The following is a 72,089-nucleotide window of genomic DNA, read 5'->3' on the forward strand; positions in this document are numbered from 1 at the left end:
TTCAAAGGGAGAGAGGGCTGTTCCTTTAGTTGGGGTGCATCGGAGGCGGAAGAGGGCTAGTGGCAATGCCTGTGGCCATTTCAATTGGGTTTCCTGACAAATCTTTGCTAGGCTATTTTTCAAGGTTCTGTTTGCTCGCTCAACCTGCCCTGAACTCTGGGGACGATAGGCACAATGCAATTTCCAGGTAATGCGCAATGCGCGGGACAGGGCCTGAAGTGTAGCTTCAACAAAGGCGGGACCATTATCTGAACCTATGGCAAGGGGCAGTCCATACCTGGGGATGACATCCCTAAGGAGGGCTCGAGCTACTTCTGTGGCTTTCTCAGTGACTGTAGGATATGCTTCCACCCACCCAGAAAAGGTACAAACCATGACTAAGAGATATCGGAGCCTACCGCTCCTGGGCATTTCTGTGAAGTCTATAACTAGGGACTCAAAGGGTGTTAGTCCTCTAGACTGAACTCCTGGTGGAATACGGGGTCCCTGACGAGCATTATTCTGGGCACAGAGAGTACATCGGGCAGAGGCAGTGGCAACCAGACTATCCAATCCTTCCAGCACCACTACTCGACTGAGTAGGCGGGCTAGTGCTGTTTTCCCTAAGTGTGATAGGTCATGAGCTTGAGACACTACAGGCCAAGCTAGGTGGCGTGGCACCAGAACTCTGGTATCAGGGAGATGTAACCAGCCATCAGGTCTCCTTACCGCACCTTCTTCTTGAGCCCATTTCTCTTCCACTTGGGTATACATAGGTGTCCATTCTTGCAGTCGAATTTGGAACAGGGGAGTCACAGTACTTGCTGGGGGTCCTCGAGCAGCTTCCTTGGCCACCCGATCAGCATGGCGGTTCCCTCGGGCCACTGGAGTATCTATTCTTTGGTGTCCCCTACAGTGAATAACAGCTACCTTCTTAGGGGCCCACACAGCCTCTAGCAGCTGAAGTATTTCGGGTCCATACTTAACAGGTTGGCCTGCAGCATTTATGAGTCCCTTTTCCTTATACAAAGCTCCATGAGCATGTAGAGTTGTGAAAGCATACTTGGAATCAGTATAAATGTTGGTCACCAGTCCTGCTGCTAGCTCCAGAGCTCGTATGAGGGCCACAAGTTCTGCTTTCTGGGCTGAAGTTCCTTGGGGCAGGGCCCTTGCTTCTATCACCTTGTCTTCTGTCACCACAGCATAGCCTGCCAATCGCTTGGAGTTCTCCACATAACTGCTTCCATCTGTAAAATAAATTACATCTGGGTCCCTCCACGGAACATCTTTAAGATCTGGTCGACTGGAGTACACTTCATCCATAGTTTGGATACAGTCATGATCCGGTGGTCCCTCAGATGCTGGCAAAAGAGTGGCAGGATTAAATGTAGCCACTGTTTCCAGGTGTATCCGTGGATTCTCACACAAGCTAGCTTGGTACTTAACCATGCGGTTATTTGTAAACCAGTGGTTGCCCTTATACTCCATGAGGGTGAGAACTGCATGGGGGACTTTAACAACCAGTTCTTGCCCCAAGGTCAACTTATCAGCTTCCTGGACCAGTAAGGCTGTTGCTGCAATGGCCCTCATGCAGGCTGGCCATCCTTTAGCCACTCCATCCAGCTGTTTAGACAGGTATGCAACAGGCCTCTGCCAGGATCCCATCATCTGGGTCAGCACACCCAGAGCAACCCCCTGTCGCTCGTGGACATACAATGAGAAAGGTTTCTCCACATCAGGAAGGCCTAACGCAGGGGCTTGGAGTAGGGCTTTCTTTATAGCAATGAAGGATTGTTGAGCTGTAGGTCCCCATTCAAATGGTTCCTTTTCACCCCCCTTTGTGGCTTGGTAAAGGGGTTTCGCCATCAATGCAAAATTTGGAATCCAAATTCTGCAGAATCCGGCTGCTCCCAGAAATTCCCTAACTTCTCTTCTGGACTTGGGTTGGGGAATTGCAGCAACTGCTTGCTTCCTACTAGCATCCAGTCTCCGACTTCCCTGGGAAATACAGAAGCCCAGATACTTCACTTCTGACTGACAAAGTTGGGCCTTTGAGCGTGAGACCTTATAGCCTGCATCCAAGAGTAGCTCCAGCAATTCTCTAGTAGCCTCAAAACACTCTTCCTGGGTCACTGCTGCAATCAGGAGGTCATCTACATACTGGAGTAAAACTCGCCTGGAAGGCTCAGATTTAAAAGTCTTAAGGTCTTGTCCTAGGGCAGTCCCAAAAATGGTGGGGGAATTCTTGAACCCCTGTGGCAGGCGGGTCCATGTATACTGAAGCTTCCTTCCTGTTACTGGGTTTTCCCATTGAAAGGCAAAAAGCAATTGACTGGCTGGGGCCACCCGAATACAAAAGAAGGCATCTTTTAGATCTAGTGTCGTGAAATGGGTAGCTCCAGAAGGTATCAATCCTAGCAGGACATATGGATTAGGCACTACAGGGTGTAATGAGATAGTGGATTTGTTGACCACTCGTAAGTCTTGGACTGGCCGGTAGTCCTCAGTCCCTGGCTTCTGAACTGGCAATAGTGGCGTATTCCATGGAGACTGGCAAGGACGAATAATTCCATAGGATAACAGACGATTCAGGTGTGCCTGGATCCCTTCCAGAGCCTTTCGGGGAATTGGGTATTGGCGAAGATGGATTGGCCGGGCACTTGGAAGTAAATCTACATGGACAGGAGGAATATTTCGGGCCAACCCTGGGGGATTATCTTCTGCCCATACCCCACTGACCTGAAAGCTGTCTGCCAGGGGTAGGTCAACTTGGCCCTGCGACTGATGCAGCCGCCATTCTTCTTCAAGAGGGCAGCAGAAACTCAATATACCCTTAGGGCTGGATGTCGGGGGCCGAAAGGAGACTGAAGTCTGGCCATCAGAATCAAAGGAAATTTGGGCCCTAAGCTTGGACAGCAGGTCTCGGCCTAACAAAGGGATTGGACAGTCTGGCATATACAGGAATTCATGAGTGACTATGTGTGAGCCTAATTGGCATCTACGGGTCGTCAGGAAAGGCCTCCGGTTCTGCACCCCCGTGGCACCCACCACTCGGACAGTTTTTCCAGACACAGGCGCTAATCGCTCCGTCACAACAGAATGTTCAGCTCCTGTATCAATCATGAATGGAATTGAGCGGCTCCCTATAGTTAGCTTGACCATAGGTTCCTGGGAGCCCAGTTTGTAGGAACCCGGTCTGTCCTATTCGTCCCATTCTGCCATCTCGGCTATCCCGATGATGTCAGATTCAGGAGGCTCATATCTTCCCTCTCGAACTCGGCCTCGGCTTCCTCGATCTCCTGGTCCCCTTCTCAGTCCCTGGCGCCTCTGGGGGCATTCATCTTTCCAGTGCCCTCTTTCCTTACAATAGGCACACTGATCCCTCTCCAATCTTGGTCTGGGATTCTCCCCCCTTGGCCGGGATTGATTGAAGGAATCTCGGGGCCTGGCTGGTGGTCCGGGGTCCCACTTTGGCTTCCCATTAGCTAGAGGTCGACCTCGGTTAAGGGTGGAATTAGTAATGGCTGCCGCTAAAAGGTCGGCCTTCTTCTGCATCTTCCGGTCAGCCTCTCGGCGCACCTCCTGATCTCTATTAATGAAAACCTTGGTTGCGATCTCAATTAGCTGGGTGGTATTCATCCCTGCGAATCCCTCCTGACGCTGCAACTTCTTCCGGATATCTGGCATACTCTGGGCCACCAATGCACTATTCACCATTCTCTGGTTTTCTTGGGCTTCAGGGTCAAATGGGGTGTATGTTCTGTAGGCTTCAATTAGTCGCTCTAGAAAGGCCCCAGGGGATTCAGTTGCCCCTTGGAGAATTTCAGAGACCTTTGCCAGATTAATGGGCCTCTTTATGCCTTTCCTCATACCTTCCAGCAAGTCCCGGCAATAGCCAGACAACAGTTCATAGTGCTGCCCATCATTTGGATCCCAAGCTGGAGCTGCGCGAGGAAACCGAGCTCTAACCCATCCCTCTGGATCCTGTGTCCCCCCGGGGACACGCTCTCGCGTGATGGCCTCAGCATTTTGCAAAATCTTCCGCCTCTCCTCAGTTGTGAAGAGGGTCAGGAGAAGTTGTTGACAATCAGTCCAGGTTGGGTTATGGGTGGCCATAATGCTAGTCACTAGGTCCACCACTGCCTGAGGCTTTTCAGTATAAGAGGGGTAATGCGTCTTCCAATTCAGGAGATCGGTGGTTGTGAAGGGTACATACTGATAGGCCTGTGCCTGTATAACCTGACCCTCATTATTAGGATCCGGTCGAGTGATGGTTACCTGTCGGAGTGGCAGAACTCTCGAGGAGGTGGGAATGGAACCTGAGGTAGAGCTAGGAGCTACCCTCCTATCATGCTCAAAAGTAATTGCAGCGGGTCTAACCCATTCAGTGGAGGTAGGTTGAACCCCTGAGGGATGGGGAGGGGTACTCATAGACTGAGAGGTGGTCACAGGTGATTCAGTCCATTGAAAGGGATGCCGGGCCCCTAATGAATGGGTAGGGGTATTAGAAGGAGAGGCTGGGCTGTCGGGAGTTGAGGAGTCAGGGAGTGGAACCCAAAGCGGGTCTTCAGAGGTTAACAGGAGAGGATGTGGCACAGAAGGGTAGAGGCCAGGTGAAAAGTCCAACCTAGGGTGTGGCAGGTTTTGCACAGGAGGGGAAGAACTATCCGGAGAAGCCTGTGCTGGAGAGGCTTGGGCTGGACGGCGTGGATCTCTGGGGGTAGCACGGAACCCCAACAATGGGCCATAAGGTGGTGGCTCAAGGTCTGAGGGGTCATCAGAGAGTATGGGTTTCTCAGACAGGGTAGGGGCGGAAGCCACCGATTGGGTGGTAGGCTTCCTAGGGCTCTTTCCCTCTTCTAGTTTAGATTTTCTAATCTTTCTTTGAACACGCCCTAACATGAATTTTACTGGGGATCCCATATAAGTTTTCAACCAGGAGGGAGGGTCAGTCACAAGGCTGTCCCAGGAATCTATATAAGGGAGTTGTTCAGAATATTCTGGTTCTCCTACAACTATGCTGTAAACCTTCCGGATTACTTCAATATCTAAGCTGCCACTAGGGGGCCACCCCACTCCCATAGATGGCCACTCAACTTCACACAAGGTTCTTAAAGTACTTGAGCTTAAAGTCTGTCCATAGTCATTAATTAAAAATCCTTTTTTAAAGTTCTTAAGCATACAATCTAGGGGGGTAGCAATTTGTCTAGATGATGTCCCTCCCATAATGCTTACAGTTACAACACACAAAGAGGGAGGGAATTTTTGAGAGTGCAGTAAGGGGTCCCCACTCTTTTAACATTCACGCATCACACATTCCATACAGAAAATCCCACCCAACAATTTCAGATTTCTCAGATACAGATAAGCTCAAGCGTTTTCGCTTCTAGTCCCCGCGACTAGAAGGTACTAGGGCCTTCGCTGAGAGTTGATCAGGCTCTCCTTCCTCAATTTTCTTTGAGGGGCTGATTTACAATTTTCTAGCTAGAATTACAATACAAAATACAGAATACATACCCGGCGAATGTTCTCCAGTCAGTTGGGTGCTGGGATTAATGCAGGATTGATCCCACCGCTGCCACCAAGAATTGTTGCAGGAATTGAGATAGGAATTTGTGATACTTCAGGAGTCAGACAGCACACACCAGAATGAGAGAGTAATCTTCTTTATTTGCCAGCAAACAAAGCAGGACATCAGTTCTAGCTCTCTTCTCCTCTGTCTCAGCTCTCTGTGTCTTTCTCTCAGCTCTCTGTGTCTTTCTTCTCCTTCTTCTGTCTCTCCTGTTGTCTTCCAGCTCTCTTCCAACTCTCCTTCCTTTCTTCTGACGTAAACTGCTTCTGCTCCTACTTAAATACTGTTCTATCCCCCTCCTAGCCTTGCCCCCCCCTTACTCTCCAATTGGTTAAGGAATAGATTGGTTACCTGGCCTCAACCAATCATTACTTTTGAAATATCAGTTACATAGGTTCCAGACATCCTAAACTTGTTGGATTATTTGTAGTAAATAATTAGCAGATCTTAGTACACACAGCTTCAGCTTTAGAAATGTTAATTTCTTTCTTCATCTCTCTCTCATACACCCCTGAATAATTCACTGCTGAGTCACTTTAAAGTTGAAGTAACAAAACATCTGTTTACTCACAGTTTGTAGTTAGATTATAATCAGACAGGCTTATATTTACATATTACTATACATTTGTCTTATCAGCTCCTTCCATGTGCTTAGATGGTAATGGATGCTCACACCACCATAGATCCTCTCAGGTTAGGAGAGATCATGAGCTCCATGTGCTCCATGTGCTGCATGTGCTGTGTCTGCTGTGTCTAACCCCCACAGGAAGTTGCATAGCTGTGTGACCTCTCTAAGTAATTCACATCAGAGGTCACAGAGTAATCACAGAGAAATAATAGGTGACAGGCAATGCATGTAAAATACAATTACATTCCAACAAACCCCTTCTCATGCATAACTGTCATGCAATTATTTATTCATACAAAGTCCAAGCTTTATACGCAGATTCACAAAATGTTCTCTGGGTAACGGTTTGGTCATGATGTCAGCTGTCATCTCACTGGTGTGACAATAGTGTAGACTGATGACCCCTTCTTTTGCCAACTCTCGCACGTTGTGGTATTTCGTTGCGATGTGCTTGGTGCGTGACTGAACCTTGTCATTCTGTGACAGTCGGATGCAGCTCTGATTATCTTCCATTATCTGGATTGGTCTCTTTTCAGCTATTCCGAAATCCAGCAAAAGTTTTTCAATCCACATCAGTTCTCTGCACGCTTCCGATGCGGCCACATATTCAGCTTCTGTAGAAGACAAACTCACAATACTTTGTTTATGACTGGCCCATGAAATTTGTACATTTCCATACATAAACACATATCCACTTGTGGATTTATAATCAGAATGATCCCCTGCCCAATCTGAATCACAGTAACATATTAGTTTTGGATTACTATTGGCTGAAATCTTTAATTTACAATCAATGGTACCCTTTAAATACCTTACCATCCTTTTAACTGCAGTCCAATCTGATTTGGTAGGTGAGCTGACCCTTCTGCTCAAAATTCCTACTGCATTTGCTATATCAGCCCTGTATGTGGTAGCTAGATATATAAGCTTACCTATGGCTGATCTATATTGGATGTTATCTGGTAAAGGTTCTCTTACTGTTTCATCCTTCAGAAAATCAGTGATCATGGGAGTGCTTACAACTTGGGCATCTTGCATACCTAAACTTTCAATAAGCTCATTTATTTTCTGCTTCTGGCTTAGAAGATAAGAACCATCATTTTGTTTCTCAATTTCTATACCAAGATAGTATGACACATTACCAAGTTCTTTTATCTCAACATTGTGGTTTAAACACTTTACAATGTCCTTGTACTCTTGCTCACTTTCGCTTGCAATGAGCAGATCATCAACAAAAGCCAAAATGTATGCATATTGTCCATTTGTGCACCTAGTGTACAAACATTTATCTGCTTCACCTTGCTTAAATCCTAAATTTGTCAATATTTCATGCAATTTATCATTCCAACATTCTGCACTTTGCTTTAATCCATAAAGACCTTTGTTTAATTTACACACTAGCTGTCTTTGTTTTGTATTTATGAAACCTGTTGGCTGTTCCATGTACAAGTCTTCAGTTATATCTCCGTGAAGAAACGCTGTTTTCACATCAATGTGGTTGACTTGCATGCCTTTTGAGACTGCAATGCTCAGAAGTGTTCTGATTGTCGTGTGTTTCACTACAGGTGCAAACACTTCATCAAAATCTTCTCCATATTTTTGAAGATATCCCTTTGCCACTAATCTGGCTTTATACCTTTCCACTTTTCCTTGTGCATTCCTTTTTAACTTGAATACCCATTTGCATCCTATAGCTTTCTTGCCAGGAGGTAATTTTGTAAGAATCCAAGTATTATTTTTATCCAATGCATCAATTTCTTCTTGTGCAGCTTTATGCCATTCAGCAGCTTCTTCTGCTGACATTTTCTCAATCTCATCCCATGTTAAGGGCTCTTGAGCTTCTGCTGACTTTGTTAGGTAAGACAGTCTTGGGGGTGGAACACCTTTGTTTTCCCTGGATGAGCGTCTGACAACAGGTTGGTCTGACCTTTCCGCATCCTCTAAATCTGAGAGTCCTTCTCCAATTGATTCCCCTTCTCCAACTGTACTGTCTTCTTCAATGATCCTTTCTGTGTCTGCTTCCTCTGCCTGTTCCTCGTTAGATACAGGTGAGTTGCTTTCAGACATCTGCCTTGGTATGGCATTTATATACACTGGCATGTCTATTATGGTTCTAGTTTCATATTCTGGATGATAAGGCTCATCTGGGATAATCCAGCCTTTATCAACCCTTTTGTTTTCATCAAAATATGTAACATGTCTTATGCCAACAATGCCAGTTTTCAGATTCAAAATTCTATATCCTTTGTGTCCTGGAGCATAGCCAACTAAAATGCCCCTTTCTGTTGTGGAATCCAGCTTATGCCTTCTTTGCTTTGGTATATGAGCATATGCTGTACTTCCAAATGTTCTTATGTGTGACAGGTTTGGCTTCCTACCATGCCATGTCTCATGTGGTGTGCGCTCAGCGCCTTTAGTTGGCATTCTGTTTTGTAGGTACACTGCTGTGAGAATGGCTTCCCCCCATAGTCTTTTAGGGAGATTGCTATCTGACAGCATACATCTGGTTATTTCCACAATTGACCTAAATTTTCTCTCTGCAACAGAATTTTGCTCTGGTGTGTAAGCTACTGTTGTGATATGTTGAATGCCTTCTTGTTCTAGAAATGTGCGCATGCTTTGTGAAATGAACTCACCACCATTGTCGGTCTGAAGAACCTTTGGTTTTCTTTCAAATTTATTGCTCACCATGGCTACGTATTTCTTCAGCATGTCTGTGACTTGACTTTTCTCTTTCAGCAAATAGGCCACACAATATCTAGAGAAATCATCCAAGAATATTAGCACAAATCTGTTATTTCCCAATGATGGGATATTAAACGGTCCACATAAGTCACTGTGTATTAAGTCCAGCACTTTATTACTCCTATTTCCTGTGTATGCAGGAAATGAGGGTCTCACACCTTTTTGAGTAACACAGTCTATGCATTTCTCCATTTTACCAGCATCTGCACTTATCTGAATGCCTGTGGCTAGTTGCCCACTGTAAAGATCCTGGATCACCTTAGAATCACGATGTCCCAGGCGGCGATGCCAGATTTCCAGACTACATTTACCATCATTCTTCCTTACTTGCGCCATATGTGAGGCTTCACCTGAAATGTTCAGCTTATAAACATCATTATGCATAAAAGCTTCAGCATACACTTCATCATTTTTAGAGATTGTGCACTTACTGTTTTCAAAATGAATCACAAATCCCTTCTTATCTAATGTAGATACACTAAGCATATTGCAAACTGCTTGGGGAATATACAAGACATCACTTACAGGAATTTCTTTAACTTCATTAGACACTTTGCATTTTAAGAATCCAATACCTTTTGCTTGGATCTTAGCAGTCCCTGCGTTTGCAGTTTTAAGAATACCTTCCTCTGGACACATTTCCTGAAAGAAATCCTTAGAATTGGTTAAATGGCATGTGCTCCCTGAATCCAAAATCCAAGTACTTTCATTTGAATTATTATTTACCATAGTCAAAGATTTTTCTGCCATTAGAAAGCCCTTGTGTTTATCTTTGTCCTTCATACATTTCCTGGTTTGAAAATTCTTTAGTTCCATTGGCTTAGGTGAGCTAGAGGGAGTGTTTTGTGTTTCCTTACACCATTTAGATACATGTCCCTCCTTTCCACATGAGTAGCAAATCAGCTTGCCCTTGGGTGGAGTTTTCCCATAGCTCCGCCTTCCTCTGTTCTTTGCCAAGAAATTTGTTTCATTTCTCTCTGACTTGCTTTGAGAACACATCTCCTCAGAATCATTTATTATGCATTCCTGCCTTAGTTTTGATGTTGCCTGTTCAAAAGATTGCCCTTCAATGGCCTCATTTACAGACCTAAAAACATCAAACTTCTTTGATAGTGAGGTAAAGAGAAATGCTCTTTTCAATGCATCACACATGGGAATTCCAGAAAGTTCTAGCTTTTGAAATGAAGACATAAGATGCATAATGTGATCATTACATTTACTTTTATCCCTTAATTTGGTTTCATTCAACTCTGCTAACCAAATTGGTTGCTGCTTTGCATATGTAGTTGCATACATAGTTCTCAGTTTATATAAAATGTCCTTTGGTGTATCTTTTCCCTCCACTAATATGGCTTGTTTCTCTGAGAGAGCTTCCAAAAGCATGCACTTCACATAATAGTTTGCATTGTCCCATTCAGCCATATTTTCATCTGTTCTGTCTTGATCTAAGCATATATTTAATCTTTTTGCTCGAAGGAGACATATGAATCTTAGTTCCCATTGCTGATAATTAAACTCAGTTAATTTAGGCACCTTGAGAGAGTAGAACAATGGTGAATTTCTTCCCTCAGCCATTTTCTTAGCCTTCTGTCTGCTGTGTGGGGGGAGAGAGAGACAGACTGAATCTTTCCTTTAAAACTTAAGAGAAAAATGTGGCCTTTTTTTCTGCCTGGTAATATTTCTCTTCTTTTTCAATTCCTGGACCCTGGGCCCATAACCCTTTTGTTGGATTATTTGTAGTAAATAATTAGCAGATCTTAGTACACACAGCTTCAGCTTTAGAAATGTTAATTTCTTTCTTCATCTCTCTCTCATACACCCCTGAATAATTCACTGCTGAGTCACTTTAAAGTTGAAGTAACAAAACATCTGTTTACTCACAGTTTGTAGTTAGATTATAATCAGACAGGCTTATATTTACATATTACTATACATTTGTCTTATCAGCTCCTTCCATGTGCTTAGATGGTAATGGATGCTCACACCACCATAGATCCTCTCAGGTTAGGAGAGATCATGAGCTCCATGTGCTCCATGTGCTGCATGTGCTGTGTCTGCTGTGTCTAACCCCCACAGGAAGTTGCATAGCTGTGTGACCTCTCTAAGTAATTCACATCAGAGGTCACAGAGTAATCACAGAGAAATAATAGGTGACAGGCAATGCATGTAAAATACAATTACATTCCAACAAAACTGACCTGTGACCTGGGGCCCCTCAAGCCAGACATTTGGTCTCCAGAACTCTTACATTTCTCATTATGATTGATTTCTCATCTATAGCTTAACCTGGGTTCACTTAGAGGATAATGGATATTCTTACATTTATTATTCTCATATTCCTAGTACTAACTGCTAACTAAACTCTGGTATTCATTAAAGAGGTCAAAAGCCAATCTTACTTAATGGCATACGGCTATGGTCTGTTATTACTTTCAGGAGGCCAGTCCTACACTTAGCTATAATTAATCAAGGAGAAGAGAGCTGACTAGTTCTGACCTCTTTCACCTATCAGCTTATACATTGAACCAGCCAGAACTATGGCTAAGTCAAACCACATGTTGACCTATTCACTGCAGTCCTTGCTTGACCTCTTAAACAGCAGACAAAGAGTAATACAGAATTTAACAACAGACATTCTACACAGACACAAAACTTATTAATTTACACAGAATACAGCATATTCTAAAGTAAGCATCCTTATAAGACATATTCTACATATCAAGAACTTCTAAATTCTAACTCATTTATATCTAGAATTATTTAGAATCAAACTATTTCCTTCTAAGCAGTGTTCAATTTAATCCTAAACAAACTGCCTGCAATATGCCGGCTCATAATAGAATACATATGTGTTTGCTTAGCAATCCATCAATCACAAGGGTGAAAGAAATTCCTGTCTCTGACCTTTCTAACCCAGCCCGGCAAAGCTAGACTTCTAGTAATTAATTCCAGCCTGCATTCCTTTACTACTTGCAGAGTAAAGAGTTGAAATTTGAAATAAGAATTCAATTCAAATACCAAGCTTTTAACAGAATTAACCCTTCATATGATTTCTCACAATTATTCTTTGCCCACTGCCTCAGCCAGAGTAGTGCTTAGGAAGCACCTTGTTAGTTGTGTCTAGCTTGCTAGAGCAGTGCTTAGGTAGCTGGTTAGTTCTGTGTTTAGCTTATTAGTGTAAAGCTCTGCTTGTAGCTTGGTGCTTAGTAGCACCTGTGTTAGCTTTGTGTTTAGTTCCCTGCTCTGTTAGTTTAGGGCTTAGGAAGTCCCTTTCTTGAGCAGGGATTAGGAGCTCCTGTTTAGTATAGGGCTTAGGAAGTCCTTTTGTCAGTTTACTGTTAGGAACACTCCTGCTGGTTTAGGGCTTGGGAGCACGTAGATCAGTTTAGGTTTAGGAGCACTTCTGTTTCCAGTCCTGGTCCCTATGTCATCCGGTATCCAGTAAGTCCTGTCGGCTACTCGAACCTAGGAGCTCAACTCCTGGGGGGCTTAGTAGCTAAGTGCAGGTGAAGCTGTGTGGACCAGTCCGGTGTGCTCCAGTCCGGTGTTCCAGTCCTGTGTCCTCCAGTTCGGGGGATTCCAATCGAGTGTTCCAGTCCGGGGGATTGCAGTCCAGTGTTCCAGTTCTGTGTCCTCCAGTCCGGGGGATTCCAGTCCATGTGTTCCGGTTCGCTGGGCAGTGCCTGCAGTGCCTGCAGTCCCTGCCGGTGTGCTTACCCAGTGTTGGTTGGTGGGTTTTGCCTGCTGCTGTCGCTCCTCGTCAGCAGCCCAAGGGCTCACGTTTGCTCCAGAGCCCGGCCCCGCGGGCTCTGAACCGGAGAACCTGACAGAATGATGCCCCAGTCACAGCAGCCATCTTGAAAGCAGAGCTGAAATGTAACCAGGGACCATCTTGCCTCGACTATACCCCTAGCCATCATGGATTGTAAAAATAGGCCCAGAGGGTCCTACAAGTGGGACAATGCATTCAAAGCCGAGGGGGGTAATGGAAGGAAGGACAAATCCTGTTCAGGGTAGGGGGAGAGTGACAGATAAATGGGACAAACCATAAATTTTCGACTTCCACCAAAACACATGGTCATTTTCAGCTGAAACCGAAAAGATGGTCAAATTTTACAATAACCTTTTGGCCAGAACCAAAGCTGGGAAGAAAAGGGATTTTGGGTCGGATTTAGTGCCATAACCCAAACCAAAATTTGGTCCGCCTCTACCTTTAACTGCCGTTCTACTCTATAGCCATGATGTTATTAAAGCTGACGTGGTAACCTAACATGATCATACATTCTACCAGCATCTATTCCAGCAAACACTTTATAAATTGTAGGTAGACAAGTGATTGGGCAATAATCTTTGTGAACATTACTTGAGTCTCCCTTCAGAAGCACAGGTGTTCTTCCTATTGTTTTGCTCTGGTGGCATTACACCTGGCTGTCTGATTAATTGATTTTTGCAGTTTGCTAGGTCTTGGTGGAGAGATGCTAACTGTTTGAGCCAGAATCTGGGCATTTCATCAGGTCCAGCACTTTTCCACAGTGGCGTACCAAGTGGGGGGTGGTGGGGGCGGTCCACCCCGGGGCACGCCGCTGGGGGGGGTGCCGCAGCGCGCACCTGTTGCCCTGTCTCAGTCCGAGTTTGCAATTCGCATGTGTTCACTGCTCCCTCTGAGTCTGCCCCGGAACAGGTTACTTCCTGTTCCGGGGCAGACTCAGAGGGAGCAGTGAACACATGCGAATTGCGAACTCGGAGACAGGGCAAAAGGCGCGTGCCGCGGCACCCCCCCCCCCCCAACGGCGTGCACCTGGGGGGGGGTGTCATTTCACCGGGGGGGGGGAAGAGGTGTCATTTCGCCGGGGGGGGGGCACATTGGCGATCCGCCCTGGGTGTTAGCTAGGGTCGGAACGCCACTGCTTTTCCAGTTTGAGGCTCTTCTTAATCTGGTTTCTAACTTCTTTGCTATTTCAGGCTTTTCCGTTAGTTTGAGTTACTTGCCGTTGATGTTACAAGGGAGCAACTGTACTATCTGCCGCTGACCTATACAAAATTCATCTTTATACCTTGTAAACTAATTATGAAAGGAGAGGAAATTTTTTTAAAAAGTCATATCTGGAGCTGGGGAGAAATCTATGCTAGTGTTTTACAACTTTTCCTATCTTTGTGTTGTTTTACATTATAAGATCCTTCCCACAATGCATGACATACTTTTTGTAAATAAGATTTAAAAAAAATTTCACATCATGAATTTAGCATACCAGTCTGTTGCCTGTGTAGTAATTAACATTTCAAAAATAAACAAATGTGGGCTAGTTATAACAGATCCTGAAAATGTAAACAAACATATGCAAATAAAGCAATGATATTTATCAACAATGCTGGATAGACACAGCACAACAGACCTGGAAATTGAGCTCATTCTAGCACTAAAGATTAGGGCTTCTTTTACAAAGCCACTAATATCCCACATATAATGATAGTGAAAGTGCTCACTATCACTTGTGCAGTCGCCATTAAAAAGAGACCGACTTAATTGAGAACCATCATTGCACAATCTTGTTCTCTCCAGCATATGTTCACCCACTGCAGGATAGGGACACACAAATAACTTCTTAGAATGACCCCCGACATATACCTACTACTGAAATGTAGACCCTACTGGTCCTTTACAAATACCTCTATCAAGCAGCTCATCCAAAACACTGTTCTCATTACTGTACTTATCTCATAGATTGAAGCATTCAGTTCATCAATCAATCAATTTAATATGATGTTCCGGTGATGATCCACATCGTCTCCCAGTTCAAAGTTCAGTCTCATAAGTCCATACATATCCCAATGAAAAAACACAACCCAACAAAACTTAATTATAACTATTTCCACATTTCCCCAACTCAGTCCTGAGTTTCACGAAAGCTTCATCAGGAGGAAACATAAAGAACCTTTGGAAACTCCTTCAGTCCATAAGTTATAACAAAGTTTTGTTGATTTGTGTTTTTTCATTGGGATATGTATGGACTTACGAGACTGAACTTTGAACTGGGAGATGATGTGGATCGCCACCTGAACATCATATTAAATTGATTGATGAACTGCATGTTTCAATCTATGAGATAATTACAGTAATGAGAACAGTATTTTCTATGTGCTGCATGATAGAGATATTTATAAATGACGAGTAGAGTCTACATTTCGGTAGTAGGTATATGTCGGGGGTCATTCTCAGAAGTTATTTGTGTGTCCCTATCCTGCAGTGGATGAACATATGTTGGAGAGAACAACATTGTGTGATGATGTTTCTCAATTAAGTCATTCTCTTTTTAATGGTGACTGCACAAGTGAACTGAGCACTTTCACTATCATTATATGTGGGATATTAGAGGTTGAGTGAATGTTATGTTGATGAGTGCATAGGATGAATGTATTAAGGGTATAATTATAGGTTATGTACTTGGGGTTTTTTAAATTAAATTTTAACTGCCAGACATTTGACCATTTTTTCTAATTTTTGGAGATCTCTTCTCATGGTTTCTACTCCCTCTGGGGCATCCACTCTATTGGCTTTGTGTCATCCGCAAAAAGGCAAACTTTTTCTTTTAACCCTTCAGCAATATCTCTCAAAAATATATTAAACAGAATCAGCTCCAGTACCGACCCCCTGGGGCACTCCACTGCTCATCTTCCTTTCCTCCAAGCGGATTCCATTTACCACCACCCTCTGCCGCCTGTCGGTCAACCAATTTCTAATCCAATTCACCACTTTGGGTCTAGGTTCAGCCCTGTCAACTTATTCAGGAGTCTTCTGTGAGAAACCGTATCAAAGGCTTTGCTGAAATCGATATGGTTCCTCACAGAAGACTCATGAATAACCAGAGAGGGCTGAGCTTAGGACCCAAATTGGTGACCTGGATTGGAAACTGGTTGACTGACAGGTGGCAGAGGGTATTTACTATTTAACTGTTAATTATAATTTTTAGAACCCTATTGGTGCTGCTCCAACTTCTTTCCCTGCTCCATGCTTTGTCCCAAGCCTCTGTTTGTTTGTGCTCAAAGACAGAATTTTCCATGCTCAAACCAAACAAAAAATCTGATCCCAGCCAACCTGATATAAGCCAGCATCTGGGTTAAACACAGCATACTCTGAACTTGCAACCAACATGGTAACAGAGTAAGAACAACAGATTATAAATATGGTAAATCTATTGGGTTAATACAAGATTTATAATTTAAGGAAATATTTTTCAGATGTAAGATTTGTTTGCCTACATTCTGAAAAAACTGCTTTTGGCTTGGCTGTACATTGTATTTTGAATTTTTCATTAAACACACGTGTTATTTTAATACTTTTAATGGAGAAGTTTATGATAATTAGATTGCATTTTACTTTATTATAGCATATATACCTTATAATCTCTATATTACCACTTCTCCATAGTTGTGGGTCTGTTTTGTTTGTTTGTTTTATAATTCCTCTCCTTGTTATACTTGAGATTGTCATGTCAGGTTCCATCATGTCAAATGACATCAGATGAAATAGTATGATATAACAAGATTAATTTAAACCAACACAAGACAGAACAGCTCATGCATCAAAATTGAAAGTAGGTGAATTTTTATTGTTTTTCTAACATTCGTGGTTGCACCCATGCAAATCATTTTTCTATTTATTACTTTTCTTATGAATGTCAAATGCAATGTGTGTGTTTCTGTTCGACACTGCACACAGGCAAAGGGGAATCCACTAACAGAGCTGAGCTACCTAACCTTTGAAAGATAAAAAATGCTGTCTCAAACAGGATGCCTAGCTTCCTTTCATAAGGGTGTTTGATACAAGCAAGGTATCTTAGGGTCAATGTGTTCATCTGTGTGTCGGTCTGTCTGTCTATCCTATTGTACATATTGGGGTCAATATTCAGAGTGATTTAAGTGGGCAAAAGTAAAGAGAAGTCCAGTGGATGCATGGATTTGAATTGTAGGCATGGCTTTCATTTTGGAGTGGGATCAGAGGTTATTGAATCCAGGGGGAGGGTTTTGAGGATCAGAGAGAGGCACACTGTGGGGATCGGACGGAGGGTTCAAGGATCAGAGGGGGCATGTTTTGTGGATTGAAGGGATTAGACAGGGCCCTTGCTCCAGGGGAGGAGTGAGAGGACCAAAGTGTGTGTGTACATACCACAGGAATCAGGAGAACCTGGAAATGGGAAGGGGGGGTTGACAGATCAGGCATATTGGATTGACATTTTCTGTTATGTGGGTCCTGACTGATAAGTAATGGCAGCCAGATGTTGTGCAATCAGACTCTGATATTCAATGCTGGTGCTGGGGATAATTTAACTGGCAACAGTCATCGTTATAAAAAAACACTGACTTCTGCAGGCTGAATATTGACTGAATAAAATTTAAGGGTCCCTTTTACTAAAGCGCATTACGTTTTGTACCTTGCCTTAACAACTTAATATGTGGGTCCTGGTTGAATATTGACCAGGACTCACATAAGTAACAGCAGCCATGTGCAGTGTGGTCCAGTGCCATAGCCCTAGGTGGGCTAGATCCATCCATTTTGGACAATTTTCATGCACAGGCCATTGTTAGCTCTCCTGGTCACGACACCTCTGATGTAAACTTCCTGTATACCATATTTGTGGAGATGAAAAAAGGACACAAAAAAATAAAAAAGGTTGCTACCTTTGATAAATGAATATTTAATCGTAGCAAATGTGTAACCGGCGTTTAGTTAATGAAAACTGACTTGCAATACAGCAGTAGACAATAATAAGCAACTGTGGTGCTGCGGGAGGGGGGCAGCAGTACAGCTGTGGGGTGGCGGGCGGTGGCTGGGGAGCTCCAATGACCTTTACTGCTCAGGGGCCCCGACCACTGTCAGTCCGCCCCTGGTTTGTGCTATTTTCCTGTTAGCGTGCTCCAACTCAGGTGCTAGCTATTTATTTAGAAATATTTTTTGGAAGGGGGCATGCCATAGGTGGAGAATGGGTGTAGAAGTGTTAACTAGTTAGCGCATTCACATTAGCGTGTGCTAACTGGCAGTACTGTAGCGAGGGCGGCTGACACCCGGGGCAGTTCGCCGCTGCGTACCCCCCCCCAGGTGCAGCACGGCGCACCCCCCTCGGCGTGCGCACCCCCCCCAGAGCGCATTTTTACCACTAGAGTAGGAAAGGGGGAGGACCGGTCCGCCCCGAGTGCACGTCGCTGGGAGCTGCGTCGGCTCCGCTGGTTCCCTGCTCTCTCTGCCCCAGAACAGGAAGTAACCTGTTCCGGGGCAGAGAGAGCAGGGAACCAGCGGAGCCGACACCCCCCCCCCCCCAGCGGTGTGCACCTGGGGCGAACCGCCCCACCATCTCCCCCTTCCTACGCCACTGCTAACTGGCTAATGTGGAGCTAAAGCAGAAGCACTTACCAATTCCTAAACAGGAGACAGTAAGGGTTCCTGAGATAGCTTTTTACAGGTACAAAGCACTATTAGAAACATTAGCTTGTGACCTGAGAAAAAAATTTAAAGCCTTAAATTTTGCTGCATTAAATATGGGCTTATCGCACAGGAAAGACCCATATAAGGATGTACAGTAAGTCCAGATGTCAACACACTTTAGTAAAAGATCTCTTAGTTGTTTCCTGATATGGCAAGAGACTCTCAGAGGAAGCAAAATCAGATTTTGCTGTTGTGTCTGGAGGTGTTACAGTTGGGGGCAGAATTTTTCTTAAAGATTTCTTGTAAATATATTATTAATTTTCAGTCTGTAAAGTACATTTTTTATCCCAATTATTTGATAGTCTTTTTGGCTATGAAGAGAGTAGCTGATATGTGTGCTCCCTTGGAGGGTCCAACTCTATCTGATGTATCAGATAGCTCTCATTACTTGTATATGTTCCACACAAGACGTGGTGTAGCTGATGTCTTAATTAGATTTTTTTTTCTTCATTTCTTTTCTATTTCTTTTTCAACTTCGTTCTCTTACGTTTGTGAACTTTATGCAGGTTAATTTGATTGCTGTTATTTTTTTTAGTTTATACCTGAATGTCTTTTCTCTACAAGGCTTTGTTATTTGATTTGTAAATAGAAATGGTTAAAAATAAAGTTTAAAAATTAGTGAAACAATGTTCATGCAAAATATGTCAAATTTTCATTGTGATTTTGCAAACTGTAATACACAGATCCCCTAATGACATTGTAAATCCTGAACTAAGATTCCCTTCACTAACCCTCATTCTCCTAAACTTCAATAGCTCTAATTTGATATGGAGGCTACAGAAAAATGACATCTAATGTTTTAAACTGATGTGTCATATCCAGATTAGCGAAGATGACAAAATCACATGCAGCAGTATAAAATGATGCTGATCAAAATTTAAATGAGGCATGACTCAACACTTTTACTGGATTGAGACCATTCTTTACGTGACTTCTGATGAAGGTCTAGTAGGCCGAAACATGGCCCGTGTCGAGTTGTGCCTCGTTTACTTTAAAGATTTTGATCGGCGTCGTTTAACACTGCTGCATGTGATTTTGTCATCTTCGCTGTTCTTCTGGGTTCAATTATGCTGGTTGTGAAGATATGTCTTTCTGTTGTTTTGTCTCTCTTTAGACTGATGTGTATCATCTCAGTGATAATCCGGAATTAGAATGTCATTAATATAAAATGCTATTCCATCAAAAACTACAGTATACTCTGTTTTTTTTAGACCTGGATTCCATTTTTGGCAAATTACCCCCTGCGACAGTGATCAAGTATCCACTTTACTTTCCAAAACCTCCTCGCCAGAAAAGAACCCCGTGTGAACATATACTTCAAACCAGTAGAGGTGTGAGTATTTCTTTGTCAGCAAGAATAGATTGAGGGGATCTAATACAATATTGTACTGGATGCATTATATTAGGTTTCTGCAAGCTCCTCCTCTTAATTGTATGATATCATGAATGCCCAAGATTGCATTCTATGCCTAGATTTAGTATCATTAAATATGTATAAAATAGTTTAAAGTTGATCATTATTAGCCCTGAGCTTTAGTCTGAATTAATGAGCCTATAAAAGGGGTTCTCAGCCTAGTCTTCAGGATACACCAAGCCAATCAGGTTTTCAGGATACCCTCAATGAACATGAATGAGATAAATTAGCATGCACTGCCTCCATTATATGAAAATCTATCTCATGCATATTCATTGTGGATATCTTAAAAACCAGACTGGCTTGATGCGTCCCGAGGACTGGGTTGAGAACCTTTGGCCTATAAGAAGTAGGAACCCATGGTAATTTCATGACATCACACAATTCAGCGAACAAGCCTGCTAAAGCCTAAACTAATGTTGCTTAATCCTTACAAAAATGTATAAACTGTCAATATGAAGGGCAATTCTATAAACTAGGCATCTGCATTTCCGCACCCGTGGAATATTAGTACCTATGCATGTTAAGTGTACATTTAACCATGAAAGTGCCAGCAGTGCACCTTTGTGCCCTTCTGTAATGGAATACCTAACCTACTCAGTTCTTAAATGCAAGTGGCATGTAAATGAGTAGAGTTTGGCTGGGGCATGGGTGTGGCTCCCACTTACATACATAACACCAGTGGCATAGGAAGGGGGGACAGTGGGGCGGTCTGCCCTGGGTGCACGCCGCTGGGGGGTGTCGGCTCCGCTGGTTCCCTGCTCCCTCTGCCCCGGAACAGGAAGGGTGCGCTCTGGAGGGGGGATGGTGCGTACCGAGGGGGGGCGCCGTGCTGCACCCAGGGGGGGGTGCGCAGCGGCGACCCGCCCCGGGTGTCAGCTGCCCTCGCTATGGCACTGCATAACACACAGAGTACTATAAGTTATGTGGATCCCTTCCATATTTATGTGCCCATTGTTATGCCAGGTGTGCAGATACCAGGTTATGATAGTATTCTACAACAAAATCTAGGTGCCCAGGTGCCGTTATAGCAGGGATTCCCATACCTGTCCTGGGGGAGAATATCCACAATGAATATGCACATGAGATAGATTTGCACACCAAGGAGGCGATTCAATTTCATGAATATTCATTGTGGATATCCTGAAAATCTGACTGGCGGTTTGGGAATCACTGCTTTATAGAATAGGCTCTCACCACGCATGCTCAGGACCCCTAAATGGAGGCTCCCAGTTGTAGAATTGCCCCCATTGTGACTACAAAGGAAGAAATGATAGACAAATGTCTCATTAGTCTAAATGCTAGATGTGGTCCATTATGTAGCATGATCCAGTGTGCTCTGTTTATCTCACAGCTAGACAAAGAATGGAGTCATTGTTGACTGAAACATAGAAGACCATGCTGTATAACATCATGCCAGAAGTCAATAAGTCATGAACTTTAATCCTACAGTCATGGTACAAACACTTTTCTGTCTTTTAAAATGCTCAGATTAGTCTGAGATGAAAGACTATGGACATCTATGAATAGAAATGACAGCAGTATTAATTAGCTGTCACCCACTGAAGATTCACCAGACACTAATTATCCCCTGCTCATCTCAGAAGCAGCATTCCCTTCCCTCTTTTCTTCTAACCTACCACCGCCACTCAGGCAATGACTGTCATTTTTCACTCATCCTCAGCCTGTTTCAAGCATTCTTCTCTTTCTGCTCTGATCTCCTCTGCTGCCATCTGGTCCCTCAGATTTACAGGAATAGTACATAAGAACATAAGAGCTGCCATACATAGAACCATACAAAATGAAGGCAGAACAAGGCCATACAGCCTACCCAATCTGCCCATCCATACCAATTACTAATCTCTACCATACTTTCCTCATCCTTAGAGACCCTCTGTGCTTGTCCCAGAGGCTTTTGTGAATTCAAATATAGTCCTCATCTCTACCATCACCACTGGGAGGCTATTCCATGCAACCACCACCCTTTCTGTAAAGAAGTATTTCCTTAGATAACTTGTGAGTCTATCCCCTTTTACCTTTATCCTATGCCCCATCATTCCTGAGCTTCCTTTCAATTGAAGAGGCCTGTCCCTGTGCATTTATGCCATGGAGGTAACTAAATGTCTCGATCATAGTTCTTTTATCCCCCATTCTTCTAAAGCATATATATTGAGATCTTTAAATCTGTACCCATACTCTTTATGATAAAGACCACTGACCATTTTAGTTGTCTCCCTCTGGACTGACTCCATCTTGTTTATATACTTTTGAAAGTGCAGTCTCCAGAATTGTACACAGTACTCTACATGAGGTCTCACCAGAGACTTACAGAGGTACTCTCACCTCCTTTTTCCTGCTGGCCATTCCATTCTTTTGCATGCTAGCATCCTTCTGGCTTTTGTCATCACCTTTTCTACCTGTTTAGCCACCTGAAGATCATCCTATTATCACACCCCAAGCCCACACCAAAAGGTACTCAGTTTATATTCAAGTCACCTATGCAGAACTGAGTCAAAGGCTTTGCTGAAATCTAGGTACACCACACCTAGCACCACCACTCAATCCAAATCTCTGATCAACTAGTCAAAGAAATTAATCAGATTTAGCTGAGAAGACCTACCTCTACTAAAACCATGCTGCTTTGGGTGCTGCAACCATTGGATTCAGGAAACCAAGGGGTCCTTTTATAAAGGCGTGCTGAAAAATGGCTTGTGGTAGTGTAGGCACGGGTTTTGGGTGCACAATGATCCATTTTTTAGCATGTCTGTAAAAAAGGCCTTTTTTTTATATTTTTGCCGAAAATGGATGTGTAACAAAATGAAAATTGCTGTGCATCCATTTTGGGTCTGCGACTCACCGCTAGCCATTGAACTAGCAGTAAAGACTCACGCGGTAACCGGGCGGTAATGACCTATGCACCAAATGCCACTTGGTGCGCATCCGTTACGCACATCCGAAAATAAAAAATATTTTTTAGACGCGCATATCGGACGGGTGCCAAAAATGAAATTATCATAAGAGCCACATGGTAGTCGGGCGGTAACTCCATTTTGGCAAGCATTGGGTATGCATAGAAGCTTACACAACTTAGTAAAAGGACCCCCAAATGATCCTCTGTTTAGAGGTCAGACTAATTGGCCTGTGTTCCCAATCTTCTCCTTACTTCCACTTTTGTGAAGAGGGATCACGTTTGCCCTTCTCCATTCTTCCAGGACCACGCCAACTCTAAAGAAGCATTGAAAAGGTCAGACAGCAGAGCCATAAGAACTTTTTTTTAGTTCCTTCAGTATCCTCAGATGTATCCCATCAGGCCTCTTTGCTTTGTCTACCCTTAGGGGGTCTTTTACTAAGGTGCGCTAGAATTTTTATCTTGCGCTAGAAATCAGCTGGCGCTAAACACGGATATACCCATAGGAATATAATGGGCATTAGCATTTAGCACCAGCTGATTTCTAGCGTGAGCTAAAAATGCTAGCGCAACTTAGTAAAACATCCCCTTAGTTATCTAACTCTTCATGATCACAGTCTTCTGAAAATCATTCAAGGTCTACTTCACTTCCATTCCTACCTCTGTTTATTTTGTCCAGTCCTACTCCTAGCCCTTCAGCTGTGAAAACAGAAAAGAAATATTTGTTAAACAATTCTGCTTTTCCCTCATCAGTTTCTACATATTCCTTTCCTTCTTCACCCTTGAGCCCCCAAATGCGACTTTTGTACTTTCTCCAATCACTGACATATCTTAAAAATATCTTGTCCTGCTATTTTACAGTATTGGCTATTTTTTCTTCCATTTATATATTTGCTTTCCTGACTACTTTACCAGCTGCTCTTAGCTTTTCATGATATTGTTACCTGTCTTTCTCTTTCTGTGATCTCTTGTAGGTCTATGAAAGCTAACCTCTTTTTCCTTACCTTTTCAGTTACTTCTTTTGAGAACCAAATTGGCCTCCTTTTCCTCTTATTTACTTTCCTAATAAACAAGGTTTGCTGCCCTTAAAATAGTTTCCTTACTTTTGTTCAGTGCTTTTATATTTCTCCAAAATGCCCCATCGAGTTATCATCAGCTTTGGGTGCATTTCATCGATGATATTTTCTTTCTATGGGAGGCCGATTATGTTCTCCTAGAGCAATTTTTGAATTTTTTGAATGGATGTCATCCTCGGATTTTTGGATGTACATATTAAGAAGACAGCATCAGGTTTATCTACTACGGTTTTTCATAAGGACACTGACAGAAACACGCTGCTTGATTATAGCAGTTGTCATCCTCCGTCTTTGAAAGATAGTCTTCCTTTTTCCCAATTCCTCAGATATAGGAGGATCTGCTCCTCAGTAGGAGATTATAAACAGCAATCAGATACTGTACAAAAAAGATTAACGAAACGTGGATACCCTTGACCATAGGAACCGACTCTGTGGGTGCTGTGGGTGCTTGAGCACCCCCAATATTGAGAAAATTCTTTGTGTCCAAGGAAGGGTTATTTTCACTGGGCTTAGCACCCCCAATAATTTTGAAAAGTTGGCTCCTATGCCTTCGACATATAATACAGAGAGCATATCATAGAGCCAAATATAATGATTGAGATGTACTATTGGCACCACGGATACGTGAACAGGAGGAAGAGAGTAATATCACATATGTGACACAGTACATGACCCACACCTCGAAGGTTGTTCGTGCCATTCGTAAACTTTGGCCACTTATACAAACAATTCCTACATTTAAGGACCATTCAGTATGAATTGCATATAGCAGAGGGCAGAATTTGAAAGAGCTTCTTTTCCCCTCAGCCCTCCCCTCGAGTGTGTATGATCAGGATACAATTGACAGAGGGCATAAGAAATGTAATGCTTGCTCTGTCTGCCATGTCATGGTAGAAACAAGGACTTTTGAACATCCCGATGGGAGTAGGAGATATGCTTTGAGACATTTGACCACCTGCAACACAGAGGGTGTGATTTAATGTATCAAATGCCCGTGCAAAAAACTGTATGTTGGACAGATGGCTAGGGCATTTCAAGAACGTCTAATTGAATACCACAGCTCCATCACTACAAAGAAACAGAATCTTCCATTAGCAGTGCATTGCACGAAATACAATCATGGATTTGATGATCTACGGTGTTGGGCTATTCAACAGGTTTTTCCACAGAAACGAGGAGGGGACTTCAGAAGACTACTCTTGCAAAAGGAACAGAGATGGATATTCCACCTTAACACCTTAGAGCCCTATAGTTTAAACGCAAGGATAGAATGGAGCCATTTTCTGTGATTGGCTCGACCATCCGAAGGCGTCTGACGTCAGGAGTTGGGGAGGTTTAAATACAGCTCATCTCAAAACATTCATTGTTGCTGGTCAACTAATCTGGAGACGCTATCGATAATGTAAGAAGTGAGATTCATTTTCGCATTTCACAGAGATGGTCCTAATATGCATCATCTAGCTTGCAAATCTTTCCATAGCTGTTCCCCATGCAGACCCTGAAGCAGCTACAGCTTTCAAATAGCACAACGAAACGCTGGCCATCGTTGGTCGGGGGATACGAAGCAGTGGCAACCATGGATATCGACAGACCATCTAATATAAGCTAAGTTTCATTTTTTTCTTGACGTATGCAGATGAAGAGTTGGTTGACATATAGCAGCAACCCTTAGGAGAAACATGATTTATGAGGATGTTTCCCAATGACCATTTCTCCTATGTGTTCATTTGTGACTCTGGGAAGGTTTTTTGCCCATGATGAGGAGTGGATCCCCTTAAGACCAAGTAATTGGTCAACGGGATAGACACGTTGCTTGTGGGAACGTTTGACCTAGGCACCTTGAGGCTTCCCCCCCCCCCCCCCCCCCTCAGTCACGAATGACATGGAATTTTGCTAACATTTCATATATGAGCTGATCATCTCCTTTTTACAGTGCAGGTGGAGTTGTGACTTTTAGTAATAGTGTCTTAATATTAAACCATACCATGCAGTGATCACTGGATGCCAGATGATCACTATTCTTCCCATTCATAAGCACCATGTCTGGTATGTCCCCATCCTTCATGGTTTCATTACCAGTTTGAACAATTCTCCTTGTAAAGAATTTAAGATCGCCCTAGTTCTAGAAGGCAGCACAACAGAAATGTCACAGTCAACATCTGGCGTATTGAAATCACCTATTATTAATACTTCCCATTTCATATCTACACTATGAATATTGTCAATTAAATCTCTCTCCACTTCTGCCTGTGAAGGAGGCCTGTTTATCACACCAGTGTAAATAGATTTCCTATTCCCTCTTTCCAGATTAACCTACAGTGCTTCTTCCTTCCCCTGTAAGCTCTGCAGTTCTTTTGCTTTAATATTATCTTTAATGTATAACACCACTCATCCTCCCTTTTATCGTACCCTGTCTTTCTTGAATACATTATAGCCTGATATAACTATATCCCAGTCATGATTCTCAGTGAACCACATCTATGTGACCATCTTTAAATCCAAGTCAGCCTCACACCCTTTAGATCTAGAACCATATTTCCTATATTGCAGGTATTAGTATATACAGTTTTCCAGATGTTGTGTCTTTTTCCCATTTCTATAGGGGTATTTATATTTACTTCAGGGCTTTTACTTACCCAGGGGCTTTGCTCATCCATTTCGATAATCCTAATTTAAAGCCCCCTTTAGTACATTAGCCAGTCTGTCCCTTCTTCAACTGATGGAACCATTTCTGCTCAGCAGAGATGGAAAATTATCACATGGTCCAGGAAACCAAAATGCTCTTAATAACACCATCCACAGGTCAACCCAAAAGTCCTCCAGTTCCAATATCCTGTTTCCAACAGTGATCAATCCAGGTGATATGTACCCCTTTCTTTCCAGTTCTATATCATATTTCCTTTCTGGTTTCTAGGTTACTCTGACTCTGACATACAGGTATGTCCTTCAACTCTGTGCAAACACACACCCTGCTGATCACTAGCAGATAGACCTTACTGCCTTAATGTATTTTATCTGTAGATAGTAGTTGGGTGCAGAATGTATATTCACAGCGTTTAATCGTACAAGCTTTCAAAACTACAAAAGCCTCAGAAAATATCCCTTCCTATTTTCCAACAACAAAACAATTGTATGCTGAATATATATATATATATTGGTAGGCATTAAAGTAAATTTCGATTTCTGTGAGATATCTAGGATAACCACTCCCACAGTATGTATTAAGTTAGTGCCAAATAGTCATCGTTTGGGAAGCTTGCCAGGTGCCCTTGGCCTGGCTTGGCCGCTGTCGTGGACAGGATGCTGGGCTCGATGGACCCTTGGTCTTTTCCCAGTGTGGCATTACTTATGTACTTATGGGTGCATGAAAACACTAAAAGCCATCACTATCATTTGTAAAATTAACAGAGATTTTGTATGAGCAAAGTAAGGAGCACTGACCTCTGGCATATAGCTTTTGTATCAGCTATTGCAGGTACCTTGCATCTAAGCTAAACTAACACCTACAGGACTGGCAATTTAGATCATATTGAACGCAATCCAACCAGGTATTTGTTCAATTATGTTTTTTGATGACAGGAGAAGGTAAACTGCTGTCATTAAAGACTTGTGATTTGTGCCTCAACAATCATTTACTGGATGTGATTTGTAACAGTGGGTGCCCTTTGCCCATCTCACTGTCCATTGCTGTTTCCATTAAATGTGATATCTGTTTCATATATACCTAATAGGCTTTTCTCCCTGTCATTTAAGATTGCTATAGGTGATAAAATGGTGCAGAAATCTGAAGAGCCAAGAAAGGAAGTGAAAAATGAAGAGAAAGAAAGAAATTTTTTGCGATTTGGTGGGATGATAGTTGTGCCTGTGCCTGTAGAAAACATAATCTTCAAATGAATTCAAATTCTTTGTGAGGCCTAAGCAGTTATCACAATGGTAGCAGCCATTTCACTAAAATCAGCATTCAGTCTTATATACTGTGTCACAACTTGTGCAATGAATACAGTGAAAATGAAGCTCCAGCAGGTGTTCAATTTCTATTTTTATTTCATTGGGTACTTTCAGTCCCTCATTTTGAATGTTCTTAAATTATATTCCAATGCACTTTAACCAGTATTGGAAGTCTACCAAAATATGTTCCTGGATCTCCAGAAGAATCAATAGTTGATTTTTGCCTCATTCCTAAAAAATCTCCAACAAAATCTAGAAAAGCCCTTGATAAGCATAAATGTTGTCACTTTGCTCCAGTTCTGCCTAGTAAAAAGTAGGTGCAACCAAAGAGCAGATCAAGTGAAGAAGGTCCAATTAGCCCTTAAGGAAAGGGAAAGAGGACAGGATTTGATATACCGCCTTTCTGTGATTATAATCAAAGTGGTTTAGATGTCATATACAGTTACTTATTTTGTACCTGGGGCAATGGAGGGTTAAGTGACTTGCCCAAACTCACAAGGAGCTGCAGTTATTGTGGTGAATAAATAGCTTTATGGACCTTTTTTGCTTAATCTGCTCTTTGGTTGCACTATAATGGAGTTTGCAGATCATCTCTCATTAGTAAAAAGTAGGGACATTGCAGGTCACAGTTCATGATTTCCTTCGCAGCAATATGCAAGTGGGGAAAATGGGAAATGTAGTCCAATGGAAACAGGGACCATATAACTCTACATAGATAGGCTGAGCCAATACTTTTATGGATAGAAATATAGGGGCCCTTTACTAAGGTGCGCTGGAAAATGGCTTGCGGTATTGCAGGCGCGGGTTTTGGGCGCGTGCCGATCCATTTTTCAGCATGCCTGTAAAAAAAGGTCTTTTTAAATTTTTGCCCAAAATGGACATGCAGCAAAATCAAAATTGCCACGCGTCCATTTTGGGTCTGAGACCTTACTGCCAGCCACTGACCTAGTGGCAAAGTCTCACACAGTAACCGGGCGGTAATGGCCTACGCGCACCAAATGCCACTTGGCTCACGTCCAATACGCATGTCCGAAAATAAAAATTATTTTTCGGACACACGTATTAGATGTGTACCAAAAATGAAATTGCCACAAGAGCCATGCAGTAGCTGTGCAGTAACTCCATTCTGGCACACATTGGGTGTGAGTAGATACTTACGTGGCTTAGTAAAAGGGCAGCATAGAATTGCATCTCCATTCATACAATGGGCGAACTGAGAAATTCTCCTGGCTCTTTTTACAGGGAGCTATGATGGGGGGGGGGGGGGGTAATTTAATAAATGCCTTTTAACATGTGAACAAGTCTTTTATAAATTACTCCAGCTTTACATGCTTAAAAGATCTGCGGAAGCTAGAAGAATGGTCTAACATTTGGCAATTAAAATTCAATGCGAAGAAATGCAAAGTGATGCACTTAGGGAGTAGAAATCCACGGGAGACGCATGTGTTAGGCGGGGAGAGTCTGATAGGTATGGACGGGGAGAGGGATCTTGGGGTGATAGTATCTGAGGACCTGAAGGCAACGAAACAATGTGACAAGGCGGTGGCCATAGCTAGAAGATTGCTAGGCTGTATAGAGAGAGGTGTGACCAGCAGAAGAAAAGAGGTTTTAATACCCCTGTATAAGACGTTGGTGAGGCCCCACCTGGAGTATTGTGTTCAGTTTTGGAAGCCATATCTTGTGAAGGATGTGAAAAAAATGGAAGGGGTGCAAAGAAAAGCTACGAGAATGGTATGGGATTTGCGTTACAAGACGTATGAGGAGAGACTTGCGGACCTGAACATGTATACCCTGGAGGAAAGGAGAAACAGGGGTGATATGATACAGACGTTCAAATATTTGAAAGGTATTAATCTGCAAACGAACCTTTTCCAGAGAGGGGAAGGCGGTAGAATGAGAGGACATGAAATGAGATTGAAGGGGGGCAGACTCAAGAAAAATGTCAGGAAGTATTTTTTCACGGAGAGAGTGGTGGATGCTTGGAATGCCCTCCAGCGGGAGGTGGTGGAGATGAAAACGGTAACGGAATTCAAACATGCGTGGGATAAACATAAAGGAATCCTCCTCAGAAGGAAGGGATCCCCAGAAGCTTAGCCGGCGGTGGGAGGCAGGGCTGGTGGTTGGGAGGTAGGGATAGTGCTGGGCAGACTTATACGGTCTGTGCCCTGAAAAAGACAGGTACAAATCAAGGTAAGGTATACACAAAAAATGACACGTGAGTTTATCTTGTTGGGCAGACTGGATGGACCGTGCATGTCTTTTTCTGCTGTCATCTACTATGTTACTATGTTATTACTTTGGTACAACCCATGGGCACGTGTGCTTGGAAGCAGAATTTAGATGGAGCATGGGTGGAGTCTCTGATTATGCACATTTGTTGTGCATAAAATATTTAAACCACACATACTTCTTCCGTAGATATTTACATATGAATTGGACCATCAGATGGTGATTTCAGCTGAAATGTACACTGCACTACAACCCAATTCATCATAGGTCCTTTTTTTTTTTTTAGAAATTTTTAACTTTTTTTTAATAATTTTGCAAACAGTAGTGACAAGCATTTATCTTAGATATCAGTGACATTAGCATTCAGGCAGGCCCCCCGACATGATCACGTTTTACTTCACTTCATCAGGATAAAGACTCCCACAACATACAAATTAAGTGGTGCCCAATTCGTTCAATTATTCATGTGGAGGCATATTTTCAAATTACTTAGATTTACAAAGTTACGTGGAGGGGCATTTTCGATATGACGTCTAAGTCCAACTTTGAATATTTTGTTAAAAACATCCAAAATTCAAGTGGGGAATATAACCATTTTCAAAACAGAAATACATCTATCTTTTTTTTTTTTTTCAAAAATCGCTATTTGCAAGATGTTTTTGTGCTCTGTGCATTTATCTTTTTGGTCCATTAAAAAAAAAAACGTCCAAGTGAAAAATGCTCAAAATCAAGCCATTGGGAAGTAGGAGGAGCCAGCATTCTTAGTAGACTGGCTACACAAACATCCCAGGAGAGCAATGGGGCACCCTAGGGGACACTGCCGTGGACTTCAAATAAATTTTCCCAGGTACACATCTCACCATTGCTCCCTTATCTTGTCTGCTGATCCACCCAAAACCGACTACCCCAAACTGTATACCACTCAATAGCCCTTATGGATGAAGAGGCACCTCTATGTGGGTACAATGGGTTTTTAGTGAGTTTTGGAGGGCTTACAGTTTCCACCACAAGTGTAACATGTAAGAGGAGGTATGGGCCTGAGTCCTCCTGTCTGCAGTGCACTACACCCAGCACTAGACTACTCCAGAGACCTGCATGCTGCTCTAATGGTTATAATTGTATTTTTTGGGAGATGGGAGGGCTCAGTGACCCCTGGAGGAGTAAGGGGAGGTCATCCCTGATTCCCTCCAGTGGTCATTTAGGGCACTTTTTAATGTCTTATTCATTAATAAAAAAGGTCTAGACCAAAATGTCCAACTTAAAGCTCTGGATGTTTTTGTTTTATTCTATTATGGCAGGAAAACATACAAGTTTTAGGAACATCCAGATCCCACCCTTAACAAGCCCCTGACACGCCCCCTTGTGTTTTGGATGTACTGCAGATGAAATACATACATAAACCAGTGGCATAGCTACGGAGGCCATGGGGGCCCAGGTCTCCCCACTCCAGCCTCAGGCTCCCTCAAACCTGGTGGCCAGTCAAGAGCCTGGGTTTTGGGCACTACTGGCTGCCCTCTCGCTCCCTGCTTCAGCTGTCATGCCATCTCCTGTTCTCAATCCAACCACCTTGGCCAGCTCTCTCCCTTTCGGCTCCCAGCAGCACTGCCTTCTTCAATTTTCCGGGCTGCCAGCAGCATCTGTGAGGTAAGCACACTGCCTTCTGTGGCCCAGAAACTTTCCCTCTGCTGCAATTTCCTGTCCTGGATAGGCGAGAAGCTGCAACAGAGGGAGAGCTTCCAAGGCTGCCAAAGGCAGTGTGCTTACCTCACTCACTCTGCTGACGGCCCAAAAATTGAAGAAGGCAGCGGTGCTAGGAGCCGAAACTAAGGGAGCGAGTAGGAGAGAGCTGATCAAGGTGGTTAGATTGAGATGGCTGAAGCCCATGAGGTTAGACTCCCTTTCCCTCTCCTCCTTTCACCAAACAAAGCAAGCAAATCTATGAGTATCTCTATACATGTCGTTCTTTACTGTTGGTGGCATTTTTCTTTGATCTTGCCTATATCTTTCAACATGCCGGCTTGTGCAGCATACGGATGTACACAGAGGAAGTATTGGTTTCATCGGTTAGTATGGGTAGCAAACGCACATCTAAAAATTTCTGTGGGATGCCTCAGCACACCCCACGATAAGCCATTTTTTCCTGTGGTAATCACGTGTTATTTCTTACATTAGGTGCTAACAAGTGCCTAATGCGACAAAAAATGGAGTATGGTAGGATGCACTCAGGGGTCCTGCAATAACTTTGCTGTGCACGCTAACCGCACACTAAAAAGTATTTCTATCTTTATTTTGTTGGGAGGGGGCATGACAGTGGCAGAGAGCTGGCATGTCTATATTACCACATGCCAACTAGGTAGCACACAGATAACGTGGGAGTCCTTGACCACCTTCAAAATAGTAAGAACTCGTGGTAATTTATAAAGATGGATATATGCTAGTAGTATATTGGCACTCTGGATCCCAATTCATCAAAATCGATTAATATAAGTGATCTTAACAAGTCTTATGTTTAATTAAAGATCAACTATTGTGGAAATCGTAGAAAAGTTGAAGAAAGTTATATATATTTTAAAAAGTTACAAAAAAATATAAAAAGATATTTAAAGAAATGACTCTCAACCTATATAATGGACCGATGAAGAAGCGGGTGTTAGCCACTTCCTAAAAACAGGAGCAGTGTCTCTTAAGGAAGCGCACCTCTGATGGTCCTACTAATCAATTTAACATATTAGATCTTTATACTACAGGAATCACAGTAGGATTGGATTATATACTAGTAGTAGCATTAATCCATGTCCATTAATGAAATAATACAAAAGCGGGGGGGGGGGGGGGGGGGTTACAGCCATGGTAAAAAATGGCCTTAGACTTCTGGAAAGACCCACGTAAGGTTGCACCAAGGCCTGCTCAGTAAAAGGGCCCGAAGTTATGTCTGAGCATTATCAATGAGTGGCCCAAAATTTTCTGGCATCTATCAACTCCCAAACTGCTGAAACATTTCTCTGTGGTAGTATCAATAACATGATATGGTGACTGCTGGCTCATGAGGCTTAGATGATTTAGTTTTCTTTACACACAGACAAATGAATCTTGGAAACTTCAATTTCTTTAAAGCTTTCTTTGATAACATCAAATAATTTCTTTTTTGAGAAATTGATGGACTTCTGGAAAAATTCAACATGTTTCATGCTTTTAAATTGGCCATGTAAATTCAAATGAACTTTGTATTTGCTAGAACTGCAAGCAACTTTTTTTTTCCCACTGTGTTAAATCCATGGAAATTCTCTAGAAAATTCAAAAGGGAAGAGACAGAATTTTGCTGATCTATCAAGAAAAATATGGTGGCTTTTTAAATTTAGAGGTCTTTTCACAAAGCTGCATTAAAAATTGGCCTTGGTGCACCCCTACATGGGTCTTTCCAGCACACTAAAGTCATTTTACCTCGGCTGTAAAAAATGATTTTTTTATTTATTTGATTAATGGCCATGCACTGTTAATACGAGGGTGCAGCTATCTTTTAAAATTACCACAGGAGCTCTTACTCCCATGTTATCTGTGCACTAACCAGTTAGTGTGCGATAATGTAGATGCTCTACCTGGGTAGCACAGAAACACCCACTCTCTGCTTCTGATAAGCTCCCCTCAAAAAATACAAAAATATATTTAGCATGCATCATGATTACATTGCAAGTCAATGTAGATCATGATGAAGGCATCTGACAGATGTTTTCATTAATTCAGATGTTTTCATTAATTCACATGTTTATATTTACTAAGCGACCCTTTTAGTAAGCCGCATAGGTGCCTACACGTGAACGATGCACGCCAAATTGGAGTTACCACCTGACTATCGTGTGACAATTGCGGTAATTTCATTTTTGGTGCGTGTCCGATATGCGCATCTGAAAAATATGTTTTATTTTCTGGTGAGCATAGCAGATGCATGCCAAGTGGCATCTGACGCGCGTAGGTCATTACCACCCAAATTCTTTACTGCTAGGTCTATGGCTGGCAGTAAGGGCTCAGACCCAAAATGGATGCATGGCAATTTTGATTTTGCCGCACGTCCATTTTCGGCAAAAAAAGGCATTTCTTGTAGGTGAGCTGAAATATAATTCTGAAACGCCTAAAACACACGTCTACAATACCGCAGGCCTAAAGTTTTGATATACCACCACTTCTACCACAAGATCGTAGTGGTTAACAATAAAAATATCATTAAAAAATAGAAAGGAACTCCATAATTTAATAGGACAGAAACATTCATACAAGAGCAAACAGACAAACATTTAAACTGCACAATCTTCACCTAGTCCAATGATTAAGCTGGCTCTGAGGAAAATATCTGAAAAACAATCAAAAACCAACCAAATATTTTTCCCTTACCTATCTTTAGTGCATAGTAAATGGAAGCACATACGTTTCCTGAAGTAATTATCAAAACAGAAGCATGCATGTATTTTCAGTCTGAAATATCATCAGTACTTGCACAGGGAATATTTTACACACTCTTATGAAATTACCTTCATACTGCACATTTCCTTTCGGGGCCTTTTTACTAAAGTGGGTTAAGGAACATGGGGTTAATGCACAGCTAACACCCAGAAACATTAAAGGATTTTGAGATAATTTGCCTGTTACACTATACATTCATTTTTCTGAATTTTTCTGTCAGGGGCTGTAGCCTACCAAGGGCAGGGTGGGGGGGGGGGCAGACCTCCCTGGGTGCAGGCAGCAAGGAGGTGTGCTGAGCAACCGCGCAGTTGTCGGCTCTGCTGGCCCCCTGCCCCAGAACAGGAAGTTGACATCAGAGGGGGCAGAGTATTGGCAGAGCTGACAGCTGTGTGACTACTCAGTGCACCCTCTTGCTTGGAGGAGGGGGTGCTCTGCCCCAGGTGGCAATCAAGCTAAGTACAGCACTGTTAAGGGGGAATGGCATGGAGTGTGGAAGCGTTAGCCTGGCTAGCACATTCCACTTACCGCGTACTAACTAACTCATCAGAGTTAATGTGGTAGCAGTTAGCGCCTCCAAAATAGGAGGTGCCAAGTGCTTCCGCATTAACCTGGAGTAGGTACCATGCATGAATCTGATTGTTAATGTATGACCTGCAAAAAAAAAAAAAAAAAGTTACTTAGTACACCCCTTCTTGATGCAACACCAATACTACTACTACTACTACTACTTATCACTTCTATAGCGCTACAAGGCATACGCAGCGCTGTACACCATACATGAAAAGACAGTCCCTGCTCAAAGAGCTCACATTCTAAATAGGACAGGTAAACAGACAGAACTACTTATCATTTCTACTACTTATCATTTCTAAAGCGCTACTAGACGTACGTAGCGCTGTACACTTGAACATGAAGAGACAGTCCCTGCTCGACAGAGCTTACAATCTAATTAGGACAGACAGACAGAACAAACAAGAGATAAGGGAATATTAAAGTGAGGATGATGTTGGGCTTGTTGCACATTAAAATCCTGCATTATAGCCTGTTAAATCCAAACACACTTTAGTGAAAGGGCCCCTTAATGAAATTAAAACAGGTTAGCACTGAATGAATGAGTCTTATACCAGACCAGATATTTCCACTGAGCAGAGAGCACAAAACTATTGCAAAATAAAATCAATAATGTTTGTATATCTATCTATCTATCTATCTCTATATATATATATATGCATTCTGATATATATATATATATATATATATATATATATATATATATATATATATATATATATATATATCAGAATGCATACTGTATGCCACATTGGGTGAATTTATGAATTTCTTCAAAAAGGTGGTAAATAAATCCTAATAAATACAGAAAAATGGTAGAAGCATGTGACAAAAACCAAAGAGAACTTGGTCGTGTCTCAGACCCTTTAAAACATTTCAAAAATGAACACATGATTTCAGTGATCTTTTTAATTACTGTATATATGTATTATTAACTGTAAAATGAATTTATTTTTGTTCTTGTGATACATTTTTTTTAAATCTGGGTTTATCTTTTTTACTTTATTTTTTCATTGAAACTCTTTTAGGACAGCTCAAGAAAAAATAAATACTGTAATCCTGCTGTTTCTTTCCTTACCAGGCTAAGGTGTTTTAAAAAAGAATTTGATCCATGTACTTAGAGTGGGATCTTCTCTTATTTGACTAAATGATGCTATAATTTTGTACATGGCAGAGCTGACTGAGAATGGCTGTTGTCTGAACTGGAGACCCAATAGCCTGACCCAGGAAAAGCTTATTATTTAAGATTGGTTGCCCATTTTCAGCATTGTATACATTCGCTCTGACTTTTTTTTTTCTTTCCTTTTTTTTTTTTTACATTTCATAGATATCCCCTGGGCAATAGCTTAACACTCACACAGCCTGCAGCCCAGCATACAAATCAAATTACTGTCTGTACGGAATGCCAAATCAGAGAGCAGCTTGGCATTTCATATTGAAAAGGATCTTTTTACACCATGCCAGTCTTTTTATCCTTCCCTTTCTCTGGCATGCTATTTAAATTGATGTATGCACTGTGCATCTATTTTCCTAAGTTTTTCTATTGAAGGAATTTAATAAAGGCATCCTTGTTCCTTTATATTAACATTAGGTTTTGCCACTCACAATCCGCATCCCCACCTGCTTAATTATGGAAGGAAAAAATAAAATCCTCTTTTGTTGCAAGACTTTTTATGGGGGTAAAATTAGGGGACCTGGCAATTTTAACCCCTACCCCCAATCCTGATGTGGATTCCCAGCTGAATTGAAAAATGTGGCTGGGTTCCAGCAGCAAAGGCTTTCATTTGCAGGAATTTGCTCCTATTTTTATCACCTTCCCAGTTCATTTACCCCAGTCATTCCAGTGACAACAGTTGACCAGTATTCAAACACCAGGGCTCTTACGAGGACCCTACAATCATGGGTCCTACAACTGACCACTAGGGGTTGCTGTTGAACAAGAGCTTGGATTCTTTCCTACAGGTGATATGAGTTCTGTGTTTGCAATTTCCATAGCTCTGGCTGGCCCAGGTAGTGGAAGATCTGACCTGGAGACCAAACCTCAATCTTCTAAATGCCAGTGCAAAGCGCTCCTATTTAGTCACAAAACTGCCCCTTGCAAGATTGTTGTATGCTTTTGTAGACTGTTGTACGCCACATTGAGCCTGCCCATGGGTGAGAATATTGTGGGATATAAATGCTATAAATAAATAAATAAGACGACTTGAAACTTGAAACTTAATACCAGGCCCTTAATTGTTTAATTAATTCTGTACTTTTATATAATTATTGTGCCATTTCTCAAAAGGTGGGGCTACCGCAACAGCCCATCAGTAGTTCCCACCCCCCAGAGTGCGTCATGTCTGGCGCTACAAAAATGGTAAATGGGCAGTGCCATGCTGCCCAATTACCACCGGGTTAGCATGGGAGCCTTTACTGCCACCTCAATGGGTGGTGGTAAGTGCTCCCTTCTGAAATGGTCATGCGGCAAGTGCTTCACTTGCCGCATGGCCATTTCCTGAAAAAAGGGAAAACCTGCCTTTTACCTGCTGTGGTAAAAGGGTGCCTTGGCAGACGTCAAAAACACGCGCCAATGCCAGCTCAGGCCCCTTTTTGCTGCAGCTTCGTAGAAGGGGCCCATAATTTGTGTTCAAAGTGTCCTCCTTCAATCTTGACACACTCATGAAGTCTTCCATGCCACTGAGCTGTTGGCTCAATCAATTCATTAATTAAGAGGCCAACTGTTTTGCTAGCTCAATGCACTGGAGCTTCATCTTGTTGAAAACTAAAGTACTCAGAAATGTCTCGAATTTCAGGCAGGAGTTTCTACTGCAGTAGGACATTTTTGGGTTATTTGGAAAAATGTTGTAGGTCCCTTTTTTTCCCCCACACATCATGTATATTCTGAAATACTGACATATGTGTAAATGCTGACGCTTAGATGTGAATGTTGCCAAGTTGGCCGCATTGATATTTTAGATGTTGACACTTGAGAAATGGATACTCCCCCAAGCTTATACATCCATTCCTGCATCATTTTAGAAAAGGCTCTTTGTTAGCAGATCCTTTTCTAAAATACTAGCAGAAACTAACATGTTCCAGCTTGGACATCTGAAGTCCAATGTCTGTGTTCTGTCTAAAATGGGGATTCACATCAATTTAACACATGTTGACCTGCAAAATAACACATGTTAAGTCTATTGGCACACATTACAAAGTTCTAACGTGTTTAAATTTTTAACACTAAAATAACATTTGTAAAACAACCCCAAAAGTCTGAAAATCGGGGGGGGGGGGGGGGGGGGAGTCCAATGAACCAAGTACGTTTGACAAGTTTCCAAGTTCATTAGGGACTTTCTATCCCGCCCATCAAAAAATGTCTGAAAGGGCTGCAATCTAACCTTAAAAGTGAGAAGAATATATAGTAATAAAGTGCACAGACAACAGCATCCATGAGGGAAGGAGAGTACAACTACATGATTCAATAGGATAGTGGGGGGGGGGGGGGGGGGGGAGAGAAGTACAATAGGGTCAGCTCAGCGTTTCAGTATTTGATGGCTGTGTTCTGGATGATCTGCAGTCTTTTACGCTCCTTGACCCTAATTTCTGCCCTGTGTTGATCCTTACAGGAGTTATGATAGCAACTATCACCCTGAAAAGGAGAGAATGAATATTCTCTGAAATGCACGAGGCACATTTTTACTGTAGAAAGGATGAATTAAATGCTCTTTGGTTTATACATCCAGGGCTGATACAAAGATATCAGTCCCCCTAGAATTGGGGTGGGCAATCATGGTCCAAGATTTCCACAATGAATATGCATGATATCTAGTTACATACAATGGAAGAGGTGCTTGCAAATCAATCTCATGCGTATTCATTGTGAAAATCTTGAAAAGCGTTGTGGCCCTTGTGGACTGTGGTTACCCACCCCTTCCCTGGATGAACCTTCTGCCGTGCCCTCTTCAATTAACTATCAGATACCTAGACTCTCCATTCTCTGGGGTTTATATTTTAATCTAAGAACCATTTCATTTTATCTATGAGAACTTTTTCAACTGGCATCACACAGCTAGGTGAACCAAGTAAAACATACATTGCAAGATAATATATATAACACTAAAACTTACTGGTGACAATACGTCTCACATATTATCAGAAGTACAATGTAAACTATGATTGGACACTCTAATACCACCCCTCCCAGAATAATCCTTTAAAAATGCACGATTCAACATCATACTTTTAAATATACAAACAGTATATATAAAAGCCCATTTTGGATAGGACGTAGAAATCAGAACTCAGACATCTAGGTTTGGACATGTGCAATTCTGGTATATTTTAGAAAAGGACCTGCCAACATAGGGGCCCTTTTACTAAGTTGCATAGGTGCCTACGCGTACCCAATACATGCCAAATTGGAGTTACCACCCAGTTACCGCATGGCCCTTGTGGTAATTTCAATTTTGGCATGTGTCCGCTACGTGCGTCTGAAAAAATTGTTTATTTTCTGGCACATGGCAGCTATGCGCGTCAAGCTGCCAAATATCATTATTGCCTGGTTACCGCGTGAGACCTTACCACTAGGTCAATGGCTTATGGTAAGGTCTCAGACCCAAAATGGACGTACAGCAATTTTCATTTTGCCGCACGTCCATTTTCGGCAAAAAAAAATCCGTTTTTGTAGGTGCGCTAAAAAAAATTCTTTGTGCACCCAAAACATGCATCTACACTACCGCGGGCCATTTTTCAGCACACCTTAGTAAAAGGCCCCCTTAGAGACTATTCTACAATACATACAGGAATGCATATGGATATACAGGCTACATGCAGCAATTCTCAACATCTAAAACATCAACAGAGGCAACTTGACATTGTAGACGTCTACTCTAACCCCCAATTTCTATATATTATGCCTTAATTTATGCACGGAAATTGAAGCGTATTCTATAACAATACGCGTAACTTCATTGGTTAACTAGCTAATCAGTGCTGTCAATTGGATGTTAAGAAGCAATTATCAGCACTAATTGGCATTAATTACACTTTACGCACACAACTTGCTAAGTATATTCTGTAACATAATGCATGTAAATTCCAAGTCGAACTGTTGAAAATGGATGTGGAATGGGTGTTTCTAAAATCTATGCACACTATTATAGAATACAGCCATTCTGAGCCTAATATAGGTGTCGGGATCTATGCCAAGGAAAACATGGCCTAAATGGATGCAACCAAATTTGATCCCGTGGAAAAGCGCTCAGCATATTCTATATACCACGTGGAAATTTAAGCTTATTCTATAACATTTAAGCATACTTTAGAGAATACACCTAGGTGTAGTTTTTTATCATGCAGATTTTTAAGGCACCATGTTTAGAATCTAGCCCTAAGAATCAGCACATACATATGTAAGTCTCTATTCCTAAACCTAGTCATATAAGATCCGATGCTTAGGTATATGAGTGTGTGTGTGCCATTTTGGAAACCTACATGTCTAAATGATCTGAATTAAGTACAGAAGACACAAGAGCCATTGATTTTGGGGGGAAAACACACAGAGGGATTAAAGGGGTAACTCTCCTTAATCTCTCCTGTGCAGCATTGTCCAAATTGAGCATTACTAGGGACCAGTTCCAGCATTGTTCTCACTGATCATAAACATACATTCCCTTTCTGAAATGGAGAATATGTGTGCATTTTTGGTTCTACCCTAGTCCAACCCAAACCATTCCCCTATGCCATACGCACTTATTACAGATTAACACATATAAATCTTGACTGGGTTTTCTATGTTTAGTGGATATACACGTGTACAGGCTGGTATTTACATGTCTAAATCTGGAATAAGGATTCTAAAATAAGCCATTTTATATAATGACAGCAATTTTGAAAAGCCATTGACCTGCTAAAATGGGTAATTTGAAAATTGCCACTCTCTTTCCCCCACAGGTGCAACTATGTGCTGATGGTTCTTTGAGTTTGTGTGACTGTGAGGATCTCTCCTTTTGCTTTGACTGCAGCTGATCTTTGCTGCCCCCAGAGATTGCTGCCTTAGGGGCCCTTATACTAAACCGCATAGGTGCGTATGCACGTCCTACGCATGTCAATTTTGAACTACCACCCAGCTACCGTGTGGCCCAGGCGGTAATTTCATTTTCTATGCATGCCCACTACATGCCCTGGAAAATTTCTGGCACGCAGCGCTAACTGGGCAGTAATCAGCATTGTACGTGCACTGACAATTACCGCCTGGTTAAACACGTGAGACTTTACCACTAGGTCACTGGGTGGCGGTAAGGTCTCAGGCCCAAAATGGATACGCGCCAATTTTTATTTTACCATACGTCCATTTTTGGCTAAAAAAAAAGCCTTTTTTCTAGGTGCGCTGAAAAATAGACCTGTGCGCATCCAAAACACGCATCTACACTAGCGCAGGTCACTTTTCAGCACACCTTAGTAAAAGGACCCCTTAGAGATACTCAGTGGTGTAGCAAGGGCGGGGCGCTCCGCCCCGGGTGCATGCTGCTGGACGATGCAGAGAGCAGCCGCGTGCCTGTCGGCGCCGCTGGTTCCCTGCTCCCTCTGCCCCGGAACAGGTTACTAGATTATAATTATACTATATAGAGTGACCCAAACAATCATTCTTCATCACTAATTATCATACTTAATGCAGCTAAGTATTTAACCTTTTTTTATGGTCCTCATAAAAAAATGTTAAATACTTTGCTGCATTAAGTATGATAATTATTGATGAAGAATGATTGGGACTGTCTATATAGTATAACAACCAATTATTGGCATTAATTAGCAACAATTTGGATTTACGCACTCATTTTGCTAAATGCTATTCTATAAAGATCAGTATAAAAATCTTATAGCATGCATAGGGGCGTGGCCATGGGAAGGGTCAGGAGCATTCACTAACGATGTTCACTGACTATCGTGGATCCGGGCCTAACTTACATGCCAAGATTTACACCAGGTTTCAGTTGGTATAAATCCTTGTGCCCGAAGTTTGGCATGGAAATCAGCTCTAAGCGCTATTCTATAAACAGTGCGCAGCTCTTAGTGCTGTTTATGGAGTAGTGTGCTCCACATGAATTTTTTAAGCACCTAAATTTGAGCACCATTTAGTGAATCTAGTCCTTAGCGTGTCCACATTCCTGCACACTAACTAGTTTGCACTCCAGAGAGTTAAAGCGTTTATACAGGTATCAGACAACACGTATATTTTATTAAGGCTAGCTCAGCATCTTCATACATCCAACAGAAGACTCCTGAGAAAGGACTTTTTAGGCTGAAACACGACCCGTGTCGAGTCTTGGACGTTGTAATTAAGTCACAATATTTTGAACATTGTCTGCTGCTCTATTTTTGTTCACCCTCGCTGTGTTTCATTTGCTTCTTCACTAACTGATTAGCACAGGATTAGTGCATGAGCTCTCTACCTACAAAATAGGTGTCAGTAAGTGCTCACATGCTAAGGGGCCCTTTTATTTAAGGGTTGGTGTGTGGCGACCTGGAACTACCACTGGGGTACCGCAGGAGCCCAGCGATAGCTCCCACCCCAGCGCACACCATTTCCTGTGCTACAAAAATATCCTGTGCTACAAAAATATTTTCTATTTTTGTAGCACAGGTGCCTACTTACTGCCAGGTTAGCGCGGTAGCCTTACCACCACCCCCTCCCCCCCCCCCTGAAATGGCCACACGTCAGGTGGTTCACTTACTTATCCATTTGGATACAGAAAGTGAAAGTGCCTTGGTGCTTTGTAGCTTTTACTATATGAGACGTGGGGACCCCTGACGCAGGTGCTAGTCACCGAGACACGGCCCGTGTCGGGTCTTTTTGTCAAGGCTCATTCATTAAAGAACTGTGTTCCATTTTTAAAGGCCCGTGGTGCTGTTTTTTTTGTTGTTTGTTTTCACTTACTACATAGCCATTTCTTTTTGAGAAAAAAAAGACAGCCTTTACCCACTGCGGTAAAAAGGGGCCTCAGCGTGCAACAAAAACATGCGCTGATGCTAGCGCAGGCCCCTTTTTACTGCAGCTTAGTAAAAGGACCCCTAAGTTTATCTAATGGACGCACACTAATGTCAACCTTAGCGCATGGCTATTAATAGGGAAAAAAGGAAATTCAGCCTGTGTCCAACTGCAGTAAAAATGGCCGTTGCATGTGGGAAAAACCCGTGTAAGGGTGTGCTCAGTTCATTTTCTACTGCAGCTTTGTAACAGAACCCCTTAGTCTTCCTAATGAATTGTTATTATTATTATCAGGATTTGTAAAACACATATCAGATGTAGGCAGCTTAAACCAATCCTTTATAGAATCAATGAATTTCAGCTCATATGTCCAAAGTGGCCTGGTTGAAGATTAGTATTTTAGTAACGTTTCACTTAAAGCAGCAGTACGAACCAGAAATAAACACATACATACATAAAAATGATAATTTAGTTGGCAAGTAAAACATTCACATTTGTGCTTCAGTTTTTATTTCACTCAAAAAGAGTATTTGAAAGCTGTGTTTTAGTTAGTCATTTTTATTTTACAGTTAGATATTCATTCTTAGGGAAGATAAACTCATAACAAGGCACCTTGGCTGTGAATGCACAAAAGCACATATGTTACACCTCTTTAAAAAGACAACATACCTGCTCATGCAACTTTATAAAAGTGCCTCACTGAAAGCTGCCACTCAAAACTACATCTACTGCAAAGTAACTTTGTGCCTGTAGGTGCTGGTAATAGCGCTTCCTTTTTTTTATGCATGTATTCATTTATTTATTTAATTATTTAGGGTCTCTTTCACTAAACTATGGGGCCCTTTTACTAAAGGGTTTCCGCACAGAGACCCAGAACTACCACCGACCCTATGCGGCCTCTAGCTTTAGTTCTACCTCAAGTGTGCACCATTTCCGGTGCAATAAAAATTATTTTCTAAATTTTTACTTTGGCGCTAACCTGGCAGTAATCAAGCAATCCAGACAATTGCCCGCTATAAATATCTATTCAGTAAACAATACTGTGTATAGTCATGCACAAACAATATGTATTCGATTACTGTTATGACCAATCCAAATATTCAAATATAAAGGTATCTTCAGATCATCAGAGACGGTACTCCGTTTGTTGGCAGTACACCGCTATCAATTTTTTACGCGGTAGTAATTCCCACCCTTCTCGTCATTGGTCATGGTAAAAAATACCTTTCAAACCGTTTTCTACTTAATTTTTTACTTGACTTTTATTAATATATATCTACTTGAATAGCAATGTAATATTTATAGTCAGAAAAATTCTGTATTTATCTTCTAATGGGTTATTTGAGCACCCTTTAAATCTTGTGGGGCTAGATTTCGGGGCTGCATACCGACACGTGTTTCGCTACAGCTTTATCAAGGTCAAAAATGAGTACTGAGTTCTTCACCCCCCCCCCCCCCTTGTGCCAAGCAGTGCCATGTGCTGCCCGGTTACTGCCAGGTTACCGTGGAAGCCTTTACCGCAACCTCAGTGGGTGGTGGTAAGTGCTCCCCACTGCATGGCCATGCGGTAAGAGTAATCTTACCGTGTGGCCATTCAATTAGGGGCTTTTTTACCGCTGTGGAAAAAAGAGCCCTGGTGCAGGATAAACATCCCCCGCTGCTACCGGAAGGCCCTTTTACCTGCAGCTTGGTAAAAAGACAGCTATATTAGGAGCTAAGACTCACCTAACACACGCTAAAAATATTTTTGAGAGGGTGTCTCATGGGCAGAGTGTGGGCCTTCCTACCCTAACCAGTTAGTGCATTTATATTACTGTGTGCAAAAATACCATATGAGCCCTCTTATTGACTAAAAAAAGGGCTGCTCCAAGGGCAACATTAGCACATGACCATGACTACAAAAAAAATAGAAAATAGGCCAGTTTACGGTTGTAGCAAAAATGGCCTTAGTGCTCGGAAAAGACCCATGTAAAAGGATACCTTCTTTATTTGTGTTCATTTAGCTCACACTTTTCATTGGTACTACTACTACTACTATTTAGCATTTCTATAGCGCTACAAGGCGTACGCAGCGCTGCACAAACAGTTCAATGTGAGTTATATTCAGGTAAAATAGGTATTAGAGGGACTTATAATCTCTAAGGGGTCTTTATAATAAGGTGCACTAACAGATTTAGAGGTCTTTTTTTCTAGGGTGTGCTAAAGGATTTAGCGCATGGTAAGTGATAAGACACCAATAGGAATATAATGGGCATCTTATCATTTAGAATACTCTAATCATTAACATGTGCTAAATCTATTAACACACCCATAGTAGAGGGTCCTCCTGAGTTTGTACCTGAGAAAATGAAGAATGAAATAATTTACCCAAGGTCACAAAGAATGTCAATGGGATTTTTTTATATATTTTATTCAAGCTTTGAAATACACATTTCAAAATAAATAAATATACAAAGCATAAAGAAATAATAAAGATTGAAAACCCTTGCCAAACCCACAAAACAAGAAAAAAAGAGAGCCATATATATTACGACATCAAAAACAAGAAATAGTAACGAAATGTAAAGAAAAAATCTCCCACCATTTACACCCAAAACCTTACCACACCACAACCCAATTACCTCTCGTCAACAAGCACAAAAACAGACCAGCATGAAAGCAGTCATTGTACCCTTAAATCATTCATAATTTGCTGTAAATTGTGATAGATGCAGATTGACGTACTTATTCCTTTAAAAGGTAATTAGATATTTGCAGGGGAACCTTAAACAAAAGGTTATTCCTGATGCAAATTCCTGTGCCTTCAACTGAAGAAAAGATTTCCTTTTTCGGCTGAGTGACCCTTGCCACATCAGGAAATACCTGCACTTTTTCTCCAGAAAATGAAAAATCCTTCTTCTTAAAATAAGATTTCAAAATAACAAATGTATCTTTCTCTGAAAGAAATAAGGCAAGAAGGGTAACTCTCTCAGTGATGTCATCTTGAGAAATCTTACAAAAATTTGATACACCAAACCTAGCAGAATTCACCCCCTCTCAGCTTCATTTTCCACACATGCATTTCTTGATACATGCTAGCACCTTGAGATGCCAATCACCTCTATATGGAGAATGCTAAGAACCTCAATGAAGCATTTATTTTAACAAAATATCAAGAGACAATAATTGTCTTTTAGGAGGCATTTGATAACCTGCATTATTCAAAGTACATATCTAGGTGGGAAAAGTACAATAAAGTAGGTCCCATTAGATTGTAAGCTCTTCGAGCAGGGACTGTCCTTCTATGTTATATTGTACAGCGCTGCGTAACCCTAGTAGCGCTTTAGAAATGTCAAATAGTAGTAGTAGTAGTAGTTATGCAAGATTTAAGACATTATATCAACAACAGAATTTAAGCACATACGCACGGGGTGTGGGGGGTGGGGTAAGCATAGCACATCAATATTTACCATGTATACGCATTGTGTTAATCAATGCAGAATACATTAGGAGAGAAAAAGAAAAGGAAGCATGGTTCTAAATCATGTAGAAGAATCATAGACCTGCCAGAGAAGCCAAGTACTTAATGCAATTTTTAAGGAACATTCAGCACCTAGGTCTCAAGAGAGCTGATTCCATCAGAAAGGGACTACACAACAGAAAGCCATTGAAATTAATCCAACCACACCCTAGACACTGGAGGAACAATCAAAAGATGAGCACTGATAAAGTGAAGAGCCCCGGGGGGGGGGGGGGGGGGCAGACATAAGGGATAAGTAAAATGGCAGTCCTGTATCATAAGCTTTATGTGTGAGTAGTACAACCTTAAAATGTATCCTACTTTGAATAGGTAACCAGTGTTATTTTAACAAAAGCACAGTGACATGGTCAATTTATTTCTATTGTAGACAGGTTTCACTGCTGTATTTTGAATTGGAGATGTTTTAAGATATGAAAGGAAAGACTCGGCAAGAGATCATTTCAGTAATCCATACAGCATAGGATGTAGGCATGTAGTAAAGACTTCATGGGACCACAATTGAAATAGATCTAATTTTGCTCAGAGCAACAAAAAATATCTAGACCATATAAGCATTGTGGGGTTGAAAATAAAGATTTATCAAAGATAACACTATGGAAAATAATTTTATCTTTAACATGAATTGGCATCTGATTAATAGATGCTTGAAAAGGAGGCAGGCAGCATCTTCTAGATATCTAATCAGATATTGCTGGATTGAGGACCAGGAGGCAATCCATGACAAACTTTTCTGAAGTACCAGGAGATAATAAAAAAAAAATTTCTTTTTTAATTTAAAACAAATTCTTATCATTTAATAAACTTTTAAGATTCAATACTCATCTTAATGATATATAAAGAAACCATTACCATATACCTATGAGGAGGTGGTGTGTAATTCTGTGTAATTCTCACTGTATGAAGATATGTATCAGTGAGTGACACCACTGAGGTTATGGTAGAGCTATTTCTATGTGGGAGATTTATTATGATATCAAGACCATAATATACACATCTGTACACACCAGTCCATTAGTCCACTCAGACTGGGACATGGAATAGCTAGTTTTATTTTTGCCTTCCTCTTCCCTATCTCATCAGGAACTCACCCCAGCCATCAGTACCTCATTGAATTACTCCAGCTCTCTTCCCATACTCCCAAGGGGCATACCCCTTTAGGTATGCATCTTCAGGCACGTGCCTACAGCCATGGGCCTGTGACCACATACAATTGTGAAGTGATATTTGTAGACCTACTCTCACAACATTTCACTTACACCAGGATATCCTTGATCTCCACAGGGTCCAGGCCAGCTGACTTATGGGAAAATTTTATAAACACCTACTAGAGAGTGCAAAATGCTTCTCTACATGTGTAAGTCACATAAAAATTATCTCTACACTTATGAGAACTCTTTCCGGGTGATGACAAATCGATCCTCATAAGAACTTAATGCAGACATGAGTTATGACACATCTGTCTGAAAAGTAAGCAAAAGGCAGATTTTTAATTTTGACCCTGTTTTTCTTCCCATATCCTTTGCACTTTCAGCTCAGTCTAAACCAGTGCTGGTATTCTGATACTATAAGTCTTCACTGGTAACTGCCCAGGAATTTTTCTCCCTATTTTAATAGACCCACATTTCCATTATTGCTCTTTTCACTGGCCATAGACAAAGATATATAAAAAAGACTTCTATTAATTCAAAATACTGCAGTAACATTTATTGCAAATGCCAAGCAATATGATCATGTCACATCACTATTAAAAAGTGAACACTGGTATCAGCCAGGATACCCTATAAAATTGTAATCCCTGTGTATAACACACTTAAATTAGGCTTTACTTTATTCCTGTTATGTACTTCAATTCCTTATCAACTTGCACAATCTTTACATTCTTCTCAACATCTATTAACAGTACCCTCTTATCATCAACTTTGTTTTCAATCTATTTGTTCATTAATTTTCAGTGTATTAGGGCCTACACTCTTGAACGCCTTACCACTTGATATAAGACTTGAGTTCTTTTATCAAAAATTCAAGTCACGGTTTAAAAAAATGCTACTTTAGGAAAACTTTCGAACGCGATTAATTTTAGGACTCTGGATGCAGAGAATGGCATTGGATTTCTGGAGACAAAGAGAGGCATTTTCGAAAGGGACGTCCAAGTTGCGATTTGGACGTCCTTGCAAAATGGCGAAATCCAGGGGCGGGGAACCCGTATTTTTGAAACAAGATGGACGTCCATCTTTCGTTTCGAAAATACCGTCAGAGACGTCCAAATCCTTAAACTTGGACATCCCTAGATTTGGTCGTCCCTAGAGATGGTCGTTTCTGACTTTCGGCGATTTTCAAAACCAAAGACATCCATGTCAAAAACGTCCTAATGCAAGCCATTTAGGCACGGGAGGAGCCAGCATTTGTAGTGCACTGGTCCGCCTGACATGCCAGGACACCAACTGGGCACCCTAGGGGACACTGCAGTGGACTTCATAAATTGCTCCCAGGTACATAGCTCCCTTACCTTGTGTGCTGAGCCCCCCAACCCCCCCCCCCAAAAAAAAAAAACCACTACCCACTACTGTACACCACTACCATAGCCCTTACGGGTGAAGGGGGCACTTAGATATGGGTACAGTGGGTTTGTGGTGGGTTTTGGAGGGCTCGCTGTTTCCTCCACAAATGTAACAGGTAGGGGGGATGGACCTGGGTCCGCCTGTCTGAAGTGCACAGCAGTACCCACTAAAACTGCTCCTGGGACCTGCATGCGCTGTCATGGACCCGAATATGACATTTGAGGCTGGCACGACATATTTTGAAAGATGATTTTTGAGGGTGGGAGGGGGTTGGTGACTACTGGGGAGTAACAGGAGGTCATCCCCGATTCTCTCCGGTGGTCATCTGGTCATTTTGGGCACCTATTTGTGCCTTAGTCATAAGAAAAACAGGTCCGTGTGAAAACGTCCAAGTGTTCATCATGGACATCCTTGTTTTTTTCGATTATGGGTCAAGGACGTCCAAGTATTAGGCACGCCAAAGTCCCGCCTTTGCTATGCCTCTGACACACCCCCTTGAACTTTGGCAGTCCTTGCGATGGAGTGCAGTTGAAGATGTCCTAAACTGGGTTTCGATTATACCGATTTGGACGTCCCTGGGAGAAGGACATCAATCTTCTGATTTATGTTGAAAGATGGGCATCCTTCTCTTTCAAAAATGAGCCCAAAGTAAACTTTGCTTTTATTGCATTTGCTCTCTTTTAAAAATGTTTTATAATGCTTTCTAATGTAGTTTTCTTTTCTTTTTAAGTGTTTTTATATTGTATAATGCTGAGATGGTATTTATCATTTGGTGGTACATCAAATATTAACTAAACTTGGAAACTTGCTAATCTAGTCACTGTAATAATGGTCCTGATTGTGGGAGTCATGTCCAAAGACAAGGACATTGTTTGCACTACAAGCCCCAGCCAATCAGACAGCAATTGCAGCTCAGCTCTTTCGCAACTTTGAGGATTCAAGGGACTGGATATTGACAATACTCTTTTGTTAGATGTTTTATTATAACATTAAAGATTGACTAGATCCCTGAGGCAGGCCTTTGTGCCAAAACACGGTCATGTCGGGTCGTTTTTCAGCTTTATTTTCAATAAAGATTCTTCAATATCCTCTTTGGACTCACCTCACTTTTTTGTTACACTGTGGGAGTCATGTATCAGGGCTTTTTCCAGAACCTTGTAACGTACTATAAATCCCTCCACCAGGAGTCACTCTTAGCAATGACCATGACTCCCTTGTCCCTCCAAGAGCTGCTGTCCCAGGGTACAGATTACATGATTCCAAAATCGAACCTCAGATCTTCCACATGGCTGCATGCAGTGCTGCCAATGAACTACTGGGCTGGCCATAGCAGATCATTCATTTTATTTTATTACAGATATGGCCATATTAAGGGCATCCAAATTTCATTCTTAAAAAGTGCAGAATAGTAGGAAATAAAATATATTAGGAAGGAAAAGTAAGAAACCTAGAGATACACACCAATAGATGAATAAATAGGTTGCTATTTTGAAGAACCCAGCCAATACTGCAGTTTTAATATTGGTGTCCTTATTTGATCATGTCATTCACACCTCAAGCTTCCCAACACAATATAAACCAGCAGCAGAAATTAAAATGAATGGGAAAGTGATCACTAAGGTATCAGGCGAGTTCCCACTGGACAGTTCCCACCCACCAATTACCCCTGAGACAATGCCCACCTAGGACAATTCCCCCTGGTGACAATTTCCACTTAAGGGGGACAATTCTCACCGACTCCCCCCCACCACGGGTCATTTCCCACCCTTCCTAACCTTTTTTTTTTTTTTTTTTTACTGACCATAACTTCTATCTTGTATGGGGTCGCATAAGTCCTGGTAATTAGTTATCAATTGTAATCAGTGTGTCATTTTGAGGGGCTGAATTAGGTTTAAACCTAGCTTGGCATGAACTGCAGTTTGTACTTATCTATTTATTTATTTATTTATTTATGACATTTAGATCCCAGATTAAACATGAATTAGGTTGAAACCTAGTTTGGGGGTGTAGGAGGGCACTGCCAACCCTACACACAAACTGCATGTCTGGAAGGGGAAAGGGATGTGTAAAATATAATGTTGTGGGGGGGGGGGGGGGTAAGGAGGTACTGGCCCCCCTAACGATCTGGAAGAGGAAAGGGAGGGAGATTACTTGTCCTAATGTGTTTTATATTTTGGGGGTTATGGGTGGGAATTGTCCTCCCTGGTGTGGTGGGAATTGGTTCAGTGGGAATTGTCCTAGGTGGAAATTGTCCAGATGGCAATTGGTGGTTGGGAACTGTCCAGTGGGAACTGACCTAGAACCGTCACTAAGACAGATTAAGTTTTACTCAAAGATCAACACAATCTCCCGAATTCTATAAAAGTTACTAAAAATTATGCATGCAAATTTGGTGTATCACTAATTTAATTGAATAACAAGCCAAAAAATGCTAATAATTGGCTTCAATTAGAAAATATATGTGTCTATTTAGGCGCCGAGATCTGCACGTAAAAGTTACATGTGGGTCTAAAAAGGGGGTGTGGCCTTGGGAGAGTCATGGGATGGATCAGGGCATTCCTATTAATTTATGCACATTGTTATAGAATAAAGAGGATCCATGCCTAATTTAGGTATGGGGATTTCCACCAAGGTTCCGTTGGTGTAAATAGTCACGTCTAAATGTAGTCACGATTCCCAGCACTAACTGCTATTCTTTAAATAGCACCTAACTTTGGGGGCCTTTTACTAAACAGCGGTAAGCCCACTGCTTGCCATGCACCAATCCGGAACTACCGCCAGGTTACCGCAGGAGCCCACCAGTAGTTCCCACCCCTAGCGTATGCCATTTCCGGCGCTATAAAAATATGTCCTAGTTTTGTAGTGCTGAAACTTAACCGGTGGTAATTGGGCAACCACCGGGTTAGCACAGGAGCCCTTACCGCCATCTCAATGGGTGGTGGTAAGGGCTCCCCACTGAAATGGCCGCGCGGTAAGTGGTTCACTTACCACATGGCCATTTATTTTTCCCCAAAATGGACAGCCTTTTACCCGCTGCAGTAAAAGGGGCCCTCAGTGCAGGTTAAAAACACACACTGATGCTAGCACAGGCCCTCTTTTACCACAGCTTAGTAAAAGGACCCCTTCCAGCACTGTTTGTAGAATAGTGCTAAGTGCTGGGGGGGGGGGGGGGGTAGCCAATTTTTTAGGTGCCATTTATAGAATTTAGTCCAATGTGCCAACAGCATTATTTCACTGTAAAGGCAGTATTTCTGTCAAAGCATTAACTACATAGCAATAAGAATATTTTTTAAATGGAAGATTTAATCCTCTCAGTTTAGCCAGGGGCTAGGGTCCAAATAGTTCAATATCCTTTTGGGGGTCAGGTGGAGGATCCATTAATCTTTCTCCCTCCTGTGTTACAGAGGTGCTAAATCTCAGCCAAGAAGGAACTGTCTTCAGCTCATGATTCATGCTTTACATTTGAACTAGGACACAAGGAAGCTAGAAAACTCTTCTCACACTTTAAAATAAAATAAACTTTATTGATAAAAATTATAAACTTTACAAGACAATAATTTGATATATTGTAATGAAGCTAAAGTGCAGTTCAAACAGACACTCGTCATTAATATAGCATGAAAAATTTTTAAATTACAAAAAAGTATCAATTACATACTTTGTTATAATTACCAGATTATATGTGACATTCATCTACTTACAACTGAAAAAGGTTAAGTTACTTTCAGTAATCAAAAATTAGGTACATTATTACTGAAAGAAATCAAATTATATTGAATTTGACACAAAATAAAACAATTCAATTACATAGCTATTTTAACCATCAGTTCACATGAGGCAATTAAACTCAGGCAGTGAAATTAAAACTATTGGCAGTGAATGTCACAGCACCAGATGCAAGGGGGCAACACGTGGGTACAGCATGGGTATGGTACAGGGGAGTAGCTACATGGGGCCACGGGGGCATGGGCCCCTGCAGATTTGGCCCTGGCCCCCTGCCACAAACCCCCTCGACCCCCCCTCCCACCGCCAACCCTCCCCCGCCATGCCCGCCACCCCCACCGCACCCAGGTACCTTTGCTGGTAGGGATCCCCCAACCCCTGCCAGCCGAAGTCCTCTTCTCCAATGTGGCCGCGTTGCTGATCTGCAAGGGCAGGAGCTGATATAGAATTCTTCAGCATGCACATGCACCCCAGGGAACCACAACAGGAAGTCAACACACAGGAGTGGGTCTTTGCCCAGAGGAGCACTGGAGAGTCAGTGCGAGACCAACTCCAATGTCCCCATGGTGTCGGAAGGTGAGTCAGGTGCAAGTCACGGCGGGATCCGTGACATGGTTTTTCCTTGATCTGTCTGGAACATAAGAGTGCCATCAAACTTCTATCAGGTATAATATGGAAATCTATAAAAGCATATCAGAAAGCAGACCAGCAATCTGAAGGACAATGCAGTTTATTAAAAGACAAACACCCGATTGGATACATTTTGCCCAAAGGCTGCGTTGGGAGTAAAACTATGATACAAACATATAGATAAATTGACATCATACATTTAACTAAAACAATACTGACTAATTGGTCACCACCTCTCATATGTACTGCTATCTATGGGGGTCTTTTACTAAGCCACGGTTGTTTTTTAGCTCACGGTAGAAATCAGCTGGCAGTTAATGCCGAGACACCCATAGGAATATAATGGGTGTCTCGGCATTCACCACCAGCTGATTTCTACCATGGCTTAGTAAAAGATCCTCTATGTTTTTGATGAATACTGTATAGCTGTCTTATTGATGTAATAATATTGCATGCATGATGGAATTTTTCTTTGTGATCGTTCAGACTGCATGACTCCATGTCTATCATTAAATTGTTTGTTATATTTTTATCTTTTTATCATATATATGATTTTATTATTTGGCTTTGGTTAAATGTATGATTTTAATTTATCTCTATGTTTGTATCACAGTTTTACCCCTGATGCAGCTTTTGGGCGAAACATGGCCACATTGGGTGTTTGTCTTTTAATAAACTGCATTGTCCATAAGATTGCAGGTCTGCTCTCTGTTTTGCTAAACTGCTGATTTGCAAACCTCCAACCAACTTCTCAAAACTTACTAAAAAGAGAGATACTACTCCCCATAGCCTGTGGTCAATTAATCCAACTGAGTAATCAGTTTTATTGAGACATAGAAACCGGAATATCCCAAAAAAAAAAAAAAACCATTGTGGGCCTACGGACTGAGAAAAGAAAAGACCAATACTGTGCCATACAACAAGAAAGCGCAGGATCACTTTAGGCCCATCTGGGATCAATTCAGCATTCACTTGTATTTTTAGGGGGCAGAGCAGATCTGCAAAACAGATCAATCCAAATACTTTAAGTGATCCTGGGTCACAGGTTCACTTAAGAAAAGACCCCACTGATAAGCTTTTGTCCATTGGCAATTTTCCCCAATGGTAAAATCATACTCAGCTATATAGCAGCTGGGTACTCTCAGTCAAAAGGGTATCTGCAAACAACTTGGCTACATCTGATCTGATGGTGAGGCGCTAAGAGCCCTAGGCCTGAAAATGGGGCTCTCTGGCCATGCCCAAGCTGAGCAGGAGCACTGCCAACCTACACAGGTGTAACATAGTAACATAGTAGATGACGGCAGAAAAAGACCTATACGGTCCATCCAGTCTGCCCAACAAGATAACTCATATTTGCTACTTTTTGTCCATTTGTGCAGAGAATAAACTTTGCTCACAAAGTAGTCACAATGCTAAGAGTAATCTGTGGACACTCCAAAACACTGTTATGACCAAAGAAAATACTTTCAGCCCAGGGCTTCATTCACCTATAGCACCTTCTGCAACATAATCTATGCTCTGGTGGTTTAGAGAGCAGTGCAGTGAGTGAAACAGCAAACTATCGCAGTTGTACCCTCCTACCTTGATGTTGGAAGAAATATAGGTAATCTGTTTGGCTTCCCAACGGCTCTCAGTAGTCTTGGGGGGAAATTTCACTGTGCTATCACCCTACATTAATAGTAAAATGCAGGGAGTTACTGGGAGTTTAGGTTTTAAGCAGCCATTTTCCTCTGTGAAGTGGCTTAACAGTGCCCTCCCATAAACTCACTTCTAGTTGATTCCTTTTCTACAAACCAGGGGTGTAGCTACGGGTGGGCCTGGGTGGGCCCAGGCCCACCCAATCTCAGCTCAGGCCCACCCAGTTTAAAAGCAGCAGCCACTGTCTTTATGTCTCGCGGCGGCACCGGCCCACTTAGCCACCTCCCACCTGCATTTTAGTCTCGGGCGGCACTGGCATCTCTTCTTAGTGTGGACTTCAATTGCCATCCCGCACCGTCTTGTCCATTGCGTCTGCGCCACTCTAATTTGTTAAAAAGTAAGCAAGTTTAACTGCACGGCACATGCTACGCTGCACTGCCTACCATAGGTGCCCGGTTGGGCTACTCGGCCTTCCCCCTATGACGCAACCCGCGGTGCCTCCTGCTCTTGACTGCTTGCTTCCATTCCGTGAGGGTGGGACGCCGACGTGTCACAGGAAGATGTCTGAATCCCCGAGGTAAGCCTGCTGTAATCACTAAGATGGAGACCGCTACCAGCAGCACTGTATGCTGCAGACTAATCTACATCGTAGAAATGAAGCGAAGCAAGTATCCGGCGAGTCCGATTGCTTCTTTGGGGGAGGGGTTGGGGAGGAGCAGGACAGAGGGAGAGATTGGAGCCAAGGAGGGAGGAAGGAGCAAGGAGTGGGACTGGTAGCATTCCACTTATATTTTTAAACATGCCAGCCAGCTTGTGTAGCATGAGGATGTACATAGAGGAAGTATTGGTTTTATCGGTAGAGTACGCAATTTGTTCTAAATTTTAATTCATTGTGTCATTTGGAGGTGCTGCTGGCTATAGGGACTCCCTGTATTTATGCAGAGATGTTTTCACTCAATAAAAGGCCTCCAAAACAGATATCATGTTATGAGAATCAGATGCTTAACAATCAGGCTATTTGAGTATTACTACTATTTCACAAAGAGGTATTGAATAATGAGGGAAGAGCTTCCATCATGCGGAATGTCTGTCGAGTCAGTCTAAATGTGCCAACATTGTTCAGTTTAGCACACTATTAGCTGCCAAGTTCATTCAAAGTTAATTATGTTCAATGGAAAATACATCTGTTGGCTCAAGCAGCTTGCTATGTGAATATTCCATCACTGTTTCATTACTGCTATCAAGTATTATATATTAAGGGCATTTGCTTTAAACTTAGTTTTAATTTGTTTATCCAGTCCTTACATGCACATGGTTTTGCTTTTTAAACCTAAAGGTGAAGCCTAAGGTTGATTAAGCAATGAGATGTAAACTATGCCATTTCTGATTTTACTTGTTTTGGACTGCTTTGGGTCCTGCTCTGTACATCTGTTGTCTAGAATTTTGGAAGATAGAAATGAAAAAATAAATTAGTTATGGTCCTGTATTATGTAATTGATGAGGGTTGGTCTGTGGTCTGCATGTGACTGAGCAGGGGAGAGTTTCTGCTGGCATGTGGTTTGTATGGGAATCTATGAGTCTGACTTGTCTGGCTTTTCCAATGGGATGCGTATTACTGTTGTGTATATTCACTGCTACCTTTTTAAAGGTACTTTTAATGGAACTGGTGTTATGGTTTGAGATATAGGCTCTAAGAAGCCTCTTTGAAGGATTTAGTGTTACTTCACAAAGTACCTGGCAGTGACGGGATTTTGTTGCTATTATTGAGGTGCTACCAGAATTTGAATACATGGTTATATGTCATTGCTGTAATTATAATACAGGATCCTGTCATATGTGTTGAGATGTTTGCCATTATAGTAGACTTATGTCTGGTCAAGTTTGATATGGCATAATGTAGCTATATTTACAAATACCGGTTTTTTAGTATGTATGTGGTTTATATTGATGCAGGGCAGCATTCTAAGGCATTATTTTGTAGTATCCCAAGAAACACTACTCATATCTATATACATAGTGCCCACCCATATTAGCTCTGGGCCCACCCAAAAAGTCAGGTCTGGCTATGCTACTGCTACAAACAGGCTACTGAATCAGCAGTGCCTCTGAAAGTCATGTTCTCCTGTTAAAGAGACCTCTTCAAGTAAACTAGAATACCACAGCAGCAAAACAGGAGCTGAATTTACTGCATATGCTAGTTTTCTAAAGTCCTGCATAATATAGAAGTTATTCAGGCTGTAAGTGTTCAGGGAGGAAAATCATGAAAATGCCAGGGCTGCAGTTAGAATACAAATACATAGTCTCTCGGGCAATGCACAAACCTGTCCATAAATCTAGAACAGCATCAGATTACCAGTATATCTGCTTAACATATAGGTACAACAGCTTTGTACAATATTTGGCAATAAAACAATGGTAAACCAGTTCCATTGCAATTGTGAAAATGAGCAGAATACTTTTCCTTTGTCAGGTTTTGGTAGTTTTTTTTTGTTGTTGTTGTTACATTTCTACCCCGTGCTTTCCCACTCATGGCGGGCTCAATGCGACTTATATGGGGCAACGGAGGGTTAAGTGACTTGCCTAGAGTCACAAGGAGCTGCCTGTGCCGGGAATCAAACTCAGTTCCCCAGGACCAAAGTCCACCACCCTAACCACTAGGCCACTCAAAAACTCATTTTGAGCTTGTTAGCTAAAATTAATCCTAGCAGGCCCCATCTAAATGTAGTACCAGCATATTTAACTAAGGAAGCAAAAGAAAATTTTTTTCATCCTGCCTTTTATCGTTAATTAATTCTTTTCAGAAGATTGGATTTTCTCTGGAAATTTAAAAGTGGCAGTTATTTGACCCATTTTAAAGGGTTTTGTACAGAATCTGTTCCTCTGCATGCATTTTGATCAATCTCTCACTTGTCACTCATAGGTAAATGGATAGAAAGGCCTGTCTCTCTATTCAATGTATAGATTATTTGGAAAAGCAGCATATGTTGGTAATGGAGCAATCATCTTTTTGGGCTGGAGATAGTAAAGTCCACTCTTCTGTTGCTAACAAATGATTTTCTCACAGGGCTTGATGCAGGGCACGACAGTCATTGTTCTCCTAGACCTTTCAGCAGCCTTCAATGCTATAGATCACAAGAGTTTACTACCATGGTTGTCAGCTCAGTGTCAAAGGCAAGGTCTATGATTGCATTTCTTTTTTTCTTTTTTTTAAAGGAAGATTACAATGTCTGCTTGAATTTTTACCCCTTTGGAGTTGAAATCAGAGTGCACCAGAGTTCCATTTTGGCTCACATTCTAGTCATCTATATTCAGCCTCTAAGACAGGCTACCCCAGCTGTTAAATATAAGATGTACACAGACAATATTCATTGTATTGTCAGATCAACCAGGGTCAGGAGAAGGCTATCTAGAATTTTGATTGTCGTTTGAGGAGAGCTGAACAATTACAATTTCACAATTAAACCATTCAAAAACAGAAATGTAATTTACATGACCAGTGATTAAATTAGGAGATTCAACCTTAACACCTAGGTATCAGATTAAAAGTTCTAGAAGTTTGGTTAGATTCTCATTTGAATACCAGTATATAAAAACAGATCAGCATAATCCTTTCTCATCTATGGAATATTTAAGAGTTATCTTGGTGACACATGCCTTGATCACAACACTTCTTGATTATTGTAACTCTTTCTATGTAAATTTACCCAAGCTTTAATTGTACAGAATATCCAGGGATGGCTTAACCACTGGCCCAGGGTGCTGGGTGATAAAGCATGCCAAAATCCCCAGCATCTGGCATCACTTTCTCTTCTCCCATCCCCATGAGTCCAGCATCTCTCCCTTTTTCTCCCCACCTCTTGGTCCAGTCTCTCTCTCCCTCCCTTTTCCACCACAGTCCTGTACATTTTACCTCGGTTGCCAACAGCAACAGCATGAATAACAGGCAGCATTAGACCCATTCCTTTGTCTTCCCTCTTCCATGTCCTGTCTCCTCTGATGCAATTTCCTGTGGTGGGATGCGACAAAGGGAAGACACAGGGATGCACCGAAAGCTATCTGTTGTTCATGCTGCTGCTGCTGTTGCTGCCAGCAATCAAAGTAAGGTGTACAGGACTGTGGTGGAAGAGGGAGGCATTGAGACACCAGACCAAGGGAGTGGGAGGAGATGCGGAGAGAAGGGGAGAAGCTGGACTAAGCAAATGAGGGAGACATGCCAGACCCATGGGGGTGCCAGGGATGGAAGCAATGTTCAGGGGGAGGGGGCCAGAAGCACTGGGTAGCTCCAGGCACAGAAGCAATGTGTGTGGAGGGGACACCAAAGCAAATTGGCTTAGGATGCCATAATTCCTTGAGGAGTCCTTCAGACTACCACAGCATGTATTATATCTGAATGTAATTTTATGATCATATTCAGCCAGTACTCACATGGTTATACTGGCTTCTATCACCCAAAGAGTGGATTTCAAGATTTTGTTTATAGTTTACAAGTCACTTCAAAATTTGGTATCCTTTAATTTCTGCTCTTGCTTTCACTATTACATCCAGGGTCAAACCTTTTGTTCATTGCAACATACTTTACTGCAAACATCAGATGGTTTAAAATGAGTAGCTACAAATGAAAGGATCTTTTCATGTAAGGGGCAAGCATTGTAGAACCTTTAACCTCTTGATGTGAAATTACTGGATGAGAAGCTTATGTATCACAACCTAAGTAAGGTTTGGCTTTTTAAAACTGCTTTTCTATGAACATGCAAGATTTTGGATAATTGTGGGGTTGTGTTTTTAAGCAGATTTTATTGTTTTATATATTTTATATCTTATTGCAAATCATTCTCTAACCTCCTTGAGAAAGGCAATATATAAAATTGTTAAACGAATAACCCTGGTTACAACTTTGGACTATTTTTCCTTTTATGCCCTCCACTGGATTCTTCAGCAAAGAAAGTTCTTGCCCTCCATCATTTAAGGTCTCTTATTCTGGCGTTAGTTATCTCTTACTTAGATTACTGTAATTCTCTCTAGAATTGTCTTCCTTTGTCACAATTAAAACATCTGCAATTACTACAGTCTACAGTGGTCAAATTCTTACATAAAGCCAACCATTATGATCATGTCATCCCTCTTCTTTCATCACAACATTGGCTGCAAGTTACTGCCAAATCAAGTTTAAAGTCTTTTGTTTAGTGTACAAAGGACTTTCCCCAGGTGTCCCCCTCCTTCCAAGCTCTGCATGGAGGGCTATGGGTTTTTTTTCAATCTTGAGTCCCATCTCTATAATTCGTTCCTTCTGAGATCAGGCAAGAGTCCCCTTTTACTCAATAAAGACCTGGCTTTTCCAGCAGAAGTTCAGATAGTTTCCTCCCCCTGCCCTCTCCCAAGCAGCTTCTTCCACTTCACCACATCTTTCTTTCTCACATTACCTTCCCCCATCCCTCCACCCCTATTTTTTTCCTGTCTTCTTATTATTTCAACCTTCTCTCTCCCCTGCCTGCTATTCTTTGATTATTTTGTCATTTTTCCCTCTGTTCATGTTTTTATTATTATTATTATTATTATACACCACTCAGCAGTATGTTCATGTGATGTTTGGTATATATCAAGATGAAGTAATAATAAATACATTTCACATTTTTGACACTGCTTCACATATTCAGTATCAATTTTCAAAGGTCTATATCTGAATCCACACATCTTCTTAACTTCCTAGGGTTTCCAAATGATAGGTATGCTTTCCAGACATCCCAGCTTATCTTTTGAATCCCCTGAAGACAAATCCAAATCCTCAGGGGTCGAGGTATGGGCTTACATTCTGTTTGATGTCTCTATGTGTGAAGGAGATTCCAGTTCAACGCTAGCTGAGGTATTTGGGGGGGGGGGGGGGTTAGCGCTGTGTGCGTCTGGTAGCGCTATACAAATGCTAATAATAATAATAATTCTACAAAGAGAAAATTAGCATGTGGCTATTAATGGAAAATTCTGAAAATTGGTCATTTTACCCCCGAGGTAAAAATGGTCTCATCACACAGGAAAGACAGGCGTAAGGGCATGCTAAGACCATTTTTTGCTACAGCTTAGTAAAAGGGCCCCTTAGTATGACCTTTGAAAGTATATTAGTCCAACTGTTATTGGAAAACTCCCTTAGAAACATGGAAAAGTGTAGGCAGATAAAGATCATGGGCTAAGTTCTATATATAGCGCCTGAAAAATCTGCATGGAATAAATTTCCACCTAAGTGTATTCTATAAGCGGTGCTTAGATTTAGGCACAGTATATAGAATATGCTTAGTTGATATCCCAGTGCCTAGAACTATGCACATTCATTTATACCAAGGAAAACGTGGCATAAATACTGATGCATAGATTTAGGCACAGAGGGTCATATTCTATAAAAGTGTATATAAATTTTGGAACACCCATGAAACACCCATTTCTCCACCTATAACAACACCCCTTTTTGCCTCTGCACATTAGAATTTAGGTGCTGTGCATTACAGAATGTGCTTAGTGATTTGTATGCATACATTCTAATTAGTGCTCATAATTGCTTGTAATGCTGTTAAAAATACTGATTGGCTTGTTAAGCTAATAAAGTTATGCGCATTGTTGTAGAATACGCTTGGATTTTGGCACAGAAACGCTAGTCACAATATATAGAATTCCGGGGCATATGGCTTATCCAGTCTGCCCATTCATGCCATCTACTCTCCCTATCACTCCCTTAGAGATCCTATGTACTTGTCCCAAGCTCTCTTGAATTCAGCTATTGCTTTTGACTCCACCGGGAGGTCATTCCACAAATTCTCCACCCTTTCTGTAAAGAAGTATTTCCTTAGGTTACTTCTAAGTCTATCCCCTTTCAACTTCATCCTATGCCTCCTCATTCCAGAGCTTCCTTTCAATTGAAAGACACTCACCTTTTGTGCCTTTATAGCACTTAGGTATTTAAACGTCTCTATTATATCTCCCCTCTCCTGCCTTTCTTCCAAAGTATATATATTGAGATCTTTAAGTCTGTCCCCATACACTTTTTGACAAAGACCACTGACTATTTTAGTAGCTGTCCTCTGGACCGACTTCATCCTGTTTATATTTTTTAGAAGCTGTGGTCTCCAGAATTGTACACAGCGTTCTAAATGAGGTCTCACCAGGGGCATCATCACCTCCCAGGGCCGGTCTTAGGCAGAGGCGACCAAGGCAGCCGCATAGGACCCCGCACCTAAGGGGGCCCCGCGCGGTGCGCCTCAACTCTGCCTCGCTCGTGCCTCCTCTCCAACCTCTGCCGCTGCTCGCCTTAGTCGCCTGAGATGATCACCATTCCCGTGGCTCAGCCGCTCCGCTCCCGCCACCACCAGCGTGGCGCCCACCCCCAGCTTGGGCCCGCTGAGCCCGCCGTCAGCTCACAAGTCCCCAGACCCCAGCGACTAACTGAGCGATGCCAGCGAGCCAGCCCAGGCAGCGACGGCCCCGCCCCCGACGGCGACGACAGACAGTTGCAGCGCGATGGCTCACCTCCAGGCTCCAGCTTTCCGCTCAATGTCCTGCCTTCTGATATATTTCCTGTTTTTCGGACGCGAGGGCGGGAGTCACTGAGCGGGAAAAGCTGGAGCTTGGTCGGAGGTGGTGAGGACGTGAGGTGAGTCATCGTTACTGATGCCAACAGTTGTGCACTTATGCCAAATCGAAATCAGATTCCATGCAGGCAGGAGATCAGGAGAAGTGTCTCTCTCATCTAACGACGCTTGCGGACGGTGCAAGGGTTGGAAATGTCTGCCTCCCTGAGAGGAATTTGGCCCAACAACATTAGTTGCTGGAGAAGCTGAGCAAGTAATCTAACATATCTGGATTATTTTCACATAGATCTGCAGATATTTCTCCTGATAAAAATTTCGATGGCAATAGCAGATTTAGCTAAAACACTGCTTTCAGTAATTAATGATATGACACCTCGAATTAATAATTTGGAAGCTAGACTGCAATCACAGGAAGAAAAGATTACTGTTGTGAGAATTGGAACTACTAATTGTAGTGGACGAACTGAATAATTTCTGGGGAGGGGAGGTTTCATGATAGCATTGTGCTTATTATTTCAATCAGTTTTTTGTACAAGTTTAGCTTCATTTGTCTTTATTTGAAATTTCATAAATAAAAAAATTTTCTAAAAATGGAATAATCTTATCAATGGGGTTGGAGCTAGGGTGGGGGCGGAGCTAGGATGGGGTGGGGCTAGGGTGGGGGCCCACCAAATTGGTCTGCATAGGGCCCCGCACTTGCTAAGACCGGCCCTGTCACCTCCTTTTCCCTACTGACCAATCCTCTCCCTTTGCACCCAAGCATTCTTTTAGCTTTCACTGTCGCCTTCACTACCTGTTTGGCCACCTTAAGATCATCACATACAATCAATAGAAACATAGTAAATGCTTTGCAACATGTGCCTTATTTTGTCACAAAAAGTTCATTGTGACTTTATCTTGTTCGCTAAATGCCATTTTGCTAAAATGGATCTTAATGGTCATTTCCTGAATGACATCATTTTGAAAACAGGGATCATCAAGTTTTTACAACATCTTGCAGTAACACTTGTCAATAATAGTAATAATTTTTTAAATAATAGTACATTTGTTTTGGGGTTATTTGGAAAATTGTTGGGGGCCATGTCCTAATTTCTGGTATGTTGCTGAAAATATTGCACATCCAAACAAAAATAAAGGTACCAAACTCTTCTCTGAGAGTCAGCAGATCGTTCTCTTGGGCTGATTTCCTCAAACAAAACAGAGGCACCAGTGACTTAGATGTACAATGGCAGATCTTTGTAGCAAGCCAGTGTGTTACAATTGACACTGCTGGTATTTCAGCACCTCAAAGTGCCTGCCTCATTCGCCAAATAGGAGCTTGAAAATGTGTACCTGCAAAAACGAAATAGTATTAAAAGGCTGTTCTTCCTTATTGACATAGCAATAAAATCAGATGCTGAACCAACTTATAAGTCCTCAGTTAGACTCATGCATCTTCATGCTTAACAATCAGCCTGGGATTCAGCCTGACATTTAAAGAGTTTTACTGACTTAAACAAGAATCAATGAAATATCTATCACCATTGTAGATTAGCTAAACGATAACCATGGGAGGTCAATGAATTAAAGGCACTTGATTCATAAAGGAATGTAACCTGTTCAGAGTGGCAGTGCAGCTCTAACCACCTTGTTGGGCAGATTGGATGGACCATGCAGGTTTTTATCAGCTGTCTTTTACTATGTTACTAAATTTAAGACTACCATTCATTTACCTAGATATATGAGCCTAATTTAGGGGTCCTTTTACTAAGCGGCCACAAAATTGGCCTTTCTAGACCCTTGTGTTGGGTGTTTCTTATACATTAAGGGTACTTTTACTAAGCTGCGCTAACAAGTGGCCTACGGTAGTGTGGGCTCATGTATTGGGTGCACGCTGGGACATTTTTTACCATGGATGGGAAACATGTGCTGCAATTAAAACTAGTGTGTGCCTATTTATGGCCTGAGCTCTTACCACCACCCATTGACTTAGTGGTAAGAGCTTATGAGCTACCTGTGCGGTAATCATGTAGCACATGCCAACTGATGATTACCACTGGGAATGACCCTTGCAGTAGAAAATAGAAAATTATTTTCTACCATGGGATTCGGTGCATGCCAAACTCAGAATTACCACTGGGGGCATGTGCTAGCCCGGCAGTAGTGCTGATTTGATGCATGCTACCCATACGTTAGCCCTCACGTGTCTTAGTAAAAGGGCTTCTATGGCAACAGAACAGTGAAGAGAGCCACAGATGGAACAACAAAGCTGAGCCAATCATGGAAAGAAGCAAAATTTACTGTTTCAGCAAATGCCTGCATCAGAGGTCTGTATATATATATATAAATACAAAATGTGCATAACAGTTAAAAATACGTCAACAGAACAGTAATAACAAAGGGCAGGTTGTGTACAAACAAAACATTTAAATACCAGATGAGGTCACAGCACAGTATGTCTCCTCCTGAAAGTCTTCACTCACTAATAATCATTGAAGATGCTGTCAGAAAACACATTCTATAATAACAATAGCAAAATTAAATAAATGTAAAAAAAAACAATTAAATCTAACACAAACCAATAAGATCCACAGAAGTAAAGCTGACTTTGGAGAATGATGATACAGTCTTATAAAAATCAACAATTGCATGGTCCACAATAAGAATACACTAAGGCCCTCTTTTACAAAGCCGAGCTAGCGGCTGTCAGTGCAGAGAGGATCCCTATAAATACATTTCTATGTCACACTAATATTGACATAAGCTATCACTCAACAATGATGAGTATCAAGTTTCAAGTTTATTTAGTGCTTTCTATCCTGCCTATTAGCGATGCCAGCTAGATGGTTACAGTCTACATAGTACTAGAAGAAAAAGGAAGGGAAGTGAAAAAGAGAATGGAAGAAGACAAGCAGTCAAGAGGGTTAAGGGGGATAAACTACAATATTTATGATAGGAAAGCAGGGGAATAGGGACAAACATTAGGTAAGGGGTATCGATCTATTTGTTCGTGAAAGACAGAGACGTAAAAAAAAATACATAGATATCTGACCTCGCTAATAATGGTTGAGAACACTGTCTAAAAATCACAATAGATAATAAATGAAATATAATAACAATCAGAATTAAATTAACATAAAAAGCCATAACTCAGTCTAACACAAACCAATTAGGTGATAACAATAAAAAAATAAGTTGACAAAGACGAATATATATAGGGAGGGTCTCCACAGCTACTCTACTTCAGCACACTATCGGGTCCTTCAATAAATTTTACTTCTTCCCATGATTGTTTCCGCTTTGTTGTTCCATTTGTGATCCTCTTCACTGCTTTCTTGCATTTTTGGTTTTGTGTTGCTGTTTCCCTTCATTCTGCTCTGTCTTGAACATCAAGGCCATTTTTACCACAGCCCTAAAATAGCCAATTTTCAATATGTTGTACTAATGAACATGCACTATTGTTGCTTTACAAAATTACCATGTGAGCAATTACTACCATCCATTTTGTAGGCAGTAAGGAGTCTTGTGGCAATCCCACGCTAAAGTGCATGCACTAACTCTTAAGTACAGAAATGTCCACTCTCCACCCCCTGACATGCCCCCTCCCCCCTCCAAAAAAAATACAAATATTTTTAGCACCTGGATTAGCACAATTACTGCAGGATGCCTGAGTGCACCTCATGGTACACCTATTAGTGTTAACTCAGCTTAGTAAAGGAGCTCCTTATCACTGCAAAACTTTGAATTTGTTTTTCCCTGCCCTAAATATGCCCCTGTTTCCACCCACTTTTTAGGCACCAACATTTAGAAGTATAGCGAAATGAGAAACTTAAATTTAAGCACTCAGACCTAGTAAATGTTCAAAGAGGCCAATTTAGGAGCATAATTCTCAAAGTCAAGAGTATAAACCCTTTGAAAATTGCCCCCATATTATGAAGGTTATCTAATCTTAGCACTGTGGAACCATGAAGGTTTAATGAGAAATTGGAGAGAGGGGAGATCTTTGGTCACAGTCCGCCCAATATTTAGCGTTATTTAACTGGTCAGAATGGATGCTGACCAATTAAATAGCACTTAATTATACGCTGATATTCAGCTGGGACTAACCAGCTATCCTTCGTTGAATATCCATGGTTAGCAGCTGGCAGATAACCGGTTATATCACACGATATAGCCAGCTATCCACTGATTTTTAAACCAGGCTTGGTGGTCATATTTGGCCACGTCAAATCCTGGTATATCTTTGGCCGGTTTAAAGATAACCAGCTATGTCTGAATATTGACATAACTGGTTCTCTTCAAACCGGTCAAAAAAAACCCCAGATATTATTGCCGGTCACAGGATATGGCCCAGCATTGAATATACAGGTTCAGCATGAACTGCAGAAGACAGCCAGGCTATCTCCCACGGTCTAAAAATCGGGGTCAGTGAGTTTTAAAAGCAGATTTTCTCTGTCTGTATTGCATTGAGAAAATAATAGAGGTTTCTGTCATTTTGCCTTGGCAGCTACCCTGCAGTAGAAATTTATCAATTCAGTGAAGTGTTACATAGCTGAGCTCAGCAGAGAGGGAGGTGGGCAGTATCATATGTTAATTATTCACTGAAGGAAAGACAAACAGATTGATGGAGACACAGTTACACACTTTGAGGAATATTATCCATTAAAGGTGATAAAAGTAGTATGGGTTTAATAAGGTAAACACACAGAGAAAGTGACAGCTAAAGCTAATCAGAGGGTCAGAAAACTTACCATAATGAAAGAAGAACATACAGATAGTGACCTTTTTACTGGGAACGGTGGTCTGGGTCTTCAGTTCTCTGATAGATTCTGTGCTTGGTCTTTTGGCTGAGCCAAGAGGTTGCCCCCTAATAGAAAAACCCTGGTTATTGCTGGTCACAGTGCTTTGTTAAGGGTTTGTATTCTGGGCTACAGCAGGGAAGAACTAAATGGGTGGGCTCCTCCTGAAAACTAGCAGAGAAGAAGTTGTACTTTATGGGGGAACCCTTGGATCGTTGATTGCAAAGCTTTTCTAAGAGTTAGTATTCTGGGCCACAGCAGGATCTGTAGAGACACCTCAGGAATGGGAGGTGCGCAAGGCATTCAGCCCTTGGGAGTGGCTCAGGGGGCGGCAGAAGGCCTTGGAGATCCAATTGTACCTGAGGTCCAGCAGCAGAGGAGGCCCTTTGGAGTGGGCTTAAGGTGTATCAGCCCCTGGGAGAAAACTCAGGGCAAGGCCTTTTGGGGAACTGGAGGGGGGGATGCCCAAGGTCCAGCAGCAAAAAAGCTTCCAGGATGCAGTCAGCAATGGGAACGAAGCAGTGGCTCATGGGGTGTGGTTCAGCCCCAGAGGCACAATCAACACAGAGTTCAGCAGCTGGGACTGGCCCAACCAATCTGATTCAGTCCCACTGGATGTTTTGCAGCCACCAGCCCAAAGTGCTCAAGCAGGAGGGTGTGGCTTGGGGACTTGGTAGCGGAGGACCTGAGGAGAACACAAGGAAGGCGTAAGGGGTGGAACACAGTCCACACTGCTGCACCCACAGAAAGACTCAGCCAAGAGAGACAGAAAGGAATTAGGAATTGCTGCTTAGGCAAAAGGACTAATGGGTTAAAATAATGCTGGACTAATTGGTTAACAAAGCTAATCTTTCAATGCCTTTATATAGCTGTATAGCAAAACCTGAACATAGTTCAATAAAACTGTTAAATCTGTTATTTACAGCCTTGTTCACAGGAGTCATTTTGGGGTTTTTTCCTGGGGGGAAAAGAGGGTAAACTCACCCACTAACCAGAAGTTTAAAAGGACTGACAGAGCCTGCCCTAGGGGGGCTCCAGCCAGGTCAGGCCCCTGACTCAGGGACCCTTCTCCCCCATAGGAAGCATTACATCAAGAACAAAAATTATATGGATGGACAATATAGATGGGACTGTCTTCTTAATATTGTCAACAATATTCTTCTTCAAAAACAAGCAGCAATCTTAAATCACTGAATGACCCTGTAAAAAAAGGGAGTTACACACACAAATGCTGATCAGTCAATATCTTTATTCATGCCTTGTGACTTGATGGTTTGGACTTTTACAGCACCTTAATTTACCGTGAGAGTCACCGACTGGCAGATAGCTCAGTACTGCAGATTACTGACTCTTGTAATACAACAATGCAACTTGTGATCAACCTCGCAAGCAGCATGATTGTTCTTTCCCAGGAGCATTGGACCATATGGTTTGCAGCCTAATGCTCCCAGAACACTTCTTAAAGGAATCAAGCATTGTCCTCCTCCCCTTCTCCCTCAAATGACATCACCCACCCTCACGAAGAACCTTCAAAGTACATTTCCCTTACCCTGAAGTCGACCCCACCAAGTAGTTCCCCCAGGCCCTGAAGACCACCCCAAGTACTCCCCCCACCATGAACAATCCCACCAATGATATTCCTCCCACCCTGAATACACCCACCCCCAAGTACAGCCAAAGCATCCCTCCTACCCTCCCTTAGGGCCCTGCACCTACCTTCTTAATTTCTGATACCTAGTGGGTTCAGGGAAGGAGTGATCTCCCTCACTCCCGTCCCTTCTGGCGCCAGGGTCAATATGTTCACCAGTGACCCCTAGTAGTAATCTCATGGTAATACCAATAGGGGTCAAGTTGCTGATACTCCTAGGACAGAATAATACCACCAGTTTTTTGCTGACAGTATTTTTCCAAGAATAAAACTGCTTGCAGTATTCACCTCAAGCCACATTATTGAATTTGCATGGTAATGAGCTGTTTTACATGCTTTGCATCTCATTACTATAATAATGTCTATTCACCAACAATTTAATGATCAAAGTACTCACTATGACTTTGAAAATTCACCAAACAATCAGGAGATTATCCTTGTTGATAGGATTTGGTCAACTTTTTCTACTTTGAAGTGGAATACATTTGATCAATTATTTGCCAAATATGTTACATCTTATTGTCATTTGAACAGTTGTCCTCTCCTGTCCTCATGAAATCAGCTTCAGTGAGATTTCATTAACAACTTTTCAATTGGCTACAGTTTCTATTATCTCATGGTACTTTTCCATCAGAACTCGGGGAAATTATTGTTACTCCAATTCTGAAGAGCATAAAAGAAGCACATGATTTACCATCTAATTATCGAACAGTGGACTCTATACCTTTTTTTGTAAAATTATTAGAGGACTACTTTCTGTTCAGTCTACTGATTATCTTGAAGATTATAATATATTGCACATATCTCAGTCAGGGTTTAAGTCCTCTTATAGAGCTGAAACTGTCGTAGGTTCTCATTTGGATAAAGCGCATTGAATCGTTAGTGAAGGCAAAACAGCTATTATCCTTCAATTTGATCTCACAAGTGCATTTGATATTGTGACCATGACATCTTATTAAACATTCTTGAAGACATAGTGCTAACAGATCACGTCTATAACTGGTTTCACGGATTTCTTTCTGAAGAGCCCCTTTTACTAAGCTGTGGTCAAAGGGGCCCTGCGTTAGCAGCAGTACGTGTTTTTGCCGCATGTCATTGCTCCTTTTAATGCAGGTCAAAAAAAAAAAAAGAAATGGCCATGCGGTAATGGCCATTTCAGGGGGAACCCCTTACCACCACCCACTGAGGTGGAGACAAGGGCTCCCACGCTAACCCAGCGGTAACTGGGCAGCACGTGGCACTGCTCGATTACCACCAGGTAACCCCCTGCAGAAATATATTTTTTTTATATTTCCGCTAGTGCTGGAAACGGGGCATGCTTGAAGTGGCTAGTAGAATACTGGGAATGTATTTGGATAGTACTTTATCACTTGAACATCAGGTTAATTTTTTAATTACGAAATCTTTTACACTGAGAAAACTGCTTACAATTCATACATTTTTGGAAGAAAATCAGTTTTGCTTATTAGTGTAAACTCTACTACTAAGTCAATTAGGGGTCTCTTTTATTAAGCTGCGGTAAAAAGTGACCTGTGGTAGAGTAGGTGCACGTTTGGGGTGCATGCCGGGCCAATTTTGACCGCATCTGCAAAAAAGGGCTTTTTTTAATGGGACAGGAAAAGGGCATGCGGTAAAACTGAAACCAGTGCATGCCTAACAGTGGCCTAAGCCCTTAATGCCACCCATTGATCTAGCGGTAAGGGCTCATGTGCTACATGCGCGGTGACCAGTCGACACGTGCCAACTGCCAATTACTGCCGGAAATGTGCATGGGAAGAAATAAATAAATCATCCAGGTGTTATAGGCACACAGCAAATCTGAAATTACCGCCAGGGGGCATGGTAGCCTAGCGGTAGTCTCATTTTGGCACGCGCTGCACACACATAGAGCCTACCACGACTTTGTAAAAGGGCCCTTTAGACTATTGTAATATATTCTACTTAGGTTGTCCTAACTATATGTTGAAAAAGCTTCAGTCTATTCAAAATATGGCAATAAGACTTATTTTTTCATTAAAAAGGCATGACAGAGTTTCTCAATTTTATATCAAATTCCATTGGCTTTCAATTGAGGCAGGGATTCAATTTAAATTGGCATACTTTTATTTAAAATTCTACACAGAACAGCCCCTCATTACTGGTATGACCACTTTCTATTTTCTACTCCACCTAAGTCATACAAGGAACCTAATTTTTTCCTCTTTCTGACTTCTAGAGATGTAAGGAGATTAAAACTATTTGAAAAACTATTGACCTTTCAGGTAGCGAAATTGGTAAGGACATATCTTCTCTTTTGGTTCCTCACAGAATTATAACATGTTTAGATGAAATATCAAAATGCTTCTTTTTCAACAATATGTATTGGGCAGCACAAGTTAATAATATTCAATGAAGGTGGAGTGGATATGACTGTATTAGAATTATGATTGTATTATTACTTCAGTAATTTATAATTCCTGGTAATTTCCAGCTTCTTAGAATTGTACTCCACTAAGAACTGAAAGGTACAGTGGATTAGAAATTCAAAATTATGTTATGTAATTATATAACTAGTATCAAGGCAATTGGTAAATATCTATTTTCCTATACAGAATAGGCTTGGTAGGAGTATTTTCTGTATAGGAAAATAGATAGTTCCTGGATACATGTTAAATCTAATAGATCTACCACCCAGAAACAGTTCCTGCTTTTTCTGATCCTTCCTAAGTTTACATTATCCAGATTGCAACGGCCTTAAATACAAATCTACCTACGCATCCAGCATGTCCTTCATAGGCACACAGCTATGGAATGCACTACCCAAAATCTTAAGATCAATTCAGAACCGTCTAAATTTCAGGAAATTACTGAAGACCACCCTGTTCAAGAAGGCTTACCTTCCAGACTCAGCTTAACTTACTTCTTCTTTGTTACAGCAAAATTCATGGACTCTATTATCATTTATTATCTCTATTGTTTTATATGTTGCCTATACGATTACTATCTTATTATTACATTGTTTAATTGTATTTTACTGAACTGTAGCCTGCACTACGGTATTGTGTAAGCCATA

This window comes from Microcaecilia unicolor, chromosome 7 (genome assembly GCF_901765095.1).
Source record: "Microcaecilia unicolor chromosome 7, aMicUni1.1, whole genome shotgun sequence".
NCBI classification, from domain to species: domain Eukaryota; kingdom Metazoa; phylum Chordata; class Amphibia; order Gymnophiona; family Siphonopidae; genus Microcaecilia; species Microcaecilia unicolor.